General features: G+C 41.7%; 1 protein-coding gene across 1 annotated transcript; it reads right to left on the bottom strand.

The window, feature by feature from the left end:
* Positions 1 to 5,898: 5,898 nt before the first annotated feature.
* KCNJ6 (potassium inwardly rectifying channel subfamily J member 6) lies at positions 5,899 to 55,876 on the bottom strand. Its single transcript, XM_067545339.1, has 2 exons — positions 54,967 to 55,876; positions 5,899 to 6,224 (listed from the first exon to the last, which is right to left on the bottom strand). The coding sequence occupies exons 1-2, from the start codon at positions 55,862 to 55,864 to the stop codon at positions 5,899 to 5,901; spliced, it is 1,224 nt and encodes a 407-aa protein (XP_067401440.1). The 5' UTR covers positions 55,865 to 55,876.
* Positions 55,877 to 60,948: the final 5,072 nt, after the last annotated feature.

Below are 60,948 nucleotides of genomic sequence, written 5' to 3'. Positions count from 1 at the left end.
TCAGGCCCTCATGTTCCTTCAGATCCCTGCTAGGAGGGGAGAGGAGGGGAGGGAAGGGATGTGGAAGTGAGGACTCTTGCATCCATACCATGCCCCCTCGTTTTCCCAGGTCCTGAAGAAGTCCAGATGGGTTCAGTTTCCACAAGCTGGAATGGGTAGGGAAGAGGTGGGATGGGACCAGTAGCTCTCCACCAGTTCCTCCCATTCAAATCTGCAAGTGAAGCCATGGCAAATAACTGCAGACAGAGCTCTTAGTCCCTTTGGAGACTTCCTTTTTATGCCTTGGAAACAAAGCTGATCAGAGACCCACAGGGTTATGAAGGACCGCAAGGGTCATCTAGTCTAACCCCTTGCCAAGATGCTGGATTTGTTGTGTCAAAACCATCCAAAACAGATGGCTATCCAGCCTCCTTTTGAAAACCTCTAGTGAAAGAGCTTTCACAATCTCTCTAGGCAGTCTGTTCCATTGTCCTACTGTTCTTTCAATTAGGAAGTTTTTCCTGAGATTTAATCTAAAGAGATTTAATCTGATGTGGATTTCAGGAGAGGGTATAGGTAGGGAGATACCTTTGTCCTCTAGCAGATCCCACAAGAGCAGCAAGTTTGGGGCTGGAATTGCTGGCTTCTTCAATGGGAAGCAAGGGATGGAGCTGGCAATCTTGCCCCTCTAAGAGAAGAATTCAAAGCAAATTACACAAGCTGAAACTCTGAAATGTGACTCTGTTGTGTGGGTTATTCTCACATTAGGGAGAATGAGGCGAGAAGTGAGGTATATATTGGTCAATTTGCTGAAAATAGAAAACTAATTTCACACCCGTGAGATGAAACAGATACTTCGCCATGGTTTTAGGACACAGTTTGTCTTTTGATACGATATCAGTGTTACATCTACATGATCCTACTTGCCATCTGGAGTATCAACATGCAGTAAGTCTCTGAGAGAATGGTAGAGCAGGTCTCGTACAGGTGACCCTGGGAATCCAGTGGAGTTTGAAGTGAGGGGCAGGAGAGAGAGAAGATAGATATATAGATACAGTGTCTACATTTTTAAAATTTATAATAGTTTAAATTTTTGTTCAGGGGGCATAAAACAGCACCCTTTAAGAAAAACAATAGATCTCCTTAGGGTCTGGGATTAAGAATAATTTAGATCACAAAGTCCAAATCAGTGTCAAACAGTTCCCCCATCTGTCATTAATGTCATTCCCTTTCCTCATAGTGAGAGAGTCCAGCTGTATTTCTTTTGTTGTGTTTGATTTGTATCATGTTATCACGATGATGTCACTTAGTATCACAATTTCAGAATGCAAACCCTCTTAAAAACTGCCTAAAAGCAAAGATGTATTGAGAACAGAAAGTACTGAAATATATTTTTCAGTTGTATCTTATTTAAAAATCCTCTTTAGGTACAAAATAGGGGTTGTTACATCTCAACCCCTTGAATATAGCATGCATATTTGGAGCAAGTCTGAATGAAGACTGCCCATATTTAGTGTCACTCCTGCTCCTGCCTTTCCAGTATTATTAAATGAAAATGGTAGTTTGTCCTAATGGGAAATAGACAGGGTGATTAAAATCATTGCCATGTGATCAGAACAGTAGTTCTGGTTCTCAGCCTATTTACCATTGTGGGACACATATGAGGCCCACCATGTGTTATGTGGGCCGCATCCAATACTACCATTATGGCCTGGAGGATGTCACATGGACAGCAGCTGTTTGCTGATTGGAGCGCAAGCGACCCTCGGGCTGCAGGTTGAGAACCACTGGATCAGAAAGTCACTTTATACATAGAGAAATTGTTTTTTAAAGTTATAAATAGGATTTCCATTTTCAAATTAAAATGCCACTCAGCAAAATTTTCAGAATAGATTTTGATGAAATATACACCAAAAATACCCCAAATTTTAAATTCTTGCAGTGTTGAAAATTGTTTGCAGAGGGAGTCTATGATCCTTACAGATCTACCATTCTCACTATGCCTTTGAACCTGCAAACACTTCTTGTAGGTAACTTTGCTCACACAAATTGACTTCAGTGTGATTGCTCATGTGCATAACATTACTTATATGCTTAAGTATTTGCAGGATCAGGGCCTAGGAGTTCAACTCCCAGAGTGGTCAGCTTTGATGTAATTTAAGGACAAACATTGTTTTAGCACTGAGGAAAACCATTTGTATTCCTAAAATAATAAACCAGAACTTCCCTTATATTAAACATGGAAGGTTAGGTCCTGGGGTGATATAAATTCATGGAGCTCCATTCAAGACAGTATATTTATGCCAATTGACACTAGCAGAAGATCTGACCCAGAAAATGTGGGTGGGGAAAAATGAACACAAACTAGAAACTCCCGGTGTACATTAAAAAAGATAGAGTTGCAAAATAGTCCTCTGGAGGGGGTCTGTACAAAGAAACTGCTCTAGTGTATCAGCTACCTAAGTAGGCAAAATCTAGCACTACAAAAAGTTGCTGAAAGATTCATGTCTTTGAATATTGTCACTTCCTCATCAATTTCATAATAGATTTTAAGAAAAAGATACCCTAGCATATCAGTGAAATACAGAGAAATAGGACCATTGGATGGATTTTGGTTGCTGATGTGGCTACTTACATAACAACGTCATATTATTTATGTTCCTTAAATTTGATTTGCCAACAATGTTACTGGCATTGACATTTCCAAGTATATTATTTTAATAACAGCATGAGTCAAAATTATCAGGTAAATGTATATATTGTAGTAATGAAAACCACCACTCAGCATGGTCAGCTTTGAAAATCCATTGTTAATTAACAGCATTCAATTCTTAATTGTTTTTAACAGTTCAGTTGAAATTTTTGACACAAAATACATTGTTAAACTGCTTAATCAATCATTGTAGAAAAATAGAGGTGTTTGTTTGATAGGGACATTCTAGTACAAAGTTTCTGTGAAGCTTTCCAGTTGAAAGCCTTGGAGGCTTCTAGTTTTTAAGCTTATGTTACAAAAATGAGATTTTTTTTTTGTAAACTTTACATTTCGTACCACATTATAAGCAAAGACAACGAGAGACAGACAGAGAGAGACCTTAAGCTTTAAGTGCCCTATTCACAAAAATATAACTTACCCATGCACGTGCCCCAATAGCATAAAGTCTATTTTTTTGTGCTAAAGGGCACAAAAAACTTTAATAGGGCCCTGAGCTGCTGTTTTAATGAACTCGACAAGCTCTTCTTAAACTGCAGCGATGGATTATAGAATGGCCCAGTAAATTACAAGAGCAAAAGACAAATTCATCCCAACAGGCGTTCTTTGCTTTAAACTCATGGACTCTGCTTTAGGACTACAGGCTGACACACATATGTGGAGTGCCCCCGCCCTTGCAGGCTGTTCTTCATTATTTTTAACAGTGTACCTTTGCTATGGGGTTCTCTCTTATAAGACTACCTCTGATCTGAGATTACTGTTCTCCAGTGACATTTCAGAGTGACCCTTTCCTTATAACACCTTAAAAAGCACACACGTGCACGCATACACTCTGCTCTACTAGGTGAATTCCTTGGCTCTCAAGAGCGGCCTTAAAGACTGTGTGCTGTATAAACTGTAGCCCTGAGCAGGTTCTGACACTGTGGCAACAAACAAAGGATACCACTGTATTTTAAAAGGGTCAGTAGCAAAACCAGTTTTATTTCACCAAACTAAATGAAAATAAGCAACAATCTGTATCTATCTGATGAAATCAGTCATCCTGGTGGAGAGGGACAAAAAATACATCTTTTGAACAGCTGCTTACATTATGGAAGTTGTATGAGCTGCTGCTTTGTGAAAACCTTATAGGGAAAATTTCCATAAATAAAGCAAACATGAGGTTTAGCTATTTTGATCAGTGTGACCCAGGTGTGCAAAACCTCAGCCTGGAGGCAAACATAGCTGTAGGAGCCAAATCAATTCTTAATTTCCACCCAATGAAAATTAAGGATGGGCAATTGTGTTTCAGTAAAAACAGTGTATAGATGTGAAATTAATGTGAAGGATATATCACAGTGCAAAATTTCCACCTGCCCACTAAGTTTCTCCTGAGGTTTTTTTTCTTCTATTTTAATTTAAATGTTTCTGTACAAAAAAAAGAAAAAAGAAAAAAATATTCTCAGTGTATTCTTCCTTTTCAGACTAGGCAGGTACAAAAAAGAAAATTAAGGCTGCAGTTTGTTTTTCTCTTGACTGAGGGAAATGGTACTTTTTAGAGGCCAGAGCCAAAGCCCCTTGAAGTCAGTGAGAGTCTTTTATTTGAATTAATATTATTTATACATACTGGGCCTGATCCAGCCTCACTTACACTGAGTAATACCACACACTGCAAATCATCCCAGACTGAGTGTATTTGTGAAGTTAGATACTACTCTATGGGCCAGATACTCAGCTGGTGTAATTGTTGTGGAGTAAGCTAGGCAAATCATCATAGTTCTGTTATATCAAATCAAAATGATTTAAGTCAGATGAGGGTTTAGCACAATGTAAGTAAGGGTGGGAAGGACCACTCACCTGGGTAGAGATGTCAGGAGTGGGCTTTTATATGAGAAACCCTGATGAACATTACCCAGGGACATAAAATCTTTTGGGAATCTTCAGGACCAACAAAGTGCCAATGATATTAACTAGTGAATCTCATTGACTACAACTTTAGATGAAATTCAATTATTTCTTCCCAGACTGAGTAGCTAAGAGTGTTCTCTACTAAGTTCTGTACTACTTTAGCTAAAAGTGTTCTCTACTTATCTGTGAATAACATTCAGAATTTTCAATGGCTTATACTGTTTATATAGAAAACGACACAGTTTTAATCCAATGGTTTAGGAAAAAAAGAATAGTTCCCAAGGTATTGCACTTAACGGGTAATAGCCCAACATGAACATGCTTTTTATATTAACAGTATACAGGGGATTCTTGTGTTTTCCAAGAATCTGCCACAGTCTAACTCAGGTTGAACTGCCAAAAATAGTCAGGAGTGGTTTACCTGATAATATTACAAAAGATAGGATCATTTTGTAAACAGTTTCACAGTATATCAGTAATATTGTTGCATTTTCTCCACCCTGCCCTCCCCCAGACTTATGGCTTTTTAGAGTCAGTAAAACGATTTGTTAGGGAGACAGTGAGGTACTCTAAATAGCTGCCAGTCTGGTACACTGAAGAAAATGTTGTGCACTAAAAGAGCCAGATATATAGGGGGAAAACTGTAATATGCTCCAAATATTAAAACAGAAATGCCTATTCAATTTTTTTGCATCCAATATTTCTAGAATTATGTATCTAAACCTACATTAATTACACATCTATGTACATTATTTAGAAGTTCTTTACTACAGTACTTTTGTACATGCTGGGTTTATTATTAAATTTAAAGAGAAAGTAATTACATAAGGCATATATACAGTATCTCGTTGAACTGCAGCTCATTCTGCTCACCATGGTCTTAAAGCTGCAACACCCTTTTTCTAGAGGCATTACATCCTGTTTATGAAACTGTCTTGAAATATATAAAAATTAGAGCCAAAGCCCATGGCATTAATAAACGTTAATCACAGTTTTTCCTTTTATTATCCCAGATACTGAGTCGTCGTCTCCCCACCCCTTTTTTTGGTTCCATTTTAAACACACCTGTGGTCATGATCGTGTATTTTTCCAGAGAAAATCTTCAATCCAACCTGCTGTTGGAAGGGCAATGATCAGAGATTTAATTGTAAATAAGGGATATTGCAGCTTTAACCCAGGGCTTTGCTTGTTTTATGAATCTCTTGATTTGAGATTGGGCAGGTAGACATTTCACACCTTAAATATTTATTTTCTTGTCCTAATAATAAAAAAGGGAAGGATCAAAAAGAAAAAAAAAACTTGTGTGGTGAACCTCTGCTGGTTCAAACTTTGGATTCATTCTCTAAGTTTGCCACATCACCATTCCTTTCGGTTTGGTCTTCGTGGTTCTTTCCCCTCTCTTCAGTTTCCAGTTCAGCATGCTGGTTTAGTTTGCTGGACACAGACCAAGTCAGGGGCAGTTCTGCTTGGCTGGCCATCTCTGCCAGTTCTTTGGCACTGTAAGACGGTGTGTTTGTCTCGTATGTGTCATGAAAGCTGTTGTAGTCAACTTCATAAAATCCATCCTCCAGTGTGAGGACGGGTGTAAAACGATGACCCCACAGAATCTCGCTGGTTACATAAGAACTTCGAGCTTGGCATGTCATTCCTGTAAAGAGACAGAAAAATAACTTTTAATACAGACCAAATACCCCAAAAGGATTCCTGTTGTTATTATTTTCATAGCCTTTTAGTTGTACTTAGCATTGCATGATGCAAATATTATGCTGGACAAGTCACAAGTTTTCTGCCCCTAGACAATTCACCATTTGTCATTTATTTGACAAACTTTACTTTTATTTTATTTCTTGTGGGAATGGACCACAAAATTCTCACATTTATTTTTTAGTTGAAAGTAGTCTTGAATTTCATCAGCAAATAATTCTCAGTCTGCACATGAGTCAGAGTCAGTTTGCTGAGATTAGTCATTTTGTTTATTCTGCTCCCTGATGGAGAATTTGTGTAACTAACTCTGCTTAGATTAGTCGAAGAACTAAAACAAAAACCTTTCTTCTGGTTGAAACTACCCACTGAGATTCTGACCAAAGGACAGACTTTGTCTTGCCCAAAGGTTTGGGACACCCTTAAAGTTACGTCACTGTGAACTTCAAACTGACAGCCTGCTCAGAAGTTTTAGCAAATCTCTCAAGTGTACATTGTGAAAATTTGTGGCATTGGATTGAAAGGACTGGGACAAACTTCTGCCTTACCTTTTCACAATGGCTTACACTGGACCCTTTGAAATGCTGGATGGGGCATCAACCCTGAGGAATCCTATCGCTCTTGTTATGGAAGATTGGGAAAAGCAGCCAAACCAAGTTTAAAATATAATCCAGAATGTCCTCTAGATGAGGAACTATTTGGCCACAGTGAGGAGATTTTCCCAGGAGAACATACCTCAAACCAATCTGACCTGAGGAAGGCACTCTAATAAAGGATAAAGGGAAAGGGACATACTGCTTGTGGTAAGAGACATGGAAAAGTGTAAGGAATAGGATTGAAGGTTACAAAAATATATTCCCCCAAAAGTGGGATTATGAAGAGATGATGTAGCAGTTTCCCTTAAATTATTTCCACATTGTTTGCACAATTCTTGAATAACGATGGTCCAGCAACTCATATAATATGGCAAGAAAACTTAATGAATAGCAAGATTATATAACAGAAGAACAAAAAGTGAAACTAATTCGGAGATAATCATAGGCAATAAAAAAAAGTATGTTCGCTTTGGAGACAATAAAATGCAGTCCTTAGGATCTCACAGTGCAACTCGGCAGCTGCTCCTATCACTCAAGTCACCCAGGGCATTTCAAGAAATACAAAAGTTAGTGGCTGGGTATTTTGATTCTTTCCAGGGATGTACAAATTGTCCCAGAAAAAATAATATTGCCCCTGCCCCCTCCGAGTCTTCTTTCTGAGCTGAAGCAGAAGTATATTTGAGGTCTGAAAACATTTAGTTGTCCTCTGTTCCTTATCATTATTTTTTATTTTCACTTATATTGGGGACAATATAAAATATAAAAAGACATTTACCAACACTTGCCACACTGTGGTACTTCAGCTCTTCTGCAGCATTCCTTATACTTAGAATTGCAAGTAGTTGCAGCATCTCTGATGCTGTAGAGTGGTAATTGTTGGTAAAGACTGTTTCATGATGATTGCTGTATCTCAGTTACCCTTTCCTTTTTCCAGATAGGAGCAGCAATGGTGGTGCTGAAATATCACAAGAGAGGTTGGTTTCACTGTGTTTGTTACCCCGTAACAAGAAGAGGGATACTAGAAATCTTACAAGAGTGCCTGTTCTGTGGAGATTTCTACTGCAATTTCAGTCTGAAGAGGATCTACTACTTTTGATAAGTTTGCGGTAAGCATCAAACCGTTTAACTGCTCATTTGAACTGAACTTCTAGATATTTGGAGAGGCAACCATCATTGCGGCTTCAGAGCCAAACGGTCTACTAGCGACATAATCTGCTTGCTGAGACAACTACAAGAGTAATGCAGAGAACAAAAAAGACCCCTTTACCTAGCCTTTATCAATCGCACAAAGGCTTTTGACCTTGTCAGCAGAAGCAGACTATTTGCACTTCTAGAAAAGATTGGATGTCTATCCAAGCTCTTGAACACGATTCGGTCCTTCCATGAAAACATGTACGGCACAGTCCAAAATGACGACTCAGTCTCCAAGGCTTTCCAAATTCGTAGTGGGGTCAAGCAAGGCTGTGTACTTGCCCCATTGTTGTTTGAAATGATCTCCTGGTGACTGAGACAAGCTTTTGGTTCCTCAACTGAGGGAATCTACTTGCACACAAGATCTGATGGAAGATTGTTCAATCTTGCAAAACTTAGATCTAAGACTTAGGAGGCCCTTAATCAACACCTTCTTTTTGCTGATGACTCAGCAATGACAACCCACACAGAAGCCTATCTCCAAAATCTTATGGACAGTTTTTCCAAAGTCTGCCAAGGCTTTGGGCTTACTATAAGGCTAAAAAAGACAAATATAATGTGCCAAGGAGTTGAAGAATCACCCTCCATCAACATCAATCATTATGAACTTGAAGGGCTGAATGAGTTCACATACCTGCAGTCCACTATCGCAGACGACCTTTCACTTGAAATGGAATGCAACATCCGCATCAGAAAAGCTGCCACAACAATATCTAGACTGAGCAAGAGGGTATGGCAAAACAGCAAACTGACAGAACACAAAGATATGTGTGTATTATACTTGTGTTATCAGTACACTTTTGTATGGGAGTGAGACATGAACCTTATATTCTCATCAGGAAAAAAGGCTCAACAGCTTTCATATGTGTTGTCTTTGTCAAATTTTTTAAATCTCCTGGAGGGACAGAGTCACCAACACTGAGATGCTCAAGTGGGCCAGCCTACCCAGCATGCAAACATTCCTTAAACAGAGATGCCTCCACTGCTGTGGGCATGTATGCCGAATGAATGCTGAGCACATCCCAAAGGACATCCTCTACGGTGAACTGGCATCTGGAAGAAGATCTAAAATGATGCCCAAAATTGCATTTCAAGGATGTGTGCAAGTAAGACATCAAAGAAGTGGACATGGATATCTGGGAAGATCAGACTCAGGACTGCAGCCTTTGGAAACAAGCTCAATAAATGTCTCCAAAGCTACGAGAGGAAGCAGTCCAGCTTAGCAGAGGAGAAAAGAGCTTGCAGAAGGCAGAGCCCAAAGGGTCAAAACACCACCTTTAAATGTGACAAATGCAGCAGAGATTGTCTCTCTCCAGTAGGTCTCTTCAGCCACAGCTGCGGCTGCCATAAAAGCAACCGAGTAAATTTTTTACCTCTCGGGTGCATACCCGTGGTCTCTTGAGACTGAAGGACGCCTACTATCTACTACTATCCATCATTAATCCTCTCAAACTTCATGAACCTCACAAGGAGACTTTTCTGTGAAATGAAGGAAAAGTATGGAGCTCTGTATTTTTCAATTTGTCTGTGAGCCAGGAAGCGAAACAAAAACCTCCCCTATTCAGCCAAGTGGGGGAAAGAAAGAAAGATTTGGTTTTTTGGTCATGGGGTGGGATGAAAATGAGGTTACTTCCTCCAGGTTGCTTGGGACCTTCATAGAGAGTAAAGACCTGAAAGCCAGAGACAGGATCATTGAGCAGGGAAGCTGATATTCTTTAGGGTTTACTGCTCCTTTTCACTTCTGTCCCTGCAATCCAGACTAAGTCTCTTGAGTTTCTGGAATATTTTTCTGGTCCCTCAGGAGTATGAGCTCTCGGAGATTCTTGGTCAAATTTTAAAATTGGGTTAAAATTAATCTACAAAAATGTCTGCACACACCTAAAAGAAACTGCTTATACATATTAAAATGGCCAGTTGTTATGAAAAAAGAGTAATTATACATGCGGCTGCCTCCTTTACATATGCAAATGTAGGTTTTTACAGGCAAACACATGTATTTTTGTGTCTGTTGCACTCTACACGACTCTGAAAATTTGACCCTGTAGCATTTCATGCATCTAAACTGATCTATTGGTAGTTGGGCATTTAAACTATGATATTTGGCTGTTTGCTGACATTTGTTTCAAATAATTTGATAGCAAGTAAGGCAGCAAGATTATGCCACTATTTATTCTGCTTCACAAGATTACCATCTTGGACCCAATCCTACAATGAGCTCTGCATAGGCAGATCCCCAATACCTACATAGCATCTCACTGATTTCCAGTGGGCTTTGAATGGGTTTAAACCTTTGTTTTTACATTGATAGCAACACAAGTTTCAACTAGAAATGATGCTCTTCACTTACACAAAAAAGCAATTTAGGGTATGAATGTGGCTACCAGGTTCTGCTCCAAAGATGGCTGTGCTTTTCAGTGGTAGGCAATTCCTGTACATGGTTTGTAAAATATTTTGGAGATCTTTGGCATGAAGGGTGCTATATAAATGAAAGTTATTTAATAGTGAAATGTATGGAAACTAACAGACTCTCTCTGTTCATGATAGGATAAAGAAAGGAGAGGGGAAAGCATGTGCACTTGGCTTCATCAGCCATGCAGATGATGTGAAGCAGACTCTCTGTGATGAGTAAATCTATTATTCTGTTGTAACATTGTGTAGTGACCACCGAATTGTAAAGAACTAAAATAATAAGGTAATGAAATAAATTGAACAAATGCATAACTGAAGAACCAAAAGTTACAGTTAACTACAGAAAACAGAAATGGGAAAATAGAGCTGAATGATTAAAGTGTTCTGTTCATAAAAGCACATGGAATAAAAGTGGAGCTGATTGCAGGTTGGCCATATGAGGAGAGTTACTCTTCCTTTCCTTGGTGTATATACAGTATTTAACTGACCTGGTCCATCATAATTTTCCAGGTGCCCTTTTCTATCTCAGACCACTGCTTAATGAGCTACATTCTCATTCTCAGACTTTCTTTTGAATGTACCCTCTTTCCCATCCTTGCATCTTAGCTGGCCAGATATGGCCACTCACATTCAATGTCTATGGATGAGGGTTCAAAGCAAAGCAATCTCCTCATGTACAGCGAACATAATTCTGGGATGTATCAGTAGGAGTATTGTAAACAGGACACAAGAAGTAATTCTTCCACTACTCCGTGCTGAGTACTGGAGTATTGCATCCAGTTCTGGGCATCACATTTCAGGAAAGATGTGGACAAATTGGATAAAGTCCAGAGGATAGCAACAAAAATGGTTAAAGGTCTAGAAAACATGACCTATGAGGGAAGATTAAAAAAACTGGGTTTGTCTAGTCTGGAGAAGAGAAGACTGAGTGGGGACATAGCAGTTTTCAAGTACATAAAAAGTTGTTACAAGGAGGAGGGTGAAAAATTGTTCTTGTTAACCTCTGAGGATAGGATAAGAAACAATGTGCTTAAATTGCAGCAAGGGTGGTTTAGGTTGGACATTAGGAAAAAATTTCTGTCAGGGTAGTTAAGCACTGGAATAAATTGCCTGGGAAGGTTGTGGAATCTCTGTCATTGGAGATTTTTAAGAAGAGGTTAGACAAACACCTGTCCAGTTATGGTCCAGTTATTACTTAGTCCTGCCTTGAGTGCAGGGGACTGGACTAGATGACCTGTTGAGGTCCTTTGCAGGCTTACATTTCTCTAATTCTATGATTCAAGCACTTGCACCTGGATCTGAAGAACTTGAAGGGAAGAAAGTTCTTTGGAAAAAAACGTTATCAAGTGTTAGAGACCATCTGTGTATTCTTGGTAGGAAATGGAACATAGGCAGTCTTGCCTAATGGGCAGAGGTGTAAGGTCTAGTGAGCAGAGCAGGCGTCCAAGTTGGGGAACAGAAGAGGGGGTCAGAGCCAGAGTCAATTGCCAAATACCAGTGCCTGGGGTTTAATCCGACTCACAAGCAGGAATCGGTGCTGAGGATTGGAGCCAGGGTAAGATACTAATGCAGGAGCCCAGGGTTGAGCAAGAGCCAGAGTCAGAAGTGGAGTCAGATACCAAGTGCCAGGACCAATGGTTGAGCCAGAGGTTGGAGTCGGGATTGGTAGTCAATGGTCAGGAGCAAGGTGAAAAGGCAGGAACTAGAGAGAGGCAAAGAGTAGGCATGGAGAAGGAGCAAAGCAAGTGCTAAGTTTGAGGAGCAGGAATCAGGAACAGGGCTGGATCAGGATTGCAGGAGGCAGGCAAGAGCAGGGTTTTGTGGCAGCAGCAGCAGAAAGCCTGCACAGTTGCTCAGACAGCCCACCTGGGTCATTTCCATGCTTAAGCCGGGGCATGCCTCCCTCCCAAATCTCCATGTGTCCCTGCAGCTCAGGGAGGAGGAAGCAGCAGAGTGGCTGGCTGCAGGCTGAATTCCTCGCCCCACGAGGGCACCATTTAGGGAGGGTGGAGAGGGGGCAACTGCCCTCCTCGTTTCATATCGGAGGTCTGCTCCCAGAGCACGCCTCAGCCCCCTGCAGAGCTCTTACCTGCGGCCAGTTTCCTCTGTGGCACTACTTCACCCACCCTGCCCCTGCCCTTCCTCCTTCCTCCTAGGGCAACTGCCCTAGCTGGGGAACACGTGCCTCCAACAGCCTGGACCCATGACTGCACAAGGAGCAAAGCTTTTGGATGGCTACAGCTGGCCACGCTGTGTCCCCAGTTCCTCTTGGGGTGGGGCAGGCAAGGAAGGGGTCAGTCAGGTTAAGAGGGGGGAGCATAGGGAAGGGAGAGGCGAGGGCATAGGGCTGTGCGCTGAGGGAGAGGGCAGTGAGTGTGAGAGGAGCAGCTGAGGGGGGACAGTCCCTGGGGCAAGGATCCTGAGGGAGGGGGAGCTGAAGAAGGGTGGGGGGCTAGGAGCAGCTCAGTGGGTCTTGGGGTCTGTCTGCCCTCAGAGAAGCAGGGAGCTCCCTCACCTCTCCCTGGGAAGAGACCAGGGACAGGCCCTTCTGGTCTAGAGCCGTCATGCCCACTAGAGGTTGAAGCTTCAAGGACAGGCGTGTGTCCGTGCTGTGCTGCAAATTTTAGTTGTGTGCGTTTAACGTGCCCCTCCAAAAGCAGTCGGATTTCATTTCCTGCGCAAGGCCCTGGGCTTAAGTAGTAGGTTTGAGCCAATCTGCTAGCCACTGGCCCTTGGTGCTCCGATCGAACTTCAGGTGGGGCCTGACTTTTCGGGTTTAGCGAGATTCTGCTTTACCTAAATCCCCCTGGTGGTGACAACAGAGCGTCAGCAATCCAGGTTCCCCTTGGCTCTAGACCTGTATCCTCAATCCTTACGATTCTTCCCCCTCCCTAGTTCTCTATTCACATCTGGATTTTTCTGCTTCTCCTTCTCCATATCTGGGTGGGAATTTTCTTCTATGGAGAAGCAGTGAAAGGAAAATAGTTGTGAAGTTTGTTCACCATAAGGATGGTGGTGGAGCTGTTGTAGAATCTGGGCTGATGCATTCATCCTCTTTTGCTTGTAGCATTATCCTCTTCTCACTTCATAGTGCATGTGTCTGGAATAATATGAAGGCCCACATCCTCCATCAAAGGTGGCCATTTGAAGGCAAATTTTCCCAGGGCCATTTGTATTCCGCAAAAATGCAAGACCACATTTAAGAATGCAATTTTGCACGCAGACCTATTCTTGAAGAAGTATCCCCAGAATAGTAGTGAGGAAGCGCTTGCTCCTGTCAGCTACTCACTCTCCCTCCACTTACGTTATCCATTAGTTTCAATTTGTGAAACACAGGTAAATATTGCTATCTTGGACAGGTCACGTCACCTCCCTGTGCCTAAAATGGAGATAATCCTGATCCACTCCAGAGGGGTAATGAGACTTTTAATTAATGGTTGTAATGCTCTCTAGCAGTACCAATTATTTTAGAGCTACAGCACCTTCAACAGAGGCTCCTTTGCTCAGAGGAGCTGTGGCTGGCCCAGTGGAGCAGAGGTGGCATAGGGCCAACCCTTTTCCCCGACTCCCTCCCCTCTGATATCCTCCTTCATTTGCTGTGTTAAGAATCCAGGAAATTACATAACAACTCTTTTGAGAGGCAATAAAGTTGGTTAACATCCCCCACTACACAAACTCTTAGAATCAGGGAATGGTGTACCTTTGAAATGTACCTTAATGCCCCCACAGCACTCTCCTACAGACTGATAAACTCCACATCTTCACAGGGAACGTGCTTCTGCTTTGGACAGATAAAGCAACACACTATTCACTGCCTGTTAATCGCCCTCACAGTATGCCACAAAACTTTAATTGCAGCTTCGTACTTGCGCCAGAAACAAACAAAAGCACTCGGTCAGTACAGAATATTTGCTGATGTTGCTGAGATTGTTGTGTTATACTGTGAGGGAGATTAATGTCATCTCTCCTTGGGTTAATTTGCTTTTCTTTTTGTACTTTGCATTCTTCACTGAAAGTTACCCAGTAGAAAACCCCTGTATACTCATACAAAGTAAGTAATATTCCTTCTAAAATACATTGAAGAATGCTATTATTGCATTTAAGTACTCTCCATTTCCCCCTGCTCTTGTACTATGGTCATTCTCAGTGCAAGTGTGATCTTTTACCCCAGCTGCCAAGATCTGAACTAGCTAAAACTAGTGTGACATTCACAGAAGCATCACATTCATCAGCAAACTGAGAATCACAATAGAGAAGAGCTGGTGTAAACTGTTAGGAAATTATTTTGAGAAGTTGTCAGAGACAGTCTGCTATGATAATGTAATCTATGTCTTTGGGGGCCATATGCTACTCTTGATTTGCAAATATCATGGGATTTATGTATATGGATTGAAGGTAGTATATGGCTTAGAAAGTGCTTCTAGTTGTCATTCAGGTCAACGGTGAGTCCTCTGTGCATTCAAATATAAAGGCAGATTGCTGAACTGTAATAGTTTGGGAATGTTACACCTCCCAAACTAAGCCAAGTAAAGATGTTTTTATATTTCAATAAATTTCAGTCTTTATTTACAAGTGAAGCATTATTTTGTACCCAGATGTCTACTGTATATACTAAAACATGATAGAAATATGGTTAGCACTTTACAATTTTTATTATTTGTAAAATTCATCAGAGTAACATGACTTATAAACCGTGTCTTCCATTTAGCACAGTAACTATATATTATGAAGTAAGTTTTACAGTATCACAGTGTGGTGCTACAACATAGTGTGTGTGTTTAATATTGTTACCCCTTTGTCAAGCAAGAGTAGGTTTTGGGGCTGTTCAGCCTGGCTTCCTGGAAGCAGAAATTGATGACATAGAATCAGGGTACTTTTTAGATTAATGTATTTATTTATGAAATGTGCATAGGTCCAATGGCCTTGAAGGGAGACAACTCTCTTTTTACGGCCACCTCTGTAGAGGTAGAGCTGCCTTGGGCCTCTGTGTTTCTGTAAGGTCTCTCACAACTCTAAATTACTTAAAGTTTTCTCTTTCTGCTTCCTACCCTGAGTTTTACACCTGGGAAGCCCCTTTAGCTCAAAGCTTCTCATCTGGGACCACTTGGCCTTAAAAAATGAGTCTGGGCATCAGCCCAACTTTTGAAAGTAGCTACTTTGCAATATTAAAAAACCTCAGAACTTTAACGGCCAGACAAAGGAGAGTGCTCTAACCCATAGAGTTTCCTTAGTATGTGTGTAGCTGCTTATATGTCAATGACCTGTAATGGACAAGTCACGAGCACCTTTTGGCATGTCGATATATCTGTATGTATATGGGTATATCTAGAATGTAACGTGTAATGTAAAAATCATACTATGTATAAAAACTGTGGGTCTGATTTGTCAGAGGCTGAGCATCCATAGCTCCCATTGACTTCAATTGTGACTGTTCAGCATACAGGCCCTATATCTGTATATCTTTATATGGCCGTACTCATGGCTCTACCGCTAAGTTTACAAGCAGGGATGCCTTATAATCTATTTAGTAGAACTGGTCAGAAAAATTCTAGTGAAACATGATGGGTTTCTTTGGCCAGAATTTGCTGATTTGTTGAAATGAAAACATTCCGTGGAGCTGTTTTGACAAAGTTCCCAAGGTATCCCGGACCCTGCCTGGTTTCCTGGCAGCTTGCATGCTCAGAACTAGGGTTCATTGCTCCAGGGCTGGGAACACTGGGGTTTCCAGGATCTGCAGCTCTTGTGAAGCTGGCCAGGCAGACTATCTCAGAGTTGGGGACCCTGGGGCTTCCAGCAGCCATGGCTCTGTAGCAGCCATGCCATGCTGACTGCCCCAGAGCCAGGGCTCTACAGTCTCTTACGGAGAATTTCAAAATTGTTGGTGTTCACTATGAACAGGAATGAAATCCAATGATGAAATATCAACGTTCTCTCTGGAATTGAACTACTTTTATCCACCCAGCTCTATTTCTTGGTGCCTCGTCCAAGCTCAAAAATGAAATGTTAATATCCCTTCCCTTTCCTTGTCCAGTTAAAACACCTTCAGAACTAGAACGTAGGCTATTTTTTAAGCAAATAAGTTGAAATAAAGCAAAGATATTAACAACTGTTTTTATCTAGTGTATGTATGTGTGTGAGAGAGTGACTTAATAGTGCCCTCTAGTGGCTGGTTACATCTTAGAGGCTAAAAGAAAAAGTTTCTTCTACGGCTTGCAGCAATTAGTAATTCTACTTTAGTTCAGATGGTAAAGGCCTGCGTTTTGGGAGATAAGGAGCAGGATTCTAGTCCTAGGAATCGTATGGGTTATTCAGTAATTGTGTAATTTGTTGGTAGTAATGAAGTAGTTGCACAATGGCATTAAAAATGATTGTGGTTTGAAATTTTGACCACTGTCCAATTTTAATTGGGTCCTTCTAGGGTGGGTGAGAGCCAGGGCCTGTTGGGGCTTTTTTTGCTCAATATTAGTCAGATATTTTTGAATACATGAGGAAATTAAGAGACCCAAATAATTAATTTCAAGTTAATTGAAATTAAAATTATAGCTAAAATGTAGAAGGAATGTTGGAGTCAATAATATCTCTGAGAGCTGGAACTTCTGCTCTATTAAATCCACTCTACTGTAAGTGGTACAAAGTGGGTTTAAAATGTCTGGACACGTCCAGTGGAGAAATTCCTCCTATGCAGGGTAACTTTCTGCCAGCAGAAGCTGGTGGAGGCAGCTCTGTAGCCTCCTGCACCAGCTGCTCCTCTCTACCAGCCTCTACCTCCTGGCATAGCAAGAGGAGAGGGAATGTACTGGGGTGTGGTATAATGGAGGAGAGCTCTACGATGCCCAGTCCTCCAATGGTCTAAATTAGAACTACTCCACTGCAGCTTTTGCTTGCGCTGGGGCCAGGTGGCTTCCGACCAAGGAGTTGCAACAACTCCCTGACATCTCCCCCAGTTCAGTGAGTCTGAGCTCTGGTTAGATACAGATAAAAATCTGTCTCATAGCCTTTAGAAGCTGTAGTATTTGTGAGTTAAGTTTACCCTTGTTATATGAGTTAATTGGGGGCAGATCTTAAGCTAGTGTAAATTTTTGTAGTTCTCTTGGCTTCAGCGGAGTTAGGCCAATGTTGGTACTGTGCCAAAGATGTTCCAGGCCAAGTTCAAAGACTCAGATCCTGTCCCTCCTCCCCCATGCCAGAAAAAAACAAAAACAAAAACCAGAAACACCAACACTATCACCAGTAAGTACTTTTACAAAGGGACCTTCCTAGCCTTCTAGGAAGCAATCTCATTAATTAGCTCATCCCACTCTATCTGCCTTGCTTTCAAGTTCTGTATAGAACTGGGGAAGTCAATAGGTGGATCATGGGCCAAATCCGGACTGCCTGTGGCTTTTGAACGGAGCCTGAAATCTTTTTGTTTACTTCTTATTATACTATTTTTATTATTTTTTCTCTGGAGTCTGGACCTTGACGATATCTTGACCAAGAAATTTAGAGCTTGACAAAAAATAATTGACTACCCCTGCTATAGAAACAATTGCCAGATCGCTTAACCTTTCCTGCCCTATGGACATTCTTAGACAGGTCTTGATTAATTTTAGCTTGCTGAAATGCCTTTAGTTAGCAGCCATGGTTACAGGCAGACAGCACAAAATATGCAGTGCTGTGTGTGTGTTAGGGAAGCTTGCATCTAAAGACCTTTTGTGAATGTAGCTAAGGAGATCAGTGGGCACGTTCATCCTTGAAGATTTATTTGCACAAACTGGTGAAGAGCTCAGTCTCAGTTTCAAAATTCTCAGAGTTAAATCCTCACGGTAGTTGGTTGCTAAATTTTGTGTCTCTTGTTAAGTCTTTGTTGCTGAGACTTTTTAATTTCTTGCTTGCCAAAAAACCAAAGCTTTCTTCAACTCCATTGTATTTATGCATCCTGTCATCCAATTGTATTAATAATGTGTCTAAAATGGGGTTGGAAACCTTGCATTCAAAAATCTGATGCTTTCAGGATCTGATGAACTTTTGTCCTTTGCAAGTTTGCCTGGCATTAACTTTCTCCTTTGAGATTATTTTTCTTTGAATTGTGTGGATATTCCTACTGTTCCTGTGATGCAGTAGCTTCCTGACATGCAATGAATCCAGAAGACAATAATTCTGATAAAGCATCTCCAAGGCCACTGCAAGTAAGACCAAATAAACTGCAAGCGATTTGAATGTCGAGATCCAGGCTCTGCAATTTCTTTGCTCACAATGCTAAGGTTTGATAGGCTAGTATGCCACATCTCAGCCAAAACTAGAAATGAAAACTCTGAAATTTTCACTTGCAAACTATCACTTCTGACTTAAGTTCTGGTGTAAGATTCTGTGAAGTTTTGAACTTGTCTAAAGTGTCAAGAACACCTCAAACCTATGAAGCTCTCAACAACTTTTGCGTTTTTCAACATACCTTAACACTTGAGACATTTATTGCATTTGGGAGAGGTCTGGAATACAATCAAACATAATAGAGAAGTATTTAGCTTTCCTAAATTTTTCAAAAAAAGTTTGCCATTTCTTGTGATCCTACTGATATATTCATTTTGAATTTGGTTTGATAAATATGTCACCTTTGTGACACCAGTGTCAGTAGCTTCCATATGATCTCACAACATACAATCATAACTTGCAAGCACTTCAAGCAAACCCAGAAAATTACCATTATGAAGACTGTTTAATTTCTTGTCTGAGTCTCTCAAAACTGTACATCTCTCACCTAACCACAGCAAAATATCCAAGATATGACGCAAAATATCATGCCACTTGTCTGTCTTGTATTGCATGGTTTTGTCAATTGTAGAATCCTTTTCCAACTGTTCTGCAAGTTCCATCCAGTGAGCAATTGCCCCTGTGTGTTCCTTTGAGCATTCATGTTTGGCATACTTGATCACTATAGTGGAAAAAGTCAGTGAACCCAGTTCTATTGTTTGGAAAGGAAGATGAGGAATTTAGCTGGAAAAGCAAACAACGAGAAACAGAACAAGGAGGAAAGAATCAAACTGTTCATCAACCAAGATTGCTGGAGTAATTCCCCATTATGAGTTTTGACAGAAAACCATCATTTTAATACTTGCCTTCTTTTGCATTCACTAGGTGAAAAGTCTTGTTTTAAATTAACAAAGGGACCATTTTCTACCAAACCCAGCAAACAGAATCCATCACTTGTGGCCAAGTAGCCGGATCTGCCTTGTCAATGTCAAAATTCTTCTCCTGTTTTCAATAATCAAACTGCTTTCAGCATGCATGTCCATAACAGTTGCACTAGCAATCGATGGGCAACTTTCTGCTCTGGAATCAGAAACTCTACCACCCAACAAGCCTGACAAACCAAAGTCAACATCCTCATCAGTTAAGAAAGGCCCAGTAGCATAAGTAATAGAAACATTTGCGGACTGTTCACATGGTCAAATCTTGCCAGTTTCAAGAAACTCTGTAACCCACTCACACTTTTCTGATCTTTTTCTTCGTGGGCCTCCTGCAGATTGTGCTTCTGAGCCCCACTCTTGTGTTTGTAGGTATTCTGACAGAAATCATGGTTGACCATAGAATTCACCCATCAAGCTTGTTATGATTGAATTGCTATGTTTGGAATGACTGCAGGGCATGTGAAAGATCTAACTAATATCTGTCTGAAACTCTGAGAGAAATCAGTGGAAAGGTCATAACATTTCTATGAAACTCAGAGCTATACCAGGTGAAACTCATGAGCCAGAGCTCGGGAATGAGAATAAGGTCAATTGAGGTCAAGTGAAGGGAGCAGTTACAGAGAAGACTAGGGCCCCACGACAAAAGATAAGCATGATAAGTTGGTAAAAAACAAAACAAAAAAAAAAATGGGGCGCTTTATAGGACTGGTTCCACTGGAACCTTTTGAACGTCCCTTTTCAAGGCCCTAGCCAATGCACAGCAGCTGAGGATCTGCCCCAATGCCTCTTGCTGGCAAGGAAGAAAGAGAGTGACCACTGTTGTAATTATTATATATTGGGAGTCAATCAGATGCTATGGTGATGTGGACCGGTGTAAGAACCTAAAAGAAAAACACATGGATAGAACATTGTATTCAGTGTGCAATATAATACATTTATTTATTGCTGAAGATTTCCCTTATTGTTTGGTTCGCTCTTTTACATGGTAAGCGTTTTTACTTAATTGTAATGCTCCTTTGTATATGTTTTTAATTTGAGGTAGCAACCTTAACTTAAAATTAATAAGATGATTTTAGTTTATTTATTTTATATGCACACAGAGACTATGGAACATTGGCCAAACATTAAATAAGTAGTAGATTGGGCCAACTACCTATAAAGTAAAATTAATTGCTGTATTACTTTTTGGCAGCTTTTTAGTTGTCTTTATAGTTCAGTTATAGCTCTATGTTGTGTAAGTGGAGTAATAAAAATGACCACTTCTCTCTGAGAGAAATACACCATTTTGGATGCATTCCCTGTTGCCTTCCATAGGTCATAGGTCAAAACAGTGCAGAGAATTGGGCATTGAATCTTGGCCTCTTTTTAAACCAAATGTAGCCCAATCAATACTTATGCAAGGGGACCCAGCTTTGCTTGAGCCAGCCAAGATGATATGTAAAGGTGGTTGGTTTTTTATTCAGATATAGCGCTCTGATTAAAGTCACTGGGAACACTATATATGTATTTCAAAGCAATATGACTTAGTTGTTGCACTTATATGACCATCATTACCATATGATCAGAGTGCCTCAAAATCTTTAATGTATTGTCCTCTTACAGAGAGGATAAGCCACAGCGAGACTAAGAGACTTGCCCAAAATCATATGGCAGAGCAGGGAATTGAACCCACTTCTCCAAAGTTCCAGGGTTGGCACCTCATCCACCTGCCTCTCAATAGATCGCTTCATAAATGTGCTTAAAACCTGTCGGAAAGATCAAATGAAACAGTGTGACTGACTTTGCTCCCTCTGTCAGAACATTAAACAAGGACAGTGCTTCAGTATATTATGCTAGCACTTTGTCTCTCAGCCAGCATTCAAGGTTTTATCAAGCTTAGCATGTACACAGTACAGTCTACAGAAAATGACAAAATGGGATATAATAGTTCCCTGGGGCCATTATCCACAATGTGGACAAAGTTACAAACCAACCCCTTGATGGATTAGAATTAATAATAAAGCTGACACCAGCTCCAGATTCATCAGAGTTGAAAAGTGGCACAGGTGCAGTTATCTTGAGATTTCATTTTGTTTGCACCTTCTGTTGGTATTTAGGTTTACAATGCTACAGATTTCAGTCTGGTGACTTACTGTGACTTTACGCATTTCCTCACAGCAGGCCTAATGGAAGATTTCATGCCCACACACACAATAGCATGTTATGTCATGATCCCCCACTGTATATTAGTGCATGTTATGTAGTGGAGGCAGCAAACACAAAAGCACAAGATGATGTAGAAGGCTAGAAAAAAAAAGTTACTGTGGAGTTCTGGAACATAATAAACCATTCAACCTTCATGTTTTTACCCACGTTCATGGCCTGGGTAAGCTTTTTACTGGGGACTGGTCTTTATCTTTTTTCATTTCAAATTTCAAGTCTGTGATAACGCATATTCTACTGGGTGCCTGTTTCAAAATGAAATCAGGATGACCATTCTTATGAGTGCCATATGTGGGGCTGCTTGTTTCTTACTGCACCTTTTTGTTGACAATGGTCACAAAGTCAAGAAGAGTCAGAGGCTGACTTTGAGCAGGATGCCCTGCGACTGAATGAAACCAACTTCTTGGGGATACAACATTGGCCAGGACATTTCATGAGAACAGCCCCATTTAAACTGTCCACTAGAAAGGTGACTTTCCAATTTAAGCTGGCTGCATCTCTGGTGTGAAACTTTCACTTAGTAATGTAGGCCAGATTCTCTGCCAGTGTAATGGGTTCAGTTCCAATGAGTCCATGAGTTTCACTTGTGTATAACAATACAGAATTTGTCTCAGGGTCCCTGAACATGTGCTGTGACTTCCACGCACACGTGCATGCTGCTACACTTGCATTAGTGCTAATATTTAGGGGCTTTTTTCTTGCATCTCCTTATTACATCTGCTGATGTGGCAATAGCACTGAGAAACCAGAGCTAGGGATTTTGACCTACATTTTTAAAATACAAAAGAAACTTCTAATGGATTTAATTGTATAAAAATGTGCTTGAAATGGGAAACTCCACCTTCCTAGAATCGTTAGTAATCCCCAGTACTGCCACTTCAATGCTACTAGTAAACCTGCTTTGCCTAGAGAGGGGAAGGGTAATCTTTCATAATACTAGTACTAACATTAGCAGCACGGGCAGGGCACATGTGTAAAGATGGGGCATGTTGCCCAACCATTGCAGTGTTATTTGCATTGTTGTAGGTTGGTCAGTATATGCATAATCAGCTTGATCACATTATGATTTTTCCTTTTCCAATTTTGTGATGCCAATAAAAATAGGATTACACAATGATCCTCTAGAGAAGACAATATGTGCTACTGGAATGAGCCAGGGGGAAGAAGCCAGGAATTCCCATTTTTAAGCTTTGCTACTGACATGGTATGTGGACTTGGGGAAGAAGCTTAATCTCTCAGTGTCCGTTTCCCCACTATACATTGTTTTGAGTATTAAAATGTTGTAGAAGTGTGTAGTATTAATATTCTTTCATCAATGCTGTTGATATAAGAACTGCATCCAGTCTGCAGTGTATTCTCTTCCTCCTTTAAGTTTTCATGGTTAGAGCTGCATGAAAATATTTGTAGCTAAAAACTGCCCTCCCCATGCTTTCAAAATACTGTCAGCTGCATTGTATGTTGGTTATTTTGTCAGTTGCTGAACGTTTTCTTTGATGCAGTATCTTCAATCTTCCATTTTTACAGAACCAGATGTTGCAGTTTTCACTGTTGGCAAACATCTGTAAAAGTACAATGCTGTAAAGAGATTTTTCCCTCCACCTTTTTTTGGTAAATCTGGCAAAAAGCCCCACATTTTTCAATTTTGCTTTCGGTACAAAACTTTCTTTACCTTGCTATTTGCAGCTAGTGATGTGCACATTCCAAAGGATTCCAAGGTTGGGTTCTGAAAAGTACATGAAAGTTGGATGCTTATCTGAATCTGACTATTTGTCTAAATCTCTTAGGACCATTAAAACTGGACAGGCTCCAAAATGCAGTTTCTAATATATCTTGCTTTTAATCTGACCTGAAACACTAAATACAAAATTCTTTGCATTCAGGGTGTGCAGACTTCCTGTGTATCCTCCCTGTATCATGGCTACTTTGCACGGTGGAACCAAATTGGTTCAGCTGCACTAAGGGCCCATCATCCCTGAAGAGTGTGTGTGTGTGTGTGTGTGAGAGAGAATGAGAGTGAGAGTAAGAAGAGGAAGGGGAAAAGGGACAGGACTTACCCCCATAGGAATGGCTGGTTTTATGACATTAATTCTCTTTCCGGACTGTGTTGTGTGAAAATGAAAAGTAATGAACTTTTTAAACTGTACATTTGAGACCATGACCCAGGTAACAATATCTATTTAAGCCACAGGTCCAGTACATGCCCAGCAAACAGAACAACCTGACATATGAATTTTAATCATTTTGTGAGTTGTGCCTTTTCAAGACTAAATAGGATAAAATGAATGACAATTGCATTTTTTCTGCCAGCTAATCCGTGAAATCCAATCATATCAAATAACAGAGTCCTGACCAGAGAGAAGCGTGTGTTCCTGGGTAGTTAGTCGGCGTTCTTGGAAGCAGTCAGCTCAATTCTGTGGCATGAGGAACATGAAGTACTAGGATGTTGTACTCTCCTCCTGTGTTTGACTAGTCTGGAATATTTACAGTTTCATTGGTGTTTTGGATATTAAACCAGCATCAAACAGGAGATGGTGTTTATTGCTGTATTACTATTTGAGAGCTGCTTTGAGAAGATACGAATGGTCTAACACTTGATTTAAAAAGCTGCAGTAATGTTATCTTCAGTTACTCCAGTTTTAAAATATGAGGCTTTGATTAAATAAAAGGCCCGCCCATCTTGACCTTTTTAAAGCCTTTGGAAAATGCATCCAATTGATCAGTGGAATTCCTCCTTTAATTCTGGCCTGCAGATGGGGCTTTCTCCTGTGAGGCTGAGGAGTCACTAGCAGATCTGCTTGCAGTTTCCTGAGTAGCAGTAGGGAACAGGCAGCAAAAGGGTAGTGCTCCAGCTGAGCCTCCAGCTGCCACTTCACTTGAATTAGGTCTCTGCAAGACATTTTGCTGCTGCTGCTTCTGCAACCATATCCACAGGGGAAGGCTAATGGGGCCAGAGGGTTCAGTTATGGCTTTGGGCTGGGTGTGGGTGGGGGAAGCTGCAAGTGTATCAAGCCTGGCCGTGTGTTTTACGTTTTTAGCTCTGCCAAGTTTTCTTTTTTGCTAGGTTATTTCCAAATGGAAGGGACTGGTCAACTAGAAAAATCACATTTTGTGCTTGAGTTTTTTCTTTTCTTTCCAGGTGACACCTAAAATTCCTATGACTGCAAAAGTTAGCAAAACAGAAATTCTTCCCTATGTTTTCCAGTTTGCTTATTTGAGCCTTTGTTAATATGTTTTGTATAGTCCGTTTTATTGTCCCTCTAATAGTTGGTTTCTCTATTGCTGAAAAAGACCCTTATAAATATCAAGGGCGCAGCAACAGTCCTCTCAAGTGTACCCTACTGCACAGTACATCCTGCATTACAGCGGATTCTGTCTCCCTGTCCTGCTGCATCACATTTTCGGGTGGTGTCTCCTCAGGACAGGGAGCAGCAGCGGCAGCTGGCAGGTAGGGATGGGGCAACGTCCTTCTCCAGAGACCTCCCCCTGCCCCTTTCTGCTCCTTGGAGAAAGAAAGGAAAAGTGCCTCCCAGGGAGGGGGCACTGGAGACAATAAAGGGGTGTTTACTTTGGGTAAGGGAGGGATGATGATGGACCAGATTGGGCTGCTACGTTATCCAAACGGGAAGGTGGGGTGGAGGAAGTAGAGCAGGCCCCAAGCTACGGGGCTCTGCATAGGCTGGCAAGTTGTACGCCCAGCCTCTTGTGGCCAAGCCTGCTCGCTCTGACTTCCCCTCCACCCTGGGGAAAACCAGGAAAGGTCCTGGGCAGCTGGACTCCTTCTCCGTGTTCCTTAGGTCGGGGGCAGGAGAGCGGAGCAGGGCCCAGAGTATCAGCAGTTGCAGTGGAGCCCTGTAGAAAGATAGGGGTGGGCCTAAATTAACTACTGGTACTGGACGGGGGCTACATGAATTGTACTGGTATCAGTGTTGCTAACTCTCCTGATTTTCCCAGGAGTGACGGGACCCAGCCTGCCATGAGGTATGAAGCTCCAGCCTGCTACCAGTTTGAGTCCTGCCTTGGGGGTAAACCCCCTTTGCTTGGCTGGCTGCTTGTCCCACTGCCCGGCCCGTACTGAGGCTGAGCAACCATTCAGAGGTGCTGCAGGAAGACCTTTCTCTGCCCTCAGCAGCCCAAAGCTGTTCTCACAGGAGAGGAGGGAGCAATGGGGACAGGACAATTCTTCTGCTGCTTCCCCCCGGCAGCACCTGCGTGGGCAGGGGCACTTCACCTCCCTCTGTCCCTTAACTGTCAGACAGTAAGGGGCAGAGGGGACCCTGCTGCAGCCTCCCCCAGGCCTTGGAGGAGTGGGGTGAAGAACCCCTGGCGGAGCAGAGATGAAGCTGGGGTGGGACACCGAACTGAAGGGGGGCTGGGTGAGGACAGGATTAATTGCTGGTCAGGGGATGGGCAGATCTGAGGGGTGAGAACTCCTGCAGCATTGGCCAAAATCCCCTTATCCAATACGTTTGGGAGAGTGGAGGACACTAATTGTCATACCCACCCTAGGGGTGAGCCAGGGAAATTAAAATTAAAGAGACCAAACCCACCAGTCTAGTCTTTAACCCCCCTCCCCCTGCAATGATTTTTGGGGGTCTGAGTCATGATTTTTGATCTCTGGGCAATATTCTAATACTGGGGAGGGGGGATGGGGAGACAAGAAAGATGTGTCCTGAATTATAATTATATTTGAACAGCATGGCTGAGGACCACCTCTCCCTCCCTAAACACCCTTTTTCCTAGCATCCCATGAGAAGTCCAGTCAGGGACGCTCTCTCCCATCCTCTCCAAGCCCAAAATGATTGGGCAGTGCCCTCTCCCTCTCATCTGTAAGAGATTATAAAGCAGATTTATTTTATTGACATAATGTGGAAACAGCCTTAAAATGAATGTCACGCATGTTGATGGGATGTGTCACCCATTGGAGGGTTTGATGACTGAGAGGTATGAGCAGAAAAATCTATGTGTATGTGTGTAAATTGTAAACAAATTGGGGCCTAGAGCAGTCTTTAACTACTATCTGGAACTGGAATATTTAAATAAAAAAAAAATGGCAGTGTGCCCTTATAAAATGGAGTTCCACTCTGAAAAGCGAATGTGCAAAAATGGCTACAAAGGTTTCACTTTCATAATATTAGAGCAGAATCACTTGGACAGGCAGGAGATTTTCATGTGTAAATTGGGGGCCATATTCAAATTATGGTAACAGGGATTCCACTGTGTATATTACGGGTGGAATTTGCAGCAGGGCTCAGCGCTGATCTAAATGTTACATGTTACATAATACACAGCATATACAAACCTCAGAAAGTGAGTTTGTGTATAATGGGGAGGATATATGTAAAATACAATTATAACTGGGGAGTGTAAATAAAATGTAAATGTCTGGAGAGTTACTATAATTGTGCATTAGTATGTATTTCAGGGGTGATGGGGAAGGAAAATAATCCTTAGTTAGAATGATACTTCCTGGGCAAAGGCATATATGCCATACTGGCTTTTTTATTTTTCTAGTATAAGAGCTCCACCATTGTCAGAACTTTGAATTAAACATTTAATTAAATATAAATATGTGAAGCTATATCACATCTCCTTATTTGGATTTCTCAAATGCAAAGTTTGAATTCATATTTTAAGTGGCTTCTGCACCAACATAATCTAAAATTTTATTTAAAATCCCCCCTAACCTTATATCTGCAGCACACTAAGCCTCACTGATGTAGAGTTTTTAATAAAATGTCACATTTTACTACATCAAGAATGTGACTGAAATGGGGATTAAAGACGAGCCTGTATGAAAACATCTTGGCATGTCTTAAAATTCAAGCAGCTGCTACAGATCAATAGCTTTTGACATCACAATCCGTGAATCACGTTCAAAGTCATCTCGTTACTATTTCTGTGTTCATGGTTAATGGCACTGTTGGAGCCTTGCTTGGCTTTAGTGAAATCTGTGTGGCAAAGCACTCAGTTCAGCCAGGCAGATATTAACAAGACATGATGTCTGAAAATTAGTGTAAAGTGAAGATGTGCTGCTCTTCCCAAGATCATATGAATAGTTGGCAAGCAGCAAAATCTGTCAGTTAGTGTGGCCAGTCAAGCAATTTTATGTTAACAGTGCATCTTTTCAAGTGGGTAGGAAAAAAATCTACATATGTGAGTTTGCTTTTGCAAATGATAATGTATAAGAAGTAGTATTTTTTGCTCTTCATGTTGCCAGAGATTGTGTTATATTTACATGGTGCTTTTCGTTCTGAAGAGTCCCAAAGTGCTTTACAAAATGTTGACTTACATGAAAGTTTAGGGGCTCAGCACCTTCAAGGATCATGCCCTAAATTCATACAGTGTCCCTAAAATGCTACTACCTTTAGGGTGGAGGGAGGCAACCAATTGGCACATAGCACCTTGCAAAACAGAAGTAGAGGGAAAATTTTGGCAAAGGACATTGAAGCAAATCCCTAATTTTACAAAAAAAATCTTCAGTGGTTATGCAGAGCAGACAGGGCCTCAGTTTTAAGTTCTTATCTGAAAGACCTATTGCACAGAACTAAATTATCTACTTTGAAAGGAGGACTGTGTGAGTTATTCTTGTTAGGATTTGAAACTGGTTCCAGGTAGCTGACCTTAGACTTTAAACATTTCAAACCTGAGGAGGGTTAGATCACTAAACACTTGTTTGTGTCATTCTCTAATGTGACTGAACAAATCTGGTTTTTGATTTAAAGGACGTTGTCAAACGTGTTAATCTTAAAAGTTGGCCTGCCATAAATAGTGCCCTATCATGTATTTTTAACTTTAAATTCCAGCTAAAAATATCTATTAGTGTATACTGTTATAGTTTGAGAGTTAAACCAAACAAGCAAATCAGCAAATACCAGACTTAATACAACTCAGAATACTGACAGCTCTTGCATACCTACCTCTAGCTCCCCATCTAGAAAAGAAGAAAAGTATGGAATGCAGAGAAAGTCATCTCTGTTTTTTGTTTGGTTTTGTTTTAATACCACTCCATAGCAAATGAAATGTTTTATTGGCATTCATAGGGTAAGATTTACAATTAGTTACAACTTTCAGGTTAGTAATTAATACTGGATACCTATCTACTTTGGCAGAGTCTATGTAAAAATGCAGAAATGAGCAAGGACTACATGCCTCAGGTAAATGAGATGCAGAACATTCCACTTCTATATCACTGGTTAAAATTCAGATTAGGTCGCTAGTGAGCAGTGACCAAGAGTTATAACCATATGACAACTGTTCGGTATGCTGTCTGAAACTAGGTGGTGTTAATACACTAGCTAGTTGGGCGTTGCCCACATCAGGAGTTTTAACTGACACTCTTGTCAGTTTTATTAGCAGATTAAATTGGTAATGATATCAAATTATTGTCCGATGCCTAGTAATGAGCCCACCAAAACAGGGTGATAGCACATTGGTGGGGATAATGGGCAATCTTACACTGCTGTTGTCCGTGTTGTATCTGTTCTGTGGATAAATAGAGGGATTCAGTCTCCAGGGATGTCAACCTGGCACTTTTCTCGAACATTAAATTAATTGAAATTAGAAAACAAAGACAGACAACAATAACAAAAGGGATTTTGTTATGCTAATTATTTGCCTGTAGCAAATACTTGACCTAATTATTTTTCAGGAGATTACAGGTAAATTTACCCATGAAAATTGGGTATATTTGCTCTTCCCACAAACACTTCAGACAGGCAATTGTGGGAAGGAAGTCTGAGTACTTGTGCTGGCAGTTCTCTAACACATGCTTCATATATTAAGGTAACAAAGGTCTGATACAACTTGCATAGCATTTTTCCTACCAACTGCATCCAAAAATACTTCACAGTTTGACTAATATATATTTTCAGAAGGTGAGAAATGAAAGAAGCATTGGTAAGGGGAAAAATAATGAGTTTTCAGCTGAGTCTTGAAAGGAGGTGGGCAGGCATGGGAAAGTGGTTTTAGAGGGCAAGATGAAATGATAATTGCACCTGCAATGGTGAGGTTGAGTGGAGTTCCACAGAGGAGTGGAACTGCAAACGAGACATTTCATCAGAATGTCTATGACGGAAATTCTGTGTTCTGCAGTTCCCTTGGCATGTGGGGCCTGGATCTATGGATGTAGTATACATTCTCCATTTGTTATGGATGTTGGAACCCTTAGCTTTACTTCTATGGGTCAGTTCACTCCTCCATACCAGTCATGAAATGACATTCTTCTACCATAATGGACGCCAACAGTAAGATTTAAAAATGTGTATACAATGAACCCAAACAAGCAAATTACATCTTGATTCTGTTACCCATACACTAGTGTGAAGGATACTTTAGAAATGTCTACACATAAGGATGATGGAATTTTTGTGGTGGTATTTAATTAAGAAGTCTTGCCAGAAGGAACAAAAACAAACCCTTTTTGGTTAAGTTCGTGTTTATGGCTGCTTCCTTGATTTTTCCAGGTCCCCTATAGACACGAAGCACTTCAACACATCAACTCCAGATCACATTCTCCTTAAAGACAAGCAAAACAATTACATCGTTTCTTTCTTTGAGCCTTTTTTACAACTGTCAGACCATTGCTAATTTGCAACAGTTTGTTGATATATACTTTGGGTGAGATCGCTCATCCTTCATAATGATGATATCCTGTCACTTGGTATATAAACTGGAGCAAGTCCCAAATCTCAGAGGTAAAATGGGGAAAAAATAAAAACTGACTAATGAGATCTGGAGGTCACACATGAGTTATTTAAGCAGGGTTTTAAATGATGGGGGAGGAAACTGTTGATTTAAAAGGCATATGCAAGGCCAAATTCTGCTGACAGTTAACACCTGTGAAAATCTGGACTAATGCTTTCCACTTCTGTTGAATTACTCTGTATTTACATAGTAACTCCACTGAGGTATAAAACTAGTGAACTCAGAATCAGGCCCACAGTTTGGACTAGTTGAAGCTTGTGCAGTTTGTAATATAAAAGTGCTATATCCAGACAATTATAACAGCCCCATCTAGATGTCACTACAGCAGTATTTCTCAGTTGGTGAGTCACAACCCCTGGGGGGGAGGGGGCGATATCATGAGGTTTTGAAAATTTTATTACAATCTAAAGCATAAAAGGCCCCAAGAAAACCTTACTTCAAGCACAGCTTTCTGTAATGAGAGAAGGAATAATAAGTGTAGATGACTCCATACAGGCCACTAGAGACCTTGCTTAGCCAGTTTAATTAAACCTAGGATGTTCTCAGATACTACAGCAATAGGTGGCAGATAGATAGAGCCACTTTGCTACCCCCCACCTCAGCTGTACCAAGTGGAGTTCTAGCCTAACTGAGGATCTGGGCTGTGGCATGGGAGGATGCTGGTCAACCTCCTGCAGTGGAATTTCTGAGTGGCTAGTCCATGATCTGTTTTGGTGTAAGTACATCTGAGAAAGAAGTGTGGTGGGGGGGGATATTTATATTTTGTTTTTTAAAGAGCAAAGGAAGCAAAATGTATTTTCTAATTCCCAGCATGTATATAGCACTGGAAGGTAATGCATGAAATGTAGAAAATCTGAGCTGTAGAAGGTTTCGATCTTTACTGGCTGTTATGAATTGTTTTAAAAGCAACTCCAGGACTTGGACACGTGCTATGCCTAAAGCACTAACTTCTCATTCATTAAGAGCAACCTCTGTTTCCTTTCTATATTGCATGACATTTTTAATTGCATTTTATTCTGGTTTTACTGGAAATGGAAGTCAATACAAATGCAATAATGTGGGAGAATAATATGTTACGTCAATGTCTAGATTCACAGTTTGTATCACATAGAATCCGGAAACCTAGGTGGGAGGGAATTGGCTTCAGGGTGGATAGTAATAATAATTAGCTCGTATTTAGTACCCTTTATCTGTAGCCCTCAAAATTCTTTATAAATCAAGGTAAGCAGTGTTATCCTCATGCCAAAGGGAGAAACCAAGGCTCAGTGAAGTGACTTGCCCAAGCTCTCACAGTAGGTCAGTGGCAGAGCCAAGAAAAAATGCTACTGGTCAATGGATATATATCTTTGGCATTCATCTGGAAAGGTGAAGTTTACATGTAATCCTTTCAAGCCAGCCATCTCAACTTTTTACAATAAGCTCTGATGCAATTTTCATGAATTGTCAACATTTGGAAATGCTGGAGGCCAAACTTCTACTAATGTGCAGGCTTACAGAACGTAATTTCGAACTGCCATTTCTACCCTAGTTAGGGGTGCTTCAGAATGGTGAAATAGATACTTTTTCCGTGATTGTTCTGTACCTCTGCAGGTTTCTCTTTTTGTCTGCATGTTTGAATGCTCCACTCCTTTTAATAATTTTCTTAATACTACCACCATTGACTTAATGGAAGCCTTCCCTGTGTAAGGATTGTAGCATCAGAAGGCTAGTCATATACATGAAGAGAGCACTAATTTTGATTCTGTGATTCAGGTGTTCCCAAAATAACAACTCCCGCATTCTTTAAAGTATGCCAGGGAGATCCCTCAATCCCTTCAAATAGATAATAAGGTCGGTTGATTATCATCAACTGAAAATTGCCTTTGTCATATGTGGGGAGGAGAAGGGAATTTAACTGTCAGCAGTGAGAAGACAATTAGCAGACTTCAGAGAGGCACCAGGACAGTTAAGACATTGTTATAAGAAAATAAGTGGGAAATGATGGATAGATCGGGCTATTATAAGCATATGGTGAAATTGAACAACAAATTACCACAAGATAGTGAAATGTGGTGCAATGGGATGAAACCAACCAACAATTAAAACTGTTTAGTGCCCAAACTGTAGGGAAAACTTTACATTTCACATTTTGGAAATATTTGCAGTGTAACTGCAAAATCTCAGAAAAATGTCTGCAATACAGAAAATTATTGAAATTTCTAATTTTGCAAAACGTTGCAGTAAAATTTTCAATAGTTCTGTGAAACTTAGTGGTAACTTTTGTGAAATTTTGGCTGTGAGAAAAGCCTTAATAAATAATAGAGCTTTAGCTTGTAGAGTCCAACTTCTTCAGTCTAGCAAATGTTCCCCTAAGTATTGAGAAGTTTAAATAATTTTGGAGGTGTAATTTAACCACCTATTAATCATACACTAAAGGCTCTGATTTTGCCCTGTGCAGTAAGGTGAAAAAAATGTGATCCACTTGAATGCAAATACAGGGATAATTGCACAACTAATCATATGTTGCTCCCATGATTAAACATGGTCTCGAAGCCAAGTCTTGCTACAAGCATTCCTCAAAGTTTTGATAAATACTGTAACTTTCATTTAATAAAACCCTTTGTGAGAGGAAAGAAATTGTGACCAGCTTGGTTTGTTTGTTTTGTTTTTTTAAATTCTTCTTTATGCTTCTAAATATTAATGAAGATGAGACATTTATTATTTCTCCTAGCAAATCTACTGCTCTACTCCTGTCACATACCTTTTGGGCAAGAGCTAGTCAATAACCCATTCTCTGCAAACTGTCACACAGCCAAGAATGAGGTGTCCAAAGCCAGTTGAAATGTAAAGTCCTGATCAGAAGTCCACTGAAGTCATGGAGAGTCTCCTGTTGACTTAGTGGCTTTTGGATCAGGCTTTAAGGGAGAGATTGTCAAAAACCACTAAAGGAAAGGGACTTGTGCCCCTAAATCCTCTATTTAAGTGCATTTGAAAATCTCCCCATCTGCCTCACTTGGCTACTGAATCTCTCAGAGAGGCTCTCAGAGGCAGGCGGAGGGTGTGTGTCACATACTGAGGAGTAGGAAGTGCGACATAGTGGTCAGAGCAGGAGTCTGGCCTATTGGTTGGAGACGAGCCAAAAATTGGAGCCAGGAGTTGGGAGCCTGAACAAAGCCAAAAGGCGGAGCTGGAGTTGTGGTGAGGAGACGAACCAGTGGTCAGAACCAGGAGTCAGATCAGAGCCAGAGTCATAGAGGGAGACAAGCAAGTGGTCAGAGCCAGGAGTTAGATTTCAGCAGTTCCAAAGTAGGCAGGGACTACTAGGGCTGGAGTGGAGTAGGCAAGGGTGGAGCAAGGGCTGGACAGCAAGCAGGTCTGGCTCAGCTGCAGGCATGGAACGCATTGAGCAGCCACCCTGCTGCTGTTGCTATGGGGCTTAAATAGTGACCTGTTGGCTCTTCTGACCAACCAGGGAACACAGTTACTTAGTGAGAGTTTATTGGGCTCAGCCAAGCTCATCAGGTTGCTAAGCAACTGAGCCTGAAGGCAGCTGAGTTCCAGACTGTATGTACACACCTGAATCCCTGTGCAGGCATTGCACTACTATATATTGCAGAAAAATAGAAGTATAAATCCAAAACGTCTGCTATAGTAATGAGAACCTCAGAGCTGTTAATGCTGAACTCCACAACTTCCAATTACCACTAGCAAACTATTTGCTCAGCTCTAGTGATACAAGGAAACATAAGGCATTAGTTGCATCCATTTACCTGCTAGACTATGGCTTGGTCTACTCTTACCTCCGAGATTCGGTGGCAGTCAACAAGAGTTACGCAAAGTACGCAAAGAACTTGCGTAACTCCCATCGACTGCTGTGCTTTTCTTCTGCGCGCCATCTTCACTGCACTGCGCCACTTGCAGGGGTGGATTAATAATATCGACTTCCGGATCGACTGAGCGGGTCTTCACTGACCACTCAGTCGATCCAGATAAGTCGATCTGACGGTGGCCATCAGTGTAGACATAGCTTACGGGAGTGGGAAATCCATTTTACAATGAGGTAGAGTAGAAGCTTTACTGGGTCCTAAAAATTGAATATTCTTAGAAGGTGGGCATAGGAAAATTCACTTGCTATATACAAAAGAGAGCCTGCGTTATAAGTTAGTGTAGTCTGCTATAGATTTAGTCACCTATCTCAATTTTGTAATGTAGCCAGTAGTCTGTTCCATGATGGCATGGTCCAAACAAGGATTTATGAAAAATCTCTACGATGACACTAAGAACAGCAGGCTGCATTTATAGAGCTAGGGAGAACTGCTGAGATGTTGGTTGATTACTTAGAAAGCTAAGAGTTCCCTTTTCAATTCACAACAATGTTGTTTTGGGGAGAATACACGTCCAAGGCATACGAATAATATAAAAGAGGCATCTGGAAATGGAAACCTGGGCAGTTACAAATGGAAAATCAAATCAGTCAGTACTATATTTTGATGCCCCCCTATTGGGGTGGTTTCAGCTTAATGCACCCAATTGTATCAAAGTACACCTATATAGACTGACTCCCTATTGGTCCATTCCAACCCAACTGTTTCCATGAAAGAAATTACTGTAGTCATTAATGGGTTTTAGCTGGGAGGGAGCTAATTATTCAATTGAAATGAATCCGTAGCTAGAAACTTAAACAGTTTATTCTGGCTGGGTCAATAACAGTAACTGACAATTCTTCTCTGTTTTAGAACGGTGTGGAATAAAATAGGATCAGATCCAGTGAAGCCTATATGAGAGAACAGTGTTATTAGGCAACCTCCAGCCTGAAGAGTGTAGTTTAGTGTAGGGCAGATTCCTTTCTATAGTTGTGAGCCCTCTAGTGGCTCACAACTAATGTGATTTATGTTCTATCTACATATCTATATCTATGTGATCACAACATAGTGATCTATGTTTAATAGAGCAGCAGAGTGTATGTTTAGCTAGGCTTTGTGTGTTGTGTATAGTTAGTGAATGTGGTTGTGTGGACCCCACTATACCCATGTGGTTCTTTCATTTTATGTTTGTTGTGTAAAGAGCAAAAAACACAACAAAAAGATTGTCCAAAATATATTGGGTAAAATTTGGGTCCACATTATGATGCTGGCAGACCAGGTGCAAGCTTGTGCCAAGGCCCCTAGGCTTCACTGAACACTGAAAAATGCATAGCTGGAACCAATCTGGCTCACCTGTGTGTTAGCATTGTTAAGTTGATAAAAATGTATTTAATGTTTAGACCTGATTAAATGCTTGTAGGATGCTGTGAGTATTGATCTCACTTACAACATCTGTAGCCCATGGTATAAAGTGATATGAGTGTTTGCACTGTAAACCTCTGCAATTGTGCAACTCACCAAACAGAAAGGAAGCATTCATTAGTGTAAAGTGCTTGTCCTGCACACAAGAAAGCCTATTGAAACCAAATGAGCCATTGTGAAACTTCAAAGGAGAAAGACTTTGTTGACTGCTCCCCTCCTTCCCCCCCAACTGCCATGAAAGGGGACCTGAACATGAACTCATCCCATCAGCTTGACCTCTGAGGGGGAAGGGAATAAAAATGCCTGACAGGGAGGAATAGTATCACTATGCTGCTTGGAATTCTGATAGGGCAATATTTCTAAGCATAAGCAAAGGATCCCCAAACTGCTTAGTTTGGGTTAGCCCTGAAAAACATAGCGCTTGCATATGTGCCAGCTGCTATCACCTTTTGAAGCCTAAGACTGTAATTCATTTGTATGTGTATGTTTACTTGCTTTAACATTGTAAGTAACTCTCTTATTTCTTTTCTTAGTTAATACATCTTTAGTTAATTTTTTACAGGATTGGCTACAATCGTCTTTGGTGAGGGATCTGGGGTGCAATTAACCTGGGGTAAGAGACTGGTCCTTTGAGACTGGGAGTAAACTGAATATTGTTGTGATATTTGGTGTAAGGGACCATCTATCACAAAGTGGCAGGATAGACCAGAGTATCTAAAGGAATTGTGACTCCATGATAAGGCTGTTGTAGTGCTTGAGAAGTTCACAGTTGATACTTGATTGGTAAAATCTAAGTATGCAACACACAACCAGTCTGCCCTGAGGTTCACACTCATGGTTGTGAACCACTTTAGACAGCCTGACGCACCTCTATTAAGCAGCCCTTTTTTTCTTGGTCTTTTGAGGTAGTTTTTAATTGTGCCCTGGTCCTGAGGTGCATGCACATCCCAGTGTGTAAGGGAGTTACTCCCATGTGAGGAGAATGAGATTTGTGGGATTGGGAGTGAAGTGACCCTCCACTGTATACTAGGAAAGTCAGTAGCTCAGTTTGTAGCTATGGTGCAGTCTCCTTTGGTTGAAGATGTACACCCACAGTGAGTCAATTCAGTCCATAGTTGAGGATTACTCCTGGACTTCTTGCTAACACTAAGGTCTCAGATTGAAGCATCCACAAAAAACTCTTTCTACTGTTTCTGGTTGACTAGGAGACTTCATTTCCTCCTGGTGGGTGATGATCTGGCATTGGTTATACAACCTTCATTGCCTCCTGCCTGGACTACAGCGATGCAGAGTATGCATCAGAATGAAGCCATCAAGCCTTAGGAAACTCCAACTAGTACAGAACATGTCTCTTCAACAGCAAGGGCTCCTGTGAACAAATCAAACCTGCCCTCCACTTCCTTCCCATAGAATATAGGATCAAATTCAAAGTCTTGGCCCTTGTCTTCATGGTGGTCATTGGCCTGGGCCCAGCATATCTAAAAGATCACCAACAGTTCTGGGATGAAGACCCTGATCAACAACTGTGCTCCTTGGGCACAATGGAACTTTCTACCACAAGGGCAAAATTAATCTGTGCAGGAGACAAGAGTTTTCCCAGGGCCCAAACCAAGACTGTGGAACAAACCTCCATAGGAACGAAGGACCATCACAGACCTCACCACCTTCTATAACAAAGACAAGGTGCATTTCTTTGACAGTTCCTTCTCTACATTACCACAGAGCAATGTGTACATTTAAAAAACCAAAACTGAACCAGGTAGCTTATCCCATGGGCTGGAGAGAACTTGGGGCTAAACTAACCTGATTCCAGAATGACACCTACCGAGCGGGGGAATCAGGCAATTTCCCATAAAGGTGGCTGCAGTAGAGAGAGAAAGAGCCAGGCTTAAGTGATAAAAACCCAGATGGAGGGAGAGCCAGGCAGGAAACAGTGCAGCGAGGAAAGCTCTCAAGGCAGGGAAGCCGGAGAGAGACCCTGACGAAAGCTGGGAAGATGTGGAAAGACCAAAGCAGGAACTTAAGAGGCTGGGTAGGAAGTGACCCAGGGAAAACCACAGCGCAGGTAATGAGCAGACTTAGCTGTTCAGTACAGAGTCCTGGGGCAGAACCCAGTGTAGAGGCTGGGACTGGGTTCTCTACCAGCCCCAGGGTAGAGTTATTGAGCCCTGCAGGGGGGCTGCAGCCTTAGCCATGAAGACAGGTTGAAGAAAACCCCAGTGAGGGAGGAAGGATTTTGTTTGTGTGGACAGCTTTGACTGTGGAAGGGGTGGACTTAAAATGGTGACCTGGCTGAGGGCCAAGTTACTGGAAGAGATATCATCACAGAGCTGGAACAACCATGTTGAAGTAAACCATCCACAGCCATCAGCAGGGGGTACTAGAGAAGCAAGAGAGCTACTACACCACACTTGGCCGTGAAGGGTTGCCTAGCAGTGAGTGAATTTATTTACAAAAACCCTATCAAACCACTACACTGAAAGTGCAATTCTAATGAACCCCACATGATAGATGTTCAGTCACATTGCTTAATACACTACTGGAAATTGCTCAGATATTATAGCAATGAGGGTGGTTTAAGAACCTATAGAGAATAGAATGGAACAGTTAAGAAAGAGACTTGGAGGGGGACATTCTTCCTCATTTCCAGGCAGAGAGTGCATGGAGCGAGATGTGCAGGGAGCAGGGGCCTGCTGGGAGAAGCCACAGTTCAAATGGGGGTTTAAAGATTGGGTAGGCCAGAGAAATGCTCTTGAAGGAAAAGGCCCTGGGGAAAACTAAAGGATGGGGCAAAAGGTTGGGTGACTAAAGGCAGATAGCCCATTTACAGAAGGTTCACAGGGGCAGAGACCCATAGAAAAGGGCAGATGTGGGTCCCCCTTCTCTGCTGCCTCCTTGGGACGTGGGGCAGCCACCCTGTTAACAAGGGGAAGAAGAGGATTGATAGGTGCCCAGGAGGTCGGAAACTGGGCCCAGTGGTAGGGCTGAAGGCTGACAAAGACAACCCTCAGAAGAAGGGCCCTGCCCAGCCAAGAGACTGGAGTTGAAGACTGTTTGTGTTGGTTTAAGACTATTTGATATGCTGGAAGGAGTAAACTCAGTGGGATAAGTCAACACATTGCAATGCACTGAAGACTTGTGTATAGGAGCACCACGGGGGCCAATTAATGTAGGACAGAAATGTCATGTGAGGGGAAACTGAGGTGGCAGATGGGCCCAGCACTGGAGTAGGTAAGTCCCTACTTACATGGTGGATTCACAGAGGCTTCACTATACTTACTTTCTTGAGGTTTTGTAACTTTATTTATTGCTTGGTTGCAAAGTTTCATTGGCAACTGAAAATGCCATTTTTATTCCCCAAATGTTGATATTAAAATGCAGCTCTATTGAAGGATAATTGGAGACATAACTTTTCATTATGCATGTGGGTCTGTCAACAACAGAACACAACTTCAGAACATGAATATAAGCTCTGAGGATCTTTGAATGGTGCACTATCATGTCAGCTATGGAAACAGAGTAATATCGCAAGTCCGGTCAAGATGGATATCCATTATCAATGTCCTGAGCCATTCTCTTCCCTGCATAGATAACATATTCTATAACCTGTTGCATGATTCATCAAGTATGAGGTGATTAAGCTATGAAAATAACATCTGGCCTATGTGGGGTGGATGTAAATCTGGGGTTAAAGATGGACTAGAAGACCCATCCTAAGGAGGGACAGTGGAGAGCTATGAGCATTGTTTATCTTTCTTTCTTTTTCTTTCTGTTAGATGATGACACGCCATCATGCATTATCTGGAGTTGAATATAAGGTTGTAATTTGATTAAGGGGTTCTGACAGGTTTAGAAACAGCAGCAGCGTTTTAAAACAGAACTATAGCTGGAGGGCTTCATTCATTAATAATGTATGCACCATTTAAATGGATTTTTCCTAAACTTTATTCCCGCCCCATCCTCCCATAAAAGTCCAGTTGAAGCCAATGGGACTGTGCATGTGCTGAAGTACCTTGCTGAACAGGAACCTCTATGAAGCAGAACTTCAGTGAGGTCAGATTTGGGAGATACAGAATTGCACTGATTTGACTGTTATTACAAGAGCTGTCGGGAAATGAATGGAATGAAACTTGAAACTTCCACAAAAGTCTCCTGGTTTGGGGTTTAATTTCAAACTCTAAAGCAAGATCAGCAAGTAGTTTATAAACCTGGATCTATAAACTACCTGTAAACCGGTACACAACCAGAGTGAATAACCTGTAAACAGTGTCAGCAAGTAGTTTGTAAACCTGGGCCAGTCGGTGATCCTGTGATATCTGTGATTTCATATGGGTTCAGTATCAAAGCAGCTCAAACTTGAGTTTCAATTTGAATGTTGGGGTCCCTTCAAATTCAAAGCTCAAGGTAAAATTATGTAGGTCAGAACTGAAGAAATTATTCACACAAGGCCTTTTAGAAATGATTTCAAATGTTCTTTTCTGTGTCACATGTAAGAATCTCTGTAGCTGACTGGCATCAGACTTGTTATGGGTCAGACCGAAAATGCTCTCTCCTGTAATAGTATTTCACTGAGCAGACTCACAAACATTGGTGTCATTGGTTTGGACAGCTTCCATTCAGACAGTGAAGTGTCCTAATTGAAACTTCATGGTAGCAGTGGGTTTTGCTCATGGTCCAGACTCTGTATCCTGTGTAGTTTGGGCCAGAAATGTTTGCATAGAGATAAAACTAAGGGATGGTTTTGATTCTGTGAAGTCTTAAGGGTTGAGATATTATTTTTATTGTTTTTTAGTTAAAAGTGAGGGTGGTTCAGATCTGGGTCCCACTTCATCCAACAACACAAAGTGTAGAACAGGAGTGTTCAAAGAAATGGGTTCTGGTTTTTCCCCGCTAGGATCAGGATTAGATCAGTGGGACACAGACTCCACAGGTTTATGTACAGATTTCTTTAGATAACGCTTCTCTTGCTTTGAGCAGGTCCATGAGTGAACAAGCAGTTGACTCTGATGTGAGGGAGAGGAGAGATGTTTGTTTCACTACCATGTGCTTATCTCAATAACACCCACACACTGTTTCATGTATATTTGAAACTTAGTAACTTTACTTGAAAATCAGGTGGAAATGGAATGACTCTTAAGCAAGTACAGGAGACTGTGTCATTGAAGTCGAGCCAGTTACATGGGTGTAGGAGAATTAAGGTAGATATGATGTATGAGGGGAAAAATACTATCACTTTTAAAAATATTATTTTTCTAATATGTTTAATGTTATCTTCCAGAAATGCTGGGCTGATCTTATTAAAGCCATCATCAACAATAGATTTAGGCCTTGATTTTCTGCTGGCTTGTGCTCTCTGTACTTATGACATGTGCAAAGTGATCGCAAAATGGATATAAAATGCTGCTAAATCAGAAGACCAGCAGTTTGCACCAACTTTACACTGACTTTGAAGAGATGTAAATGAGTACACAGGGTGAAGGAGTGGAAAATCAGGCCCATGATAGCTGGAGGATTATTTAATTAAGTGCACGTGTAAGAATACATTCTGTTAACTGCTTATACTGTACAGTACTCAGTCACACTATTGAATGAAATAGGCAGATGTTACAGCGTCCTTTTCAGATTGTCTTCTAGATTAAGTATGTCTGTTTTGTCTGAAATGACATAGAGGATTATTTTCTGGACCATTTGTAAATTTGACAGCATTTTTTTTAAAGTCACCTTGCTTAGTCTGATTTGAGCAAAACTGTATCATCCAGTCTCAGACTCCACTGCTTTGTTCTCTTCATTCTGGAGTGTTGCTTTATCTTCATCAGAAAGCACTTTTTCTCCTTTTAGAATTTCTAGGTTTTAAGACTAACTTTGAAGACCAAATTTTTAAAATTGGCCTCTAAGGCCCCAATCCAGTGAAGCAATTAAGAACGTGCCTAGTGTTAAGTGTGTGAGTAGTCCCATTTATCAGGGTATGTGTAGGTGTGATTGCAGCTCAGGTAGACATACCTGTGCTTGCATTGCTAAAAATAGCAGTGTACATGTGGTGGGGCAGGCTTCAGTGCAGGCTCTGGAAGCCTACTAGAAACCCTGGATACTTACTCATGTTTCTGAAGCCTGCATCATTGCATCTACACTGCTATTTTTAGCAGTGCTAGCGTGGGGGAAAGCTAGCATTGGTAGATCTACCTGAGCTGCAATCACACCTTGGGTTGCAATATAGAAATACCCTCAGTTCCGTATATTGACTTCAGTGAGGTTACTCCTGTGCTGGTTGGTATGTGCTTAAGTATTTTGCTCTGTCAGGACCTAAATTTTGCATGCAAATTTCTTTTGGGTACAAAATAGTATATCTGATTTGTGGGTGTAAATAAAATGTACATCCCGCAAATCAGGGAGATGGACAGCCAGGGCCTGATCCAAAGCCAATCAAAGGGTTTTCTATTGGGCCTTGCCTTTTATTTATGCCTCATTGTAGGACGGGCTCCTGCCCGGTCCAGTCCTGGCAGCCCTTCCGCAGGCCCAGGCTCAGAGGAAGGCCACTGTGCCTTCCTACTTGACAGGGGAATGTTAGTCTTTCAGTCTTTTGCCCCGGCCCCCAGGCAGGGCGGGCGAGCAAGGAGTCCTTCGCCCCGGCCCCCAGGCAGGGCGGGCGAGCAAGGAGTCCTTCGCCCCGGCCCCCAGGCAGGGCGGGCGAGCAAGGAGTCCTTCGCCCCGGCCCCCAGGCAGGGCGGGCGAGCAAGGAGCAGTGGCTCGAGTTTAGCGGGTGGCAGAGGCTATTTCCCTTTTGGGGATTGGCAAGGATCAGGGGGGAGGGGAGTGGGACGCAGGCCCACCCAACTCCACTGCGTCCCAGTCCAGGGCCCTAGCAGTGGCATGGGTGTTGCCACTCAGTCGGTGGGGCTCCTGCTGCAACACGCCAACTGGGCGTTACCCCTAGTACAGCCATGCCTCTGGCGGTCCCTGGGCTCCTTCCTCCCCGGGTTCCCCGGTACCTATGTCCGTCGGTTCCTCTGGGTCATCAGGGTACACTGCACGGGGTAGGCCAGTCAGTCCTTCTGCGTCCACGGGGGGTAGGTTGGGAAGCTCCTCAGCGAGGGGCAGCTCCTCCAGATCGCAGGGCTGGGGGTATGGTTCCGTCTCCGGCAACTCCTCCAGGTCGGATCCTGCCTCCAGGGGTTGGGCGTCTGGCAGCTCCTCCAGGTCCGGACCAGCTTCTGGGCGGAACTCCCAGCTCTCGGGTTCAGGGGGCTCGTCCCAGCCGCTGTGGGCCTGAGGCTGGGCCCAGTGCTTCGGGCCTGGAGACCTCGGTCAGTCCAGGGGGCCCGGAGGCCCAACCCAGGCCTTAGTGGCGGGTCGCCGGGGTCGCCCCGGGGCCCTCAAGGCCGGGAGAGGGTTACCTGAGGCGGAGGTCTGGCGTGGTTCAGCCCCTTTCTGCAGCTGGCGAGGCAGTAAGTCTTTCTCCGCCAGCAGCCTTTTCCTTTCTCAGCTGCAGGGCCTACTTTTTATGGCTGCCGCCCTCCCTAAGGCTCCGCCCCCTTGCTGCCGGGTTGGCTGCCCGGCAGGACCTATCGGGGCCCAGCTGCCTGGTTGCCGGGCAGACTGGGCTGCCGGCGAGTCTAGAGTCTGATTGGGTGCCTGCGGCCCTTCCGCAGGCTCAGAGGAAGGCCACTGCGCCTTCCTACACTCATCCAAAATTGTAGTGGCAGATGTCTGCGTGTGCAAAATTGCAGGTTCGAATTCCGCAGCTGGGTTTGAGGCACTTTTCACAGTGTGGCCATGACTGATTTTTCTAATTTAACGCTTTGTATTTAATGACTTATTCAGGAAAAAAGTATAGTGAAAATGAATTGTGTCCTGTAACAGAGACAGTGTTCATTGCCTCCTTTGGATTGAGTGAGATCTTATATAATTATTATGGTTAGGGAAGTGGACTCCTTGTAGAAAAGGTAGTTAGGACCTGATCCAAAACCCTTTGAAGTCAGTAAGAATCTTTCCACTGACTGCAATGGGCTCTGGCTCAGTCCCTTATTGCACAGTCTAACTACTACTTAAATCTCAGAAATCCATTTTCATTTAAACAAGTGGCCACTGGGAAGCAACCTGCAGTGTGAATCAGTGCCCTTGCAAAATGTTGTATTTCACCTTCAGGAAGCTTTGTGCTGTAAAAGTACAGGAAAATATCTGTACAAAAAACCTCATTCCTCCCTGTTGCTGAACATAGACAACCTTTAAGTGGATAAACCAATTTTAAAGACATAAAATAAAGTTTGATCCCTGATTGAAATCCTTTTCTCCAGGTTTTGGGATGCAGACACTTTTCAGAGTGGCATTATCTATCTCTGGGTGTGCAGTGACAATGCTAATGGAACAAGAGCGCTAGCTGTGATCACAAGTTACCACTATATAACTTGTGCCGGCTCCTGCAAAATGTTCTGCATGAGTAGACTGCTGGAGCATGTGTGGAGCCATTTCCAAAGACACAGGAGTCTGGCAACTTGAATGATCAGCGCCAGAGTGGATTTCTTTCATCCGCTGATGGATTTCACATTGGAGTAAATGACACACTCCACAAAAGATATATGCTTTCACTAGCTAAACATAGAGGGTTTGCCGTGGGATGAAATTTAGCACGCCTGGTTATAGTGACCAGAGAAGGAATGACTCTTTATAAAATGTTGAAATAAACATTTTGATCTCTTTTAAGACCTGAAAATACAAAACACTAAAAGTGAATTGTTGCTTTTGAGTTCCTTTTTGACCAGAAATAATTTGCTTCATTGCATAAGTGCTCCATGTGTGAAACTCCTATCAACGTTCCACATGTAGGGGATACATGGGATTGGATCCAGTGAACTGTACTAGTATTTACCATTCCTTGCTGAGTACTGATGTACACTCAGCATTGTACAGAACATAAGACGCATACAAACCATGCCCTGAAGAATTCATAAAATAAGACCCCAGTCCTGCTATTTGATTCACCTGGGTGAACCCTTATTCCTGTGAAGAGCCTCACTGAAAGAAAGGGGGCTGTCCATGAATGCCAAGGTCCACCTGTATGGAAATTGCAGGAAGAGGGCCTTACAATTTTCTTTCAGTGAAATATTACAATTACAGTGTAAAACAGTTCATTTGTCATTTTAAATAGCTGAAGTTCATGTACATGTAGAAAGGTGGCTTTTGTTCAAGAACAAAGTTGTGGGTTTTTCCCCTTTAAAATACTCCATAGTAACTAACATTTTACATGGGCTATTCAGAGAAGGACTGTTAATGATACACCATGTTAACTGCTATAATTTGTCATGTCGGCTTCACAAAGTTTCCAGGCACTGATATGTATATTCATAGATGTACGATAAGTATTCTGATCCACATCTATTTCTGACTCTCTATCCCTTCCACATATGTGAAAGTGAAATCCAAGCCATCATGGAGAGAACCATGCGATAAATGTATTATATTACTCTGAATTAGATTTATTAAGCACTTTAACTGCCCTGTGCCTGCTAATCCCTTTCCCTGGAGTTTATGCTAACATTCCAAACTGCACGGTGGCTTCAGATAGCCACGATTACAAATTAAAAAAGAAAATCATCCCGATAGAGAGATATTCTTCCACTTCTCTCTACATGTGGTGTGTTCCCTGGCAGTCTGCACATGCACATACAGAAACAGACGGTTGCTTAAAGCACAGGACAGACAAGATTCAATCCTGCACCAGTGCCAACTTTCCAAAAATAAAAATCATTTATTGCACTCCTCCAAGATTAGAGACAGAACCGCAGGGAAGGGGAAATTCTCAGCTACCCAATGGGACACGGCAATCACTCCTGGACCTGCAGGGACATGAGCTGGGCTTGAGGAAATGGGTGGCTGCCAATATTATTTTTGCCTTTAGTCTTGTAGCAAGATAGCTGCGTTTCTGCCTCATTCTGCTTTCAAAACTCTATGTCCCCCAACTCCCGAGTTGTTTACCTTTTTGAATTCAGCTTGTGTTAAGCGATCAGAACTCACACACCGCAGAGTCACCAATGTCAGTGCACTGGGTGCTGTGTATCATGTCCAGGATGGGCATATTTTTCCCTAAAAGTTCTGTCTCTGAGTCACAGGATGTATGTAGGGCAAAGTGCATTGGCTATTTATTTATGGGCTTTTTAACATTATCTTTTCCCTTGTGTTCATATATCTGAAGTTTAACTGGGGTGTTTCTGAGGGACAGGTACCAAAAGGAAAAGGATTGAGCTCTGCGGAAGGAACAGTACATGTTTCAAACCAAATGAGCCCTTCCACTCACCTGGTCTGTGAATTTTTAAAGCTACATACTACAACTTTTTAACTGCTTTTGTGTAGGTTTTAATTTTTTTTGGATACAATATACAGTAGATGTACTTTACCCATATTAATGGGGTATATGTTGCTATAGAGCAGTAAATAACTGATGGCACTGATAAACTATGCTAAATCTCCCATCAGTGCATCATGCAATACCCCTGCAGTCTGTCAAAACTCCTCTAACCTCACGTCAGTGTCACTTGAGCCACACAAATCTGCTTTCAATTCTGTACACTTCACCTTGTAATTGTCTACATGCAGCTTTGCAACTGGTGTGCCTAGGGCCAAAAAAATGACATCTTGATATTGCATCATGACATCTTTTAATAGATTTTAAGTCCAGAAGGGACCATTGTGATGCTTTTAGTCTGGCCTCCATATGCGATGGTATAGCAGAGCATTGCATCCTATGCAGCCAAAAATAGGGACAGGCTGAAGAAATTGGGCTCACACATACATCACCCTCTGACCCTGAAATATTTGAAATATTTGGGTGGAAGATACAACCTGAGTGCAAGATAGTATTAATTATTATTATTTATTACTTGCTATATATTCTATGATATCCATGTAATACAAATCTCTCTGAAACTGCTGTCTTTTCAGCAATGCACCAATTGGGCTGGTGTGGTCCAGGAATGGGCACCATTCCTCAGACTGTTTAAAATCAACATTTCTCCCAGAAGAGAGAGACCCTTCTGCCCACCTCTGCAACAAGAAAACCTCGCAGGCTGGGGGAAGCAGGACCTATGGAAAAGCGGTGGTCTCTGTTTCTGAGGAAAAATGAGATTTGTGTTGCTCAGCAGTAAGGCAGCCTGACTGGTCAGGATTGGCCTTTTCAGCTGAAAAATGGCCCTGTGAAACTAAACCACAGACTTTTCTGAAGATGCTCAGAGTAACTTACTGGGGCTTTAACATCAAACAGTAAATGACCTACTTAATTAGCCTAATTGTTTCGTGCCAATTTAAGAAACACTAATTTGGAATGTGGCTATAACCCCCATATAGTCTCACATTGGAGCTCTTGACAACCCTGTTTCCTTTAGAAAGAAAGAACTCAATTAACTATTTTGCAGACCAAAAGTTTGGAAGATTTCTATAATTTACTGCAAATGTAAACCACAATCCATGCGTGCACATTCCTAGTAATGTTGGTAGGAATTGCAGGCATGGATCCTGAGCTGTGTATATTCTGTATAACTCACAGAATGTAAAGAACTCCATTCATGTACCATGAAAACAAAACTATAACACCTGTTAAAGTCTCAGGTCCAGATTGACTGTCACTTTCTTGCTGTTTTGCACCTCTCTGGTGATGCAAAGCAGCTGTAAACCCATTGTGACCAGCCTGTTAAACTGGGTTTGTGGCTGCTTTGTGTTATCTGAGTGGTGCAAAGCAGCCAGAGTGTACTGATGAAGCTGATCTTCAGTTTGTTTCCTTGTGTTTTAAATGCCATAGTATAATTTTTGAGTCTATGAGGTTCAGTGTAACTGCAGTTTTTCTTTGCTCTAACCTCTGGAGAACTCTTGTGTGGTGGCCTCAGGAAACCCAGAATCAAGGCCATAAGGGAAGTTTCTAATGCTGGCAATTTCCCCTTTGGATATGAAGCACATATCCATAGGATACAAGAAGGAATATAAAAAAGCTGCGTCCTTTTAACATATTTCAAATGTTCTGTGGGATTAACTACAGTCCATAGCCTTGTCCTTTTGAGTCTGTCAAATTCTTATCTTAAAATTGTTTGCCTGACAATTTTAATTGTTTCTTTTATATTTTCTGTCACTTGTGCGTTCATAGTAACTCTTCTGTTAAATTCTGAATGAAAACATTTTTCTGCAGTTGAATGTGAAGAACAACAGACAAACAATATGCACTAATGCAACTATCTGTGATTTTTGAGAGAACCTAATGATATTAGAAAAGTGTACTGTAACTGTGACGCTGGCAGATCAGGTGCCAGCTCATGCCGGAGCCACATCCCGATTCACTTGTGTATTAGTATAGATAAGTGTTCGTTAAATGTATGAGTGTATTTGTATTTGCTGGAAATGAGTGGGATGTTACTTGCATTGCTTTCATTTATCTGTATCCCGTTATACTGTAGTAGCAAATATTTACATTGTGTATACCTCTGAGATTAAATAACCCATCAAAGGAGAAAGAAGCCTTGTGGAATGCAAATGAAGAACTTTAACAGAAAAGTGCTAATTTCAAAACAAGTGGTCATTGTGTGTGATGACTGGAGGCCAGAGATTCAAAATGCATTCCTCACTGTCTGTCATCAAAGGAAAAACCCATTTGGGTAGTGACACCATCATCTTATTTTCTGTGGGAAGAAGCTATAAGTATAGATTCAAGGAAAGATCCTGGATCTCTGGACTGTTTGGATTCTTACAGGGAAGTGTAGTACCAGATGCAAAGCGGAGATCTCTAGAGACAATCTGGGTACCCTGAAAAGACTTTTGGGAAGCTGGCAGTTTATTACATCACTGCCACCATTTGGGATTACAAACTGTGACTCACCCATGCACGTTTTACCTGCCTTAATCTCTCAATAACTCTGATTTCCTTTTTTTAGCTAATAAACCTTTAGTTAATTTACTCTAGAATTGGCTACCAGTGTTATCTTTGGTGTAAGATTTGGAGTACCAGTTGATCTGGAGTAAGTAATTGGTCTGTTGGACTGGGAGCAACCTGATGTGGGGTGATTTTGGGTTTAAGTGAGCTTTTATAACAATGTCCAGTTTGTCTGGATGGCAAGATAGACTGGAGCGTCTAAGGGGACTGTCGGTGACTCCATGGTAAGACTGGTATAGTGATCCAGGAGTTCACATTTGTTGTTGTCTTGGTGAGATCTAATTATAGAACACACCACCAGCTTGGGGTGTCTGCCCTGTTCTCTGATAGTCGGCTCTGAGGTAGGCACTCATAGTTGTGAGCCACTCCAGACAGTGTGACAGTAACATGGTTATCCTTCAATACAGTTTGATAAGATGGTACATCAGAAAAGAAATATTAAACTGAAAACAATTGAGGACCAAAGAGAAAAGAAAAGAACCTCATCTGTCCACTGGAACTTCCTTTGCCAGCAAGATTTCCCAGAAACTTGTATAGCAGGGTATTTAATTATGTTTTACATCTGAACATCAAGCTCTATTGAACACGCTAATTAATCTAAAAGATCCAGTTCATTTAAATAAAAATGCCAGGGGTAAAATCCTGCCTCAATTGTGAAGTCAATCAGACCATGATTTCATCCCAATTGTTCAGAAGAACCACATTCTCAAAAGGGAAAAATTGAAAGTAACTAAAAGCAAACGATCAAAATGAGAACGAATGAACAAAACTATCATCTCCAAAATCAGCTATTCCAATTCAGATGCTCTGCTTTAATTGGTCAAAGATCAAAGAGACAAGGATAATAAATGTACATACTGGCAGATATCTATAAAGGAAAGGGGCTTGATTCTTCATCACTGCTTTTCAGGAGGTGTTAGAACTGCTGTCTCTACCTGCAGGCATTTCTGCTGCAGGTGAAAAAGTTCACTGATTAAATTATTCCCAGGGAGTTAGGAGTGAAGAAGCTCTTGACCTGTGTGATGTACATATGAGCTTTGGCACAGATCGTTCCTTCCTCTTTTGAAAGCAGAAGTGACTGAGATCTAGAGAATCTCTTTTGAGGGAAAGCAGCTCAGTGCCGTCATCCTATTCTTCCCTGGACCCCCTACAGAAGTCACTCCATTGAAGTTCCATGGTGTGTTGAGGTGGGGCTTGAAGTGGATCTGAGAATCCAAGATCTCTCTGGAACATCATCCTCAGTGGACCCTTTGGTGCTCCATTAAGAAATGGAATTGTTGCTGCTTAAGTGAGATTAACTCCTTCTGGGTTCACTCAGTGTTGGATAGTGAGCAGTTCCAGTAGAACCCAGCCAATGGTAGCATTGACCCATGATATCCAGGGGTCAGGGTGCAGCAGAGCAATGTAAAGGGCTCAGCTACTTTCCTTGCATCTGTGGATGTGAAGTTGATCATTCTGCAGCTCCCCAAAGCTCTTCCAGCTGAGGAAGGGGGCTGTTCCTTGAAAACTATGAGGTGCTTTCAGTCCCCTCTGGCCCTTTGTCATTTGTTTCTCCATGAGAAAAGGTGATCTAGCTCTTCGTTAGATAATACTTTTTAACTGTGACAATTAAAGGTAAATCCCAGACTGGAATGTTGGGTTTCCTAAACAGACTGTAGCAATGCAATGCGCACCCGTGATGCTTCAATTAACATGAAGAATGATTATGGGCCTGGCCTAGTGACATGGAGATAGAAGCAAAATCAGCAGGAGAGATCCAGGTTTTAGACTAACCTGGTGATTCTTATTTACTCTGCCTGTGGGGATCATGTGCACCATGGAGGTGACATGTTTGGTCTCAAAGTGATAGGGTATAGAAAAGCAGAATTTATGAGTGTCTCTGTTTCATGCTATGTACTCCAAAGTGCCAGCCATGAAGCAGCATTGACAGCATAGAGTCGTAGAAGATTAGGGTTGGAAGGGACCTCAGGAGGTCATCTAGTACAACCCTCTGCTCAAAGCAGGATCAATCCCAATTAAATCATCCCAGCCAGGGCTTTGTCAAGTTGGGCCTTAAAAACCTCTAAGGATGGGATTCCACCGCCTCCCTAGGTAACCGATTCCAGTGCTTCACCACTCTCCTAGTGAAAAAGTTTTTCCTAATATCCAACCTAGACCTCTCCCACTGCAACTTGAGACCATTGCAGATTCAGTGTCAATGGAAAGCAGTCCTTGTAGCTTTTATGCAGGTTTTGAAATCCCATATTGTCTAAGATCAAAGCTACCTATAAAGGTATCTGCCAAACGAAACAAAAAGAGAAGCACCTCTACTGAAAGTCTGATGTTGTTTTGTTCTGACCATCATTATTAAATAACAGCCATGTGACAGATTGACCATATCATGTAATATCCTGAATAAACCTTTTGGAATTAAGATCAACTTTATTGAATTAGGATTAATATCTTTAGGGTGCATTGTATTAAACATGCATTTGTGTATGTGTTGTGGTATTGTTTGTACCTTCTGTAGTAGGAAGGGAGGATGCTAATCTTTGAAGCCATCCCTTGTGGAGATATGTGTATACTAGTTTAAACTGGATGGCCAAAATACAAAGAAAAGATTTTGGATAAAAGCCTGGATTTTAAAATGACTCATGTCCTTCTTCTTAATCCAGCAAATGAACAGGACCCTTGGTCCATGGATGGCCCCAATCCTTAGGGGAGGGTTGGATGGACTTGACCTACTGGAGCTTGTCATAAGACAATGTGCTTGTTCTGAGCGGAAGCTCTGATGAATTTATAACCACAAAGAACCCACCAGGCTGAAGTGATGCCTGGTAAACACATTAGCATGCGTATATGTTCTTTTATTGTTTTCTTTGTAATTCTTTTTACCTTAAGAATAAAGTAGGCTTGCTTAGAAATAGCTGTGTGGGTAACTTATATCTGTAGCAAGCACTCTGTTAACCGTCTCTGAAGAGAAAGCAAGTGGGTCTGTTTAGGCAAATTGTCTTTGCTGGGAAATACACAGCAAAAGCATGGAACTGTGCAGTCTGGGCACATCCTGGCCTGAAGGGAGTGAGACAGGGGTCTCCACCCAAGAGAGGCAACAGCTGGGGAGGTGGAAGCCTGAGAGAGGCTGCCCTGACTGGACCACTGAGAGGAAATACAGGTGCAGTTGCCTGACCTGTGAAAGTCCAATCTTCTCTAAAGAAGGTACTAGAATATTTGAAGTAGAGAGTTGGTTTTCCGCAAAGCTTGTCCTCAGAAGTCTAATCCTTCTTACTGGCTCTTTTTGGCACATTATTTGCTGTTTAAGTGTGAACATTATAATTGCACTGATAGCTTGAAGAGAGCTGGTTGTGGGGTAACTGGGAGAGAGCTGCTGTGGCTGTAGCTGCAGTTTAAAATCGGGTGGCTCACTGGTGAGACAGGTGTTACAGATTAACGACATGGGCATTAGCCCATAATTAAACAAGAGAAGGGAAAATGTTTGTGTAGTGCAAATAATATTTAGAGGATGCAGATATTACTTCAAGCAAAATGCAGTTCTTAGTTCACTCCTGCGAGGATAATTCAAACTTGCTCAGCACAATTTTGGCTGATATTTTCATAAGCAACTGCATGAACATGAAGAACTGTATGAACCTTTTGTCTTCTTTTCCAGCCATTTTGGATATTGCTGATTTGGTTACTTTGGTAGTTAAATGTCCCTTTAAATCTAATAGTCTCCTAAACCAAACAGACTAGTTCTTTCCTCCTGCTAAGGAAATTCCTTAAAATAAACATCACTTGAAATTAGAATGTCTGTGAAGCTTGCAGCGTTCAGTATTCAATGCAAACCCCTTCTCCCTCCCCCATCCCCCAAACACAGCCTGTCCTACTCCACCACACACCCATAGTCCTAATTCTTGGTATTTAATAATTGCCCCAAAAGTGCCAGCAAGGAAAGTTAAAGCTGTTGTTGTTATTTGTATTCTTGGCATATACTCAGATATAAGTGTGACAGAACAGAAACATCAGGAGAGAATATAAAAAATGATAGCTTAGAATTGGAACAGAAGAAATACCAAAGATGGTACATCTTTTGTATTGTGTCCGTTCCTGAGAGGTCAGTGAGCCAACTCAGAATTGAAGCTAGTTTAGTCCTAATTCTATCTGGAATGTATTTCAAGCAAACAAACTTTGGTCACACCACGGGGGCACTGCAGTATAATCTATTTCCACCTATTTTGATAATCTATTTCTATTTCCTTTGGAGAGGCTTGACTGTGAGCAAGTCTGATTTCTCTCTCCTCTTTCACCTCCATCCCTTTTAAGAAGTAATTTGAGAACATAAACATCTCTTTGAAGAGCAGTAGAAAAATTTGGCCAAAAAACTGTAAAGCAAGCAAGGCTCATTTGAAAAGAGAATCAGAGATGCTGTGCGGGCTGGAATTGCTAATATCCATATCAAAGGGAGGCATTTGTTAGGATAGGGCAATCATAAGGGGACAAATATGGCAACTCATTACTGTGGAAGCAAAAAGACAATAAATCATTCAATCAATAGGGCTGTAGTTAAGAGCAGGCACAGCTTTCTACCATGTGTGCCTAGCCAATAGCCTCATTTACTATATAAATAACATTCTATGTGCACATTTGACTGCTTGCCCACACATTTTCCACAGCTAGTGAGCATGTTTGTTTATGTATCTATAAACCCTTTTGCAAATATTGGTCTCTCAAGCTGTCCATGAGTCAGAAATATAAATGAGCTCTATTACAAATATATTTGTATCAAATATCCACATGAACCTGAAGATGTCTATATAACTTTGCCATGCAATTTCCTGTGTTGCATTTTATTTTTAACACATAAAAGAATATAAATAAAAAAATAAAAATGAAAAATAAATAAAATAAATAAAAATAAATGCTTATAATAGCTACTGTTTCACTTTTCAACAGTTGATACTGAGAAGCCTTTCAATCTCGCAGCCGAAATCATAACAAGATCTAATGGCTGGAAGTTGAATTTAGACTAATTTAACCTTGAAAGTAAAATGGAATTTCTAGCAGTGAGAGTAATTAAACATTGGAACAGCTTATCGGGGGAGGTGGTGGACTCACAGTCTCTTGGGGTCTTTAAAACAAGTTTAGATGTCTTTATAAAATATATGCTTTAATCCAGTTTCTGGTAAAAATTCTATGGCCTGTGTACACAGGATGATCATAGTGGTTCCTTTTGGCCTTACAGTCTTTAAATCTACAACTCTATTGCTTTTATGTGACACTTCTCCCCTTGTTCTATATGCCTTTCCATTGTTTGTATGCAGTGTTGTTGTAGCTGTGTGGGTCCCAGGATATTAGAGAGACAAGGTGGGTGAGGTAGCATCTTTCATTGGACCAGCTTCTGTGAGTGAGAGAGACAAGCTTTCAAGCTACACAGAACTCTTCTTCAGGTCTGGGAAAGGTACTAAAAGTACCATGGCTAAATACAAGAGCAAACAGATAGTTTAGCTTTGACTGTGTACACCCATTTTAAGGCTCCTGTACACTGCCAGAGTGGTATAAAGGGGCCTTAGTGTAAATGAAAATCAAGCCCTTGATATTTTGTGATCTAAAATAAAACCAGCCTAAATGTTACAACAAAACAAGCGTTAAAAAAAATAAAGTGTAAAATTGAACATATATTATTTCATACTCGATGTAAACATCTTTTGGGAATTTCATGGTAAAAGTTTGCGCATGGTGCACAGTTCTTTTTCCATTACCCATGAGTAATTGGGAACAGCAGGTACTATGGTATTTGCACATTATGTCTAATCAGGGATTCAGATTAGATTTTTACAAAACATTGTAAAGCAGTTTATCACACTGGCTTCTACAAGCTTGATTTACTTTTGTGATAGAATGACAAATAATGGGATGACACGATCTGGAAAATGTAGACAGTGATAAATGTTATATCATTTTCAAACCAGATCAGAAACAAATGTGATTTCATTGGGCAAAGTTGAACACAAAATTAAACAGAGCATGCTTTTAATTTTAAACCCAACAATACTGCTGATGCCTTTTGCAAATGTAATGTCTGCTTCCATTGTTGAAGTAATTCTTTTAAAGTGAGGTGAAAACAAAGGTTTTCTGTGGCACATGAGGCACCAAACAAGGAATATAATGACCAGTCCAATTCAGATTTACTGTATTTCCCCTGCTGAATATAGTGTATATCTGAAATTTCTTTTAAAAATTAAAATGTATACTTTACACAAAGTATAAGAAACATTACCTGTTGCCTCCACCATTCCTTCTAGAATTACAACAATTTCTAGTTCCTCTTTGGGCAATTGGTCTTTGGAAATCTCCCAGAAAGGACTCTGCTGGTTAATTTCATGGCTGATGATCAGTGGTGAAACCAAAAAGAGACGATCATCCCCTGTGTAATAACCTACGTTGATATCTGTCTGGTTGAGTGGTATAAATTCCCCCTCCTTTGTCTGTTTAGATTTGATCAACTTGGCTCGTATTGATGCCTCCACAATGTGTGAATTCCTAAGGTCCCCTACTCGGAACATCAGGCACAACTTCCCATCCCGCATGGAAATGACTGCGTTGGTAGAAAAGACCAGGGTTTCTGCTCTCTTCTTGGGCTGGGATATTTTCACAAACATGCAACCAACCATGAAAGCATTGACAATAGACCCTAAAACAGACTGAACTAAAAGCAGAATTATTCCCTCAGGACATTTGTCCGTGATGACCCGATAACCATACCCGATGGTGGTTTCTGTCTCTATTGAGAATAAAAAGGCTGAGACAAATCCATTGAGATTACTGACACATGGGGTCCATGTATTGTCTCCTAAATGTTCCATATCACCTCGGATGTAAGCAATTAGCCACCAGATCATTCCAAAGAAGAGCCAGGTCACAGTGTAAACCATGACAAAAATCAAAAGGTTGAACCTCCATTTGAGGTCGACTAAGGTAGTGAAGATATCAGTCAGATAACGATAAGTCTCTCTCACGTTCCCATGGTGGACGTTGCATTTCCCATCTTTCCTAACGTACCTCTGGATTTTTCTCTTGGTACATACTTTGCTTATGTGTTTTGGAAGATCCTCTCTAGCTTGTTTAGGCAACTTTGGCTGCTGAATAGTGACGGGGCTCTCCACGTCCTGCTCCATTAGGTCTTCTTCCAGTATCTTACCTGCCATTAAAAATGAAAAAAAAAAAAAAATTCTGTGTATACAGACAATTGAATAAACACTCAACTTCCTTCTGTATTAGCAGTATGAAACAAGTATTAATTAATTACCAAATAGAAATAACTTTGAAAGGAAACTTTTTCTTATGTCATGGGCTTCTATCTATCATTTCAGAGATTTGATCATGTCTACACCAATGTTTAAATTCTGCAATAAATATTCAAACCAACGTTCTGTCCCCTTTTAAAATGTAATACATGATACTGCTTATGAGCCAAGAATGATCTTCTAGGGGATAGCACTGATATAAATGAAGAAACAGATCTGTTTTGGGGCTTAAGTCACCAATATGAGCAGAGAAAATGAGCAATTGTTAGACTATTTTTTTAATTGATGCCATTACTAAGGAGAAAAGAATTAAGTAAATGTAAGTGTTTTTAAAAAACACTTTATTTTCAAAGGAGCCAATTCTGTTCTCATTGACCTCAATAGAAGAAAGATTGGACCTTAGAATAATATACACTAAAAGGAATTCAAACCAATTTCTATACAAAATAGATGTACTTATACTGAGCATGAGCAATCTGTGTCCTGCTCTTGCTGATGTAAAACACACAGTACTTCAGACCTTGGTGCCATGGTAGTTCACATTAATCCTAGTGCACTGTCCTTTCTAGAGATATGAGCCTCTAGACACCCTCGTGTGTGTCTGTGTGCCTCCCAAATATTTAAAAACAGAAACAACAGTAACAATCGCTTTCTCTCCCCACTTTTTCAGAGAAATAGCTTGATTAGTTTATAGGGTTTTAGTTTGCGTGTGAGAATGTATGGATGTTGCATGTGAAAAATTTACTGAGGGAAAGCTAAGTCAAATTAATAAGTTTTGCATTTCATTCAGACCACAGTGAGACCTGTGGTTATTCTAATCTCTTGTGGGAATGCAGTTTGTGGGCCTGTGTGAATTACAGCTCCTGCTCTGCCAAGCCTCACCCTATTGGCCGAGTTTCGTTGTTCCAATTAAATGTAGTGGTCATGGTTGCGGAGACAGAAGCAGTTTCTCAAGTAGCTAGGACCACTGCCGTAGAAGACTCTGAATATCAAAACAGAGGCCTTGAACTATGAAATACCTTCTGGTTCAAGAGGAATTATTCTGAGGCCTGGAAATATCTGAATCTGTGAACCAGGCTCTCTATTCAGCGTGGAGCAAGTGCAGACTGCAGAACACTTGGGTGATTTGTTTTTAGTAACCTACGTTGCTAAGCAGATGGTCTGCTGAGTTTTGAATCACTTGGAGCTTTTTGGGGTGCATGGCTTCATCCCTCTGGAGCAGAGTCAGAGGATCTCTCAAAAATTCTAGGTGCAGGTAAAATAGACATTAAAAGAAGGTGTTATACAAATACAACAGTCTCTCTACCCCACTCCAGCTGTCAGCCATGCCCCTGTCTATCCAACAACCTTTTCTGTGAAAAAAGGCATGAAGGTTGGAAACAGTATTGAAACCTGCTAGCATTTTTTTGTGTTAATGGTGTGGACTCCGTTCTGTGTCCTTTTCTAATCTTGTTACTATTTCTTTAAAAGAATTTTATTCAAGCTGTGTTCAGGGGCAGCATTTATAGTGATGTTCCAACTAGTCAATTCTGGATGAACTTATCCCAGTTGGTGGCAGTGCTGCCTGCTTGGATTATCTCTAATGCTGTATAATGAAATAAACACAAAAAACACAAACCTTTTGGGGTTGTGTAGCCGGGAGGGGTGGTCCCCCTCTGAGGAGGACCCAGAGAGGGAGCCAGACCCACCCTGGTTGACAGAAGCCTGCCCTAGGGAAACACCTGGCTGGAAGCCAGAGGGCGGGACTAGGCCTTTAAAGGCCCCAGGGGCCCCACTGACCGGAAGCAGGGGGGCGGAGCTAGGCCTTTAAGAGTCAGGCCGGCGAGCTCAGTTGGCAGGAGGCGGCCGAAGTGGAAGGATGTGTCTCCTCTGGAGCTCCTAGCCAAGGCTGGGCCGGGGAGCCGGGCCGAGAGGGAGTGGCTGGCCTTAAACCCAGACTGGGGCTTGACCGAGGCCTCCCCCAGGTACCCTACGGCCTGGGAGTTGGAGGGACCGCCAGAGACCCCCTCGGCCTGGGAGCTGGAGGAAGGCCCATCGGGGCTCCCAGCAGACTACGAGCCGGAGGAGAACCCCCTGGAGACACCCGGGGCCTGGGAGACTGCACCAGACCTGCCAGAGCAGTGCCAAGCCTGGGACCCTGAGGACCTACCGGCCCTGCCCGAGGCCTGGGGACCGCAGGACCTGGAGGAGCTACCCTTCGAGGGTGAGCCCATGGAGCTCCCTGAGCTGCCGCCCGTGGACAAGGAGAGCCTAGCAGGTCTACCGAACCTCAGCGACCCAGAGGAGGCAGGTACCGGGGGTTTCGGGGAGGAAGAAGCCCAGGGATCGCCACAGGTTAGTGGCTGAGTCAGGGGCAACCTGGGTGGCGTGTTGCGGCTGGAGCCCCGCCGACCCAGTGGCAAACGCTGTTGCCACTGCCAGGGCCCTGGGCTGGGACGCAGTGGAGACGGGCGGGCCTGCGTCCCCCTCCCCTCTACCCTATCCTCCGTGAGGAAGCCTTCCCCGCCGTGCCGTTCCCGAGAGCGGCTTGCTCACCTGCCAGCCCTTCTCGAGGGCCTGGCCTTAAGACTGCTTGCCTGGCCAGCCCTGCTCGAGGGCCTGGCCTTAAGACTGCTTGCCCTGAAAAGGGGCACAAGACTGCTCCCGGTGGGAGGTAGCTGGGAGGGGTGGTCCCCCTCTGAGGAGGACCCAGAGAGGGGAAAACCCGGACGCTGCTCCCCGGTTCCAGGGGCACGTCCACAGGTTGACAAACCAAAACCAGGAAATTTGGCGTTAAGGCTTTACACTTCACGCCTAACTCACAATTCCTAGGGAATTTCAGTCCATGGAATCCATACAATCACAGTAGAGTAACAGACCCCTGAAATACCCAGAAAGTTATGAGACCTCTGGCTTTGAGTTTTAATGTAATGTTAATTAGACTTGTAATGTCAGTTTAATGATTTATTACATTTAAAATACTTGAAATATTTTGCTTTCCTGTCACAGTTAGACTCTGGCATATGCAAAGAGACACTATGTAAGCTCTGACAATGCACTGCAATCTCTGCTCTTGGCTATTCAAGCCAACTGTGTTGCTCAAGAAAGGCTCAGAACTAAAGTTGTGCAGAGATTGCAAATGGTGCCAAATAATGTAGTGGGACTAGGAGGAAATAAATACACTGGTTTCACTTGTGATTTAAGAATAAATTTGAAGGAAGTCTCCAGAGATGGAACTTTCCAACAACCATGTACTGTACCCTCTAGCCCACCTCGTAAGTGTATTTTTCCTTTTAAAGTACTTATTACTACTACTTTGTATTTTCTTAGCATATTTAATTTGAAGCTCACAAAGTGCTTTATGTTAAATAAGACCCTCAGCACTGAGTGATCTGAAGCACAAAGAAGGTTTAGATCCAGAATTTCCAAGGTGGCCACTGATTTTTGTAGTAGAAACAAGCACAGTTCAGAGCACGGGAGTGCAGAGACTGCTAGTGTGAATGGCCCTCACAGACCTCTCTCTGCAGGGTGGGGGAAGCTTCTTTCTCACGCATAAGGCTATGCAGGGGCTGCTCACATTCAGGTTCTTTGTACACAAAAAACCAAACACTTTGAACTCACTTTTATTAACCAAAGACGATCAGTAACTTTAATCTAAAACTGTTTCAATAGAATATCTTACAAATAGACTGCCACAGCCACTTAGATTACTGCATGGATCTTTGACAATTTCCAATGCCAACCTCTTTAGACTGTCAGGCAGTCCCTGGAAGAAGTTAAACTCAATACTCCAACCTTTTCCCATCTATTCTGGTTACCCAGTAAATCCTGTTACTCCTTCCAGCACCCAAGCAAGTCACAAACAAACACGCCCCGCTTGAGACTGTCAGTTCTGAATTCCATCGGTTAGAGTCTCAGCAGCTAGACACGCTCAGTCTGGATTCTAGCTCCAAAGGGAAACTCAAGAGCAGCAAGTCCCTAAATAAATGATGCACTGATTGCACATCTGCGCAGAGATGCCAGGCAAACATCTTTTAAGCACCTGGCAAGATCCCTTGTATATCATCATGGCCAGTAAAAAGTCACACATGGATGGTGCTGTAGCCACAAGACACTTCATCTAATGATATTTTACTGGCTATCAAGCCAATTAGCTTACGTTGTTTATCTCATTTCATTTTTTCTTACTTGAAAGCTATTTTTACTCTTAGTGGTTTTCTTCATGACAAATATATACAAATAATTAGCCCACATGCTGAATAAATATTTTCTATCTTGTATTTGTTTATGGACCAGTCTATACTAAACTTGTGCAAACATGATGGCACAGGGTAGCAACACCCTGTCTATTTAGCATATTCTGTTCAAAGTAATACTCTATGGTGAATCACTTAGACAATTACATAATGTGCCTAGGTGTCTGCAGGGTGCTCATTTCACATTCTGTCCAATTCCATGAATGTGCAAACATAAATAAGTCTCCTTACTGGTTCAGTCATGTTTAATCATAGCAGTACCCAGCGATGCTGGTTTGTTCTTGCCTATATTACTGAGAACTCAAAAAGGAATCATCTAACGTCTACACTAATAAAGTGATCTCTATATTCATGGGTAACATGAATAGGACACTAATGGTAGACTATTAGTTGTATAGGAAACTAAAAATATAGCTGTCATTACCTTCAGGGCTGCAGGTGAACAAACAATACCTAAAGTGTTGTTGTTAGTGGTGGCAGCAGTACTAATTTATATTGCAGTAGTGCCTGAGAGCTCCAGTTATTGACCAGAATTCCACTGTGCTTGGGGCTGTATAAACATAGAAGAAAAAGACGGTCCTTGAGCTATAGGACTTACATCTCTCCAAATGAAATGTTCATATCAATGTGACTGCATATCTGTGTGAATGTACATTACATTGGAGGTGACAATATATAAAATTATTAAGTGGTCTTGCTAAGGTCAGTATGAATTATAAT

The sequence above is a fragment of the Emydura macquarii genome, unplaced genomic scaffold, assembly GCF_026122565.2.
Source record: "Emydura macquarii macquarii isolate MOO-44397 ecotype Brisbane River unplaced genomic scaffold, CSIRO-AGI_Emac_v2 contig_1043, whole genome shotgun sequence".
NCBI classification, from domain to species: domain Eukaryota; kingdom Metazoa; phylum Chordata; order Testudines; family Chelidae; genus Emydura; species Emydura macquarii.
The sequence above is the reverse complement of the archived record's forward strand: the minus strand, read 5'-3'. Positions and strand labels throughout refer to the sequence as shown.

Coding starts and splice junctions, on each gene's coding strand:
- KCNJ6 (XM_067545339.1), bottom strand. CDS start 55,864: ATGGAGCAGGACGTGGAGAGCCCCGTCACTATTCAGCAGCCAAAGTTG. Junction 6,225..54,966: donor AGGAATGGTGGAGGCAACAG/GTAATGTTTCTT, acceptor GTCTCTTTACAG/GAATGACATGCCAAGCTCGA.